The following is a 66,225-nucleotide window of genomic DNA, read 5'->3' as shown; positions in this document are numbered from 1 at the left end:
ATGGTGAACAGTGCATTGCATGACGTGCAATTTTGTGCTGTTTATCAGAATAAAGCTCCATGACTGGTGCTACAAGTTGCAGCTCATGTTGATGATTGATTGTACACAACGCAAGAAGAGTACTGTTACAGTGGTGCCGTGACCATTCTTCTGGATTGGATCATCCGTCGCTGTATTTCCATTCCAGAACTTTGCTGTGGTTGCCGTTGAAGAATCAAATAAGACGTTGCTGGTGTAGTTTATGGCGATATCGCATTTTGCCACAGGAGGGCACTACTGCAGCGTTTTAATTATCGAAATTGATGATTTCTCTGGCTGAGACTCTCCACAGATAAACGATAAATCTTTTGTGTTACTTGTTTATTTGCAATTCTAACGTATATCTGATATAAGTAGGGTGAGTTTTACCAGTGTACTAGATATAGGTTAGATTTTGACATGAGGTTAAAAAATATATATACTTTCTTTGCTATTTAAATTTGTTATTAGTGTGTTGATTTCCCATTGTTAAGATGGAAGGTGTTGGGAGAGGTAGGGGTTTCCTAACATTTAATCTGTCACCATCTGTTGGTAGGGGTTCATGCCTAAACTGGAGGGTTTTAATGATAGTTTACCCACGGAAACGCCCAAGGATGTGTATGAAAAAGTTTTGACGAATACAGGGAGTGGGGAGGTCTCCATGGGTTTCATAGCAGACATAGTAGAGCAGATTGGTCATTCCATTGGGGAGAACATTTCCTCCTGTTTGGGGTCAAAGGCAATTGTTGGACATGTTGGGGACAATGTTATGGGGAATGCATGCAGCTCTAAGGGTATGGATGTGGGAGGATATGGTCATGGTTTACATGCGTAAGAGGGGCGTATCTGTGATGGACCAAGCAGTTGAGGTTATGGGAAGGGCCCGCGATGTTGTTAAACTGGGCATACGCAGAAATCCCTCCGTTGATTTACCTAAAGGCCCGAGTCCCATCTCTGACATACATTCTGACCAAAGCAAAGCTTGATGCTTGTGAACAGAGATGGGTCACCAAGCTGCCACCGTACGAGTTTGACATCAAGGACATCCCTGGAAAAATAAATGTTGTTGCAGATGCTTTGAGCAGAGAGCCCTTCGTATGACCCAGTGCCCTCCATCGCTTGACAAGGGTCCTGTACGAGACCGTACTTGATGAAGCTAACGCTGTGCGCACAGACAGTGCAAGATGTGTTTCGCTGGTCCAGCCACCCCTTTGACAAAGCCTTTGACTCCGAAGAAGTGGTAATTCGCTGTCAGACTACTGTTGACCCCCCCCTCCATCTGGTGCTTTATCAAGACATGAAGTTACAGCTGTTCTTCATTCACACAGGAGCTGGGTGGGTGAAGTGGGCTCACATGCACTGCTGTTGCCACAGCTTCCACAGGCTGTTATGCCATCAGAGCAGACCGATGTTGATGTTCTGCCACACGACCTACTGATGAGTAAGCAGCGTGATGACAACGTGATCAGCAGAGTCATCTTCTTTGTGGAGAGGGGGAGAAGACCATCCCGGAGAGAGCCTGTCCATGAGAGTGTTGAGGTTTTGTGTCTTCTCAGAAGTTGGGACAAGTTGACCATAAAGATGTGTGTACTGTATCGTGTTTCGAAGAATGTGGTTACAAAGTGGAAAACGTATCTGTATGTGGTTCCAGCCTCCGTGAACGCAATGGTGTTGAAGGGTGTCCATGATGTAGCTGGCCACCAGGGCCAACAGAGAACAGTATACCTGACAAGACAGAGGTTCTTCTGGCATGGCCTGGAGAGGGAGGTAAAAGCTTATGTGAAGTGCTGCAGGAGATGCGTCGTGAGCAAGACTCCTGATCCGGAAGCAAGAGCTCCTCTTGAGAGCATAATAACAACTGAGCCTCTTGAACTAGTGTGCCTAGACTTCTGGTCTGCAGAAGATTCTTCAAACAAGCCCTTGGATGTGCTCGTTGTTACTGACCACTTTACCAAATTGGCTCATGCCTTCTTGTGTCCGGGCCGGTCAGTAGCTCATCAGTTGTGGAACAACTATTTCTGTGTCTACGGGATGCCTCGCCCTATACACTCAGACCAAGGAGCCAACTTTGAGGGCGCTTTAATAGCCAAACTGTTGAGTGTTGCAGGTGTTCAGAAGTCTGGGTCCTGCGAAAGGATGAATAGGACGTTGGGAAACATGATTCGGGGCCTGCCGACGAGAGCAAGGCACAGATGGCCCCAGGCGCTGAAGTCCCTTACGTTTGCATACAATTGTACAATCCACGAGACCACAGGCTTTGCCCCTTTCCTGCTAATGTTTGGGAGGACGCCAAGACTGCCTGTTGACATAGTCGACAACTTCTGGGTTCTCTATGACAGAGCCAAAGACTATGACCAGTTTGTTCAGTCTTTGAGGAGAGATCTGAGAGAAGCCATGAATGCAGCACAAAAATCTGCAGCGAAGCAGTTGAAGAGGCATGCTGACCTTTATGACAGAAGAGTCAGAGGAGCACCAGTGGAGATTGGGGATCGAGTATTGCTGGCTAACAAGGGGGTGCGAGAAAGCGGAAGCTCGTTGACTGTTGGGAGGATACTGTCTACCATGTCACTGGATTGAATGCTGACAGTCACACTTTTAAGATTCAGAACAGCTTCACTGGACAGGAGAAGACGGTACATCGCAACCTGATAATGCCAGCAACTTTCTTCCTCTTCCCCAATGCTGCCGTTGATGATGGAACAGACATGTCTGGATTAACAGAGTCTGTGGACATGAATGACAGCCTTGTGGTCTCAGCTGCCATGGACACTGCAGTGATGTTGGTGCTGAGTACAGAACAAAAGTGTGGGTGTCGGAGTTGCCTTCTGAAGGAACAGGTGACACAAGCCCGGAGGGTGATCTGCGATCCTTGGATGCTCAGGATATTCCACCTTTGGATTCTGTGGATGATATACTGCAGCTGGAAGGTCTGCCTCGATCAGAGAGTCTTCAAGAAGTCTGCTTACGATATCCGTCCTGACCTACCAAACGCAGACCATTCCTTACCTGATCAGTTACGCACTGACTGTGTTGACAGACCCACTATTGCAACAGTACACAACACTGTTACCCCTTATGCAGTTGAAGGTAGTCGGGGTCGTATTAGGTCAAGGGCAGGAAGACTATTTAAACCAGTGTCAAGACTGATTGAGATGATGAATCAGCAGAAAGTTCGCTCTTGAAGGTTAAATAAGTGAATAGAGGGTCAATGGTATTGACATCTTTTATTTGTTTTGTTTTTACATCATTGTGACCATGATTAGAGGGTTTCGGGATGGTAATGTGATGGATATGATAAAGTCTCTTATGGTGGTTTATTTTATTACTTGGATGTTTTAAAGTCACTGAGTGTACTTAACATGTAACAGGCATGTTTACCTATGAGGGCTAAGGAGTTTGATCCACCACTTTTCACTCTAATTCTCATGGAGAATAGTCTAATGACTGGAATATTTAGTGACTGTTTTAAAGCAGGGTCTGCATCCTCGATATACACAGCTTTACCTTTTAGTTTTCTCTATTAGGTATAAAAATATATCTATACTTTATTGTTTCTCCCTCTGGATTATTCGGTACATATGTTGTGTCATTGTTCCTGATATGTTTGCACAGTGCAGTTTGGTATTTTTATTATTTTTGTTTGCAAGTGGAATTCAGTAGGGGGGAGTGTAACAAGGTGGTGATTCCCCTTGACACTTTATTGTTAAGCCAATGGGTTTTTGGTTTTAGTTTTGTCTTGCCTTCACCTACTCAACATGGCATCTTATTGGCTGGTTTGCGTAGCTTGTTTACCAGGGAGGATGTTTCATTAGAATCGTCCCAGTGAACAAGCACCAAACCAGCGGTAAGTTGTTGGTTGCAAAAGCACTGCACGTCAAAAGTGATTTCTATACTCCCAAGTGATGATTTAAATGTACAATTTATATCAATTTGTTTGTAAATGTTATTCGAACATCACACATAAGATGCAGCGTTTTTTGGTGCATATTTGTTATGCATTTTGTTGTAGAGAATTCCAGCTAATACTAGTTAGCAACTTACTGTGTCTGGTGGGGGGGTTGTATATTTTGTACAGTGCGTCACGTGCAGAGTTGGATGGTGAACAGTGCATTGCATTGCAAGCTCCATGACTGGTGCTACGAGTTGGAGTTCGTGTCGATGATTGTACACAACACAAGAAGAGTATTGTTACATTTACACACACTACAGTTTGTTCTTCATTGCTCTGCTGACGTTCCTATCACTCCTACAGTATGGCCAAGGGATGTCCTTTAACATCTACATTGCAGTAGTTCAACAGGAGTGACTTTTTTTCTGTGTGGCATCAGCAACATTCTCACAACTAGTTTAACTCTTTCATGTATGTATCCATGCCTTTAGTTAGGGAATTATGCATTGTGCTATACCTAAAGAGGTGAGCAATACAGTTGCTCTACATTTACGTTCGGAAGTGCCATGCCCTATCAACTGAACCACAACAGACATAATAGTCCTTAAGGCAAATGTCAGAATGAGTTTGAAGTATTACAATAGTTTTTGACTTTCTGCACTAAAACAGCTTTGTAAGAGCATTGTATGCACTTAAATTGGAGCTGTTCACTTGGGTAACTGGTGTTCAGTGAAAACTAGAGATGGACTTCCTGTTGTCATTGGTTGGAGTAAATCCAGGCCTCATTGCTCTTTGTTTGGACTGTCTCCTGTGCTAATGTAAGCAGCCCTGTATTACTCAGCAGCAGGACTAATAAGGTTCATCGCCAGCAGACCCAGGAACAGGGCTGCTGTTGAGAAGACTGTGAAGCAGCTTTTCTGGTTAAGACAAATGCTCCAGGTCTAAAGCAGAGCCTATGTACCGAATGGCACCCTATTCCACAGATAGTAGACTACCTTTGACAAGAGCAGTATGGGCCCTGGTCAAAGTTGCCTAGTGCACTATAAAGGGAATAGGGTGCCATTTGGGACACACATATAGATGTAGCAGCTAGCCTCAGCAATTCATAGCCTGCTACCCTGGAAGATGGGATTCATCCAGGACCATCAATTACACACCTAACACCCCCTCTGACACTTTTAGTTTTTAGTCCTCCAGACTGATTAGATGTTAGAGGCGCAGGCAGGCGACATATCCAAGTGGTTGTTTAATCCCTTACCATCTACCAAGACCACCCATTACCCCGATGTACTGTAGCTAGTCTCTCTATTAATTCACGTCTTCCCACCAGGGCGGATAATGGTAGGAATAGCCATCTGAAGACCGGAAAACCCAAACCAGAATGTCTCCACCAAGTAAATACACACACTAGACATGCACACAACAACCACACGTTTGTGACACACACACAAAAAAGTCTGGCTTGTTTTGTAACCAGGGAGGAAGGACCACCTACCGTGCTGTGCCACCATGAGGGGGAATGTCACAGGTAACTTGAGACGGAGTTCAGTGGGTAACGACAGACATTCGGTTGACTAGACACACTTGGGCCAGGGAAAATCTCCTTCTGCTCTATGAGGTAACAAAGAGCTGCATTCATGTGATAAAAGGTTAATTATGCGAGGCTTGGCTGAATAGATTCTGTGCGTGCTAATACTGAAGGGGATGGTTCAGCAGTCTCTTTCTCAGGCTCGGCCTGAGAGAGGACAGGGAACCAGAACAGGTGATTGGGTCTAATTTCTCTTACGGTCAAGAGTAACCTCAGAGTTCATGGGAAAGTCCTATCTCTGTGACAGCATCCTAAATGGCACCCTATTCCCTATGTAGTGCAGTACATTTTACTGGAGCATAGGCTTACATAGGAAATAGGGTGCCATTTGAGAAGCTGACTGTGTCCCTTTGTCCAATCTTACTCGAAATTGCTTCACCTCCTTAGTTATACCCAGAATTACTTTTCTGAGAATATTTAGTTTAACGGTGAGAAATACTACTACTTTCTGGGAGATTTAGTCAGGCTGGTCCTCCTTTATAAATCTTGTGGACAAGAGAATATATTACCTGGAACTGAAAGCAGCTTTCTGGGAAGTCCTGTTTTTCAAGCCCCTAAATTGCAACTTTTCCCTCTGAAAAAATCCACTCTGACCAGACATCAGTACACACACATAGGCTGTGTGAAACCAGTGCTTGTGCATCCATGCTACTATTGGATTGATGAAGAGGGCCAATCTCAGTCGAATGTGCTGTCCCAAAAGAAGACGTGAATATGTACATTTATAGATATCATTTCTATTACAGATTATCATACAGTTCCTTTTCCAATATGAAGTTGCAACATCCATGTTTGGACGTATTAATTCATAATATGTACCCATTGATTCTTGAAGAGTATAACTAATAAATATCTCATGAACTTAGTTCAACTGTCGGACCCAATCAGAACCCAAAATATAAGCTTTTACTCCAATTTTGTAAATGTAAACACTGCATAGCTTCAAAACATGTATAAAACTATACTTATGATGTTATGGATTGTCAATCCTTTAAGATATTTTTTATTTATTCAACCTTTAACTAGGAAAGTCAGTTAAGAACAAATCCTTATTTACAATGACGCCCTAGGAACAGTGGGTTAACTGCCTTGTTCAGGGGCAGAATGATAGATGTTCACCTTGTCAGCTCGGGGATTCAATTCAGCAACCTTTCGGTTACTGGCCCAACGCTCTAACCACTATAGCTCTGTCTATGAATTTGAGCTTTTTACCGAAACAGTGGTGGGGAGAAACACTTTGTTATTGTTTCAACTGTGGAATTGCCCCTTTAAGCTAAAACATCCAAATGATTTTCTGCATCATCCAGAAGTGTAGAAGAAGTATACGTTTGATTTATTATGATACAATTCACAAGTTAAGAAACAGTTTGCATTTGAACTAAAAAAAAAATACATATAAAAAGGTATACTAATTTATCAAATTAATGAGTTTAATGTTAAAAAGGCCAAATTAAATACATTTTCATTTTGCTCAAGATTGCCATTTTCAGAATACATTGAAATAATATTTACAATATATGAGAATAAGTAATCTGACTTTCATTATAACCTACCTCAAAATGTTCCATAAAATCTATAGTTGGACATTTCTGTAGTGTTAGATTATCTGTAATATAGCACTAACAGATTTCAGTCAGACAGAAGAAACTCAGCATTTAACATTCAAAACACATTATGAAATGGATGTAATTCCATGGAGCAATGTCAAATTTAACCAATTACTTATAAACTAGATGACTGACAAGGAGCTGTTTTGAAGCCACCACACCTCCATCTTGACACCCCAACAATGGTAAAAAAATATTTTGGAAGCTATAGAAAAGTCCAAATTAGTTTTATCCACATTTATTCCATTACAGACTCCGTAAAGCATACTTCAAAATTACATTATGTAAGCTAAACATAAAAAATAATTATGAAACATACAAATATATACAGTACCAGAGAAAAGTTTGGACACACCTACACATTCAAGGGTTTTTCTTTATTTTTACTATTTTCTACATTGTAGAATAATAGTGAAGACATCAAAACTATGAAATAACACATATGGCAGTAACCAAAAAAAGTGTTAAACAAATCAAAATAAATTTTAGATTTCAAAGTAGCCACACACAAAGTAGTCAATTTGGAAAATTTCAAGATCTTTGACAATGTCTTTAAGTGCAGTCGTAAAAACCACCAAGCGCTATTATGGAACTGGCTCCCATGAGGACCTCCACAGGAAGGGAAGACCCTGAGTTAACTCTGCTGCAGAGGATAAGTTCATTAGAGTTACCAGCCTCAGAAATTGCAGCCCAAATAAATGCTTCACTGAGTTCAAGTAACAGACATGTCAACATTAACTGTTCAGAGGAGACTCTGTGAATTAGGCCTTCATTGTCAATTTGCTGCAAAGAAACCACTACTAAAGGAAACCAATAATAAGAAGAGACTTGCTTGGCCCAAGAAACATGAGCAATGGATATTAGACCGGTGGAAATCTGTCCTTTGGTCTGATGAGTCCAGATTTGAGATTTTTGGTTCCAACTGCTTTCTTTGTGAGACGCAGAGTAGGTGAACGGATGATCTCCGTATGTGTGGATCCCACCATGAAGAATGGGGGAGGAGGTGTGATGGTGCTTTTCTGGTGACACTGTCAGTGATTTATTTAGAATTCAAGGCACACTTAAAGCAGCGATACACCAACCCATCTGGTTTGCACTTAGTGGGACTATCATTTGTTTTTCAATAAGACAATGACCCAACACACCTCCAGGCTGTGTAAGGGCTATTTGACCAAGAAGGAAAGTTATGCATCAGATGACCTGACCTCCACAATCACCTGACCACAACCCAATTGAGATGGTTTGGGATGAGTTGGACCACAGAGTGAAGGAAAAGCAACCAACAAGTGCTCAGCATATGTGGGAACTCCTTCAAGACTGTTGGAAAAGCATTCCAGGTGAAGCTGGTTGAGAGTATGCAAAGTTGCCATCAAGGTGGCTACTTTGAGAATCTCAAATAAAAAATATATTTTGAGTTACATAATTCCATGGTTTTGATGTCGTCACTATTATTCTACAATGTAGAAAATAGTAAAAAATAATGAAAAACCCTTGAGAGAGTAGGTGTCCAAACTTTTGACCAGTACTGTATTTTTAAAAACATTTGTCAAAGTATAATTTTTTTAAAGTTCTAATGCTACCATCCCCACTACAATAAAAAAATACTTAAATACATGTAATTTTGTCTTCGATACATTTAATTGAAAATGGCTTCTTCTGAGGAGTGCCACTATGGCCGACCTTTGGCTTCAAAGCCTTTCATTGGCCAATACACCAATACATCAGCAATCCAGGGTTTATATTAATCATTGTGTTTAACCCACGTATTGTCAATGTATATCTATATCATCACCAAAAGTTAACAATCTAATGTCCTTCATTCATACAATTGATCGATACAAAAAACAAAGAAATCAAGAAGTTGAGGTTGTTTAGGAATCGTCTTCGATTTTTAACATGCTTGCTGCCGGAAATAAAGCGAGCAAAAGTTAGGATAAGCTAAATAAGATGGCTGCTAAAATAGTATGCTAAGATACACTTGACCTGAACCCACTGAGCTGACAGAGGCAATCTTCACAGAAACTACAGGCACTGGAGACAAACAAGAGCACTTCTCGGCCTAACGCTTCACTTGAAGGCAATCAAATGTGCTTACATAGCTAGACATAGCCTACCCACACACATACAAACTTGTCAATCAACGCACGGCAAAATGAACAGTAGTCACCAAACAAACACTGTGCACGGCACATTTACGTTTTACAAAAGGACCATCTGAGCATTGATGCAACATGCAAGAAGAATGCAAGCATAATTTGGGCCATTTGGTTTTGTAAAGCAAGCGATCTCTGTACAGGCAAAAGTAAACAGACTTAAGATACAGTAAGTAAATGGTTAGAAATACAGAGATAGGAAATACATTTTTAGAAGATTAGGAGTCTGGGGATGTATTACAGAAAACAACCTAACTGTCAAATCGTATCTTATTTCACTTTAGAGGGGCCTTTAGGATTTTAATGTGTAATACAGCCCCAGCATCATATACTGTACATGCGTTAGTTGAGTGGAGTATAGAACAGTGTGAGGGAGTCGAGTACAGGGGAGATTGTAGAGACGCAGTAGTCAGAAAGTAGATGTGGATCCTGGATGGGAGCCAGGAGGGCTGGTATGATGTTCTGCAGGCTAAAGTTTCAGGTGGTCCTCAGTCTGGAGGTGCGGTGGTGGTCCCACCTACCCAGGACCAGGGGCCTCATTTATCAACCGTGCGTACATTTCTCACTAAATTCTGCCGTACGTGGGGATGCTAGGATTTGCATGCACAACTAAATTATTGGGATTTATCAAACTACTGCACACAACATATACGAACGTTTTTGTTACCTTTTATGGTAATAAGAACACCCTCATTTGATGTATGATTTGGAGATGTTGGAACTGGGCCATGACAGTTTCTAAAAGAAAGTGCAATGGCACATTTTATCACGTTTATGTAGAGCTGAGGGCAGAATACTTACCTTTTTCAAACAAAAAATGCATGCAGCCTATAGAGAGTGCCAAACACTGGTAGCACATTCTGAAAGTTTGATTCCCTATTTGAACAGCTCAAAAGTAAATGCTACAGCACACTTCTATGGAAAATACTAATTCCTGTTCAATATTTTGAAGTAGATAATTGTGTTTCTATCTCCTGCTTTGGTATATGCTCTGAATTGAAATAGGCTATGATGTGGCAATACTGTATCCTACACACTGTCAAATTTAAATAGGCTACCGGTCTATTTACTTTTGAGCATGTTTGGCTCTCCTCCTTTCTCCAGGAGAAACAGAAGTTAGGTTGAAAATACTGTATCCCTGAAAACCAGAAAGATCCTCTTTCCACCAACGCCGCTAAGAGTGGAAAAGGAGAGACATGTCCTGCTATATGATTATAATTTAGGCTTATATAATACAAGTAAAAGAGACGCATTAGGCTACATGCTGCTATGTGATCTCCTTACCAACAGCAAATGCATCTGTTCTATCATTAGGCCTTTATGTTTTTATTAGCCTACCATTATTATAATTATTGTGCATCAAACACCTACATTTTTTTCTCAAAATAACAATATTTGCTTGCGATACATGTTGATCTACCACTAGAAGTTGTGCGTACGGCTGGTCTGAGATTTCCGTGGAGATAAGCACACTTTCCCTTCAAGTTCAAAATGGATAAATACCAACATTTGAGGGAAAACTGGCATACGCAAGGTTTAGACTATTTTTTGTGTGAACGCACCTTTGATAAATGAGGCCCCAGGTGATGCTGAGCAGAGCCAGAACCAGATAGAACCAGCCCCTCAAGAGCTCTTGTCCAGTCAGTCTGGGATCTGCCAAAAGTGAAAAGGTCAGTGAGAAAAAAACACCCTTAAACAGCAGGAAAAAAAAAAATGTAAGACAAAACGGCAGCCAGTAGGATGCAGATAAACTTCAGTGACGTTTTTAGTGAAGCCATAGTTTATTTTTTGGGATCTGCCAAAGAAATGTCACAGTTAGCTAGCTACTCATCTCTATGGCTCTAAACACCCACCATCATACATCACTGTGCTCAACAATGTGCACTAGTTACTACTTGACTGTATCATCAACTTCTGTTATATCAAAGCTATTCGGTCATTTCAAAGTTGTTCTTCAGAGAAAACATGTATCTTTATTTTAAATATCATAAACCCTTTCACATATTCACAATTGACAGCATTTATTCTCTCCAAAGACTAATGATTTGAAGGTCAAGATAGTCCAGGTGCCCGCTCTCTAAAGCAGTGCTAGTCAGTGTGCTGGCAGGTTGGCACCCGGAAGAACCAGTACAACACACAGCGCATTGGTCCTGCTCCTGAATAGTGAGCACTGTGGTGGAGGAGCATAGGGAGATAGACTTGGCACCTCCATCTGTTAATGACTCATTTTGAAACCATTAACTGCTGAATGCCTGTTTTCCTACACTGCGGTCTGGTGCAATTACACCAGAGGACCATTCATCACACACTTCACCCTGAACAGTGAAATTCCACAACAGGTCCACTGAGGTCCGCCATCGGGGCCTTCTGCTCTGCTATGTAAGGAAGAGCATGCAGCAGAGTAGCGGGACAATGCTATCGCAACACTTCACATTGGGCCTTTCCAGTGGGCCTGCTGCACAGACGGAAGGACAGATTGCCTAAAAGACCATGGCAATGGTCCAACGGATTTCTCTCAACAGCTACTTATAAAAGAGCAGTTTACATTCCTCACAATTACATGTATAGAGGTGCCCGTCAGGAATTTCTAATGAAAATAATAACCCCTGTATGCACTTTGTTCCACCAGGCCAGAGCTGAACCAGCACTTGATGAACAACCAGGGCCATGTTTCTTCAGCAGATCCATTAAAGAATTGTTGCTCTCTCTACATGCAGAACATTAACAGAGACAGTTTGGGTTTGGCTTGACTGAAGTGTCTGTTGAAAAACACCAGGTTGAGACATTGTCATTAAGAGTTCGCAAACAGTTTCGCAGCGTGACAGTTGTTGTTGAAAATAGTCGCGATCTTAAATGGGGGAAATGATGTTCTTTGTCATATGCAATAACCTACACAAGGCGGACAGATGTGCTTGATTGAGGCGAATAGATTCATGACATATGTAGTCCTCTTGAAATACATTGGGAGAAAAACCCTGTGCTGTCTGCCAGTACATTTTAATTAACTCTCCGATGTTCAAAACCCATAACGGAGAGGCGTGATACTGTACAGAGCATGGTAGATGGGAACTGCACAGCATGAGAGTAAATACAAATTGCTGTGGGACAATGACTTGGTCTCAATGATTTTCGTAACAGCATGGGGTGAAACCAAGAAGAATATAAATTCCAGTCTTGGAAAGCAAGAGCAGCCATATTTCAATTCAATAACATGCCACATCTATCCATCATTAGATTAAAGAAATTGCTCTCACGCACTCACTACTCAAATACTTATAGATTTCACCCTTTGCGCAGTTTTTTGACAGTATTCTTCCTCAGATTGCTCCAGAGTCATTTGGAAAGTAATACAGAACGGCCATGAATACATGAGACATATGCACAGGATGTTGTACACATCCTGTGTGACATGACCATGTCTTGAAACTCACCATAGTACTGAAGATTTTATCTGCCCAGGCTCCTGTCTTCAAAGATGGTTACTTCAACCTTGATCATGTTTAGTTAAAGGCAATGCAGAATTCCTCTAAAATATGACATCTACAGACGCATACTGCTGTGAGTTAAGCACTTGGGCAGCAATAGTCAAAACATCAAATCAGACACTCGAAAATGCAGACATTACTTGTTCAGGTGCATTGAGAAGACATGGGGGGGGAAACAGGGCAGGTGTGACATTCCTGTCAATCTCCACTCTGCTATCACAGCCGCTCCCAGGCCAAAATCAGCAGCTCTGCAGTGCTGGAGAAATAATCCAGGAGGTCGCCATAAAACCAAGGTCTGCTTTCCAAATGACACCCTATTCCCTAAATAGTGCACTACTTTTGATCAGAGCCCCATACGGTGCCATTTGGGATGCAGACAATGAAATCATACAAGAGGTCCTCAGCTGTAAACGATTTCAGTCATATTTCACTGCCTGCTCCAGCCCTCAGTACAATTCATTTTGGATGTTGAGTCAGTCACTCAGGCTGCACCCCATACACTTGGAGAACGTAGACCATTTCTGCACCCTCTGATTTTGAGCAGATGAAATTGATTAAATATAACTTTTATCTGGTATTATTACAGGGTACCACTGTGAGCTGCCCAGACTCCTGGTTTCCATTTACAGGCAGGGGTTCGAGAGGGGAGCACACCACACAGAGCCCTGGGTAATGCGTCCCAAATGGCACCCTCATCCCTATGGGGTTCTGGTCAAAAGTAGCACACTGTAATGGGAATAGGGTGCCATTTGGGATGCACATGTGGAAACACCAACTCGGTCACACACCAGCAGCAGGACAATGTGAAACTTAATTGTTCTAACTAGTACTACACAGCACACATCAACATGGAGCTAGCCCAGCCCTGACTTAAATATACATCAGCCTGCATGACGAAACCTAAGAAACGCATAAAGGAAATATCACTGAAAAAAAGCACAACACTTATTTTCTGATTTTCTAATTCTAAATATAGTACCTTGTTTAACCCGTGAACGTAGCACATATTGAGGCTGCATTCCAAAGGCACACTATTCCCAATATATAGTGCACTACTTTACAAAGTAGTGCCCTTCAAAGGGTGCCATTTTTTTATCTTTCCAGACACGTTGCTTTAATGGCTATCACACTGCTTTCTGAAGAAGGATACAACTCGGAGGCCTCGCTCAATAGGGTCAGTGAGGAGCAGACCTCGTGGAGCATAGATCTTATCATTCTGCTCCTGGATGAACTTAGCAATCTTCTTCAAAACCTGAAAAGAGACAATAAGAAGAAAAAACTTTTTCAGTTTTCCAACTTACCTTCTCATACATAGTTTTGGTTGAATATACATAGTTTGGTTCCTCTCTAGGTTTCTTCCTAGGTTTTGGACTTTCTAGGGAGTTTTTCCTAGCCACCGTGCTTCTACACCTGCATTGCTTGCTGTTTGAGGTTTTAGACTGGGTTTCTGTACAGCACTTTGAGATATCAGCTGATGTACGAAGGGATATTATAAATAAATTTGATTTGAATAGTTGCATGTTAGAAGATTACATTATTAGAATTTATTACATCAAATGTACTTTTAACTTAGAACATTTGCTTTCACAAAACAAGGGGTAGCCTACTGGTAGACTGTCATCTCTCAACGTTTACTTATTATTATAATTTGTTTTAAACACATTTTTATTTTTATTTTTTACATTTTACAAACATTAATTCATACAGTGCCTTTAGAAACTATTCAGACCCCTTGACTTTTTCCACATTTTGTTATGCTACAGCCTTATTCTAAAATCAATTAAATTGTTTTCTTCCTTCATCCCAAGTGGCGCAGCGGTCTAAGGCACAGCATCTCAGCGCTAGAGGCGTCACTACAGACCCTGGTTCAATCCTGGGCTGTATCACAACTGGCTGTGATTGGGAGTCCCATAGGGCGGAGGACAATTAGCCCAGCGTCGTCCGGGTTAGGGTTTGGTCGGGGTAGACCGTCATTGTAAATAAGAATTTGTTCTTAACTGACTTGCCAAGTTAAATAAATAGGTTTCAAGAAAAATACATCTACACACAATACACCATAATGACAAAAGCAAAAAATAGGTTTGTAGAAATTTTAGCACTTTCCTGTTCTAAGTGGGCTGGAGGAGCCACCCCTGGTCTTTGCTATGCCACCGGTAGCCAATTTTATGGGTGTGCTCAGTTGAAAAGTCATTTAAAACTTGACTTCCATCTACATGAGCACTCATAAAATATAAAAATTCAGAACTACAACTTTTCTCTGGCACAGTATAAGACAAATATGAATGACACCAATTGGAAAGCTTTTATTGGGCATTTTTGGGAAACAGGCTGTACCGTGTATTGGCCTATATAACCAGCTGTCTGACATACTGTGCATTCGGAAAGTATTCAGACCCCTTGACCTTTTCCACATTTTGTTACGTTACAGCCTTATTCTGAAATGGATTAATTAACATTTTTTTCCTCAATCTACACAATACCACATAATGACAAAGCAACATATTTGCACATTTATAAAACATTTAAAATAATATATTTATTTACATAAGTATTCAGACCCTTTGCTATGAGACTCAAAATTGAGCTAAGGTGCATCCTGTTTCCATTGATCATCCTTGAGATGTTTCTACAACTTGATTGGAGTCCACCTGTGGTAAATTCAATTGATTCGACGTGATTTGGAAAGGCACACACCCGTCTATATAAGGTCCCACAGTTAACTGTGCATGTCAGAGCAAAAAACAAAAGGGTACCAAAAAATGTCTGCAGCATTGAAGTTTGGAACCACCGAGATTCTACATAGAGCAGGCTGCCCGTCCAAACTGAGCAATCGGGGGAGAAGGGCCTTGGTCAGGAAGGTGACCAAGTACCCGATGGTCACTCTGACAGAGCTCCAGAGTTCCTCTGTGGAGGTGGGAGAACCTTCCAGAAGGACAACCATCTATCTATAGCAATCCACCAATCAGGCCTTTAAGGTAGCGGCCAGACGGAAGCAGCTCCTCAGTAAGAGGCACGACAGCCCGCTTGGAGTTTGCTAAAAGGCACCTAAAGGACTCTCAGACAATGAGAAACAAGATTCTCTGGTCTGTTGAAACCAAGATTGGAGTCTTTGGCCTGAATGCCAAGCGTCACATCTGGAGGAAACCTGGCACCATCCTTACGGTGTAGCATGGTGTTTGCAGCATCATGCTGTGGGGATTTTTTCATCTGCAGGTACTGGGAGACTAGTCAGGATCGAGGGAAGGATGAACAGAGAAAAGTACAGAGAGATCCTTGATGAAAACCTGCTCCAGAGCACTCAGGGCCTCAGACTGGGGAGAAGGTTCACCTTCCAAAAGGACAACGACCCTAAGCACACAGCCAAGACAACACATGAGTGGCTTCGGGACAAGTCTCTGAATGTCCTTGAGTGGCCCAGCCAGTGCCCGGACATGAAACCGATCGAACATCTCTGGAGAGACCTGAAAATAGCTGTGCAGTGACTCTCCCCATCCAACATGACAGAGCTTGAGAACATCTGCATCGAAGAATGGGAGAAACTCCCCAAATACAGTTGTGCCAATCTTGTAGCGTCATACCCAAGACGACTTGCTGTAATCGGTGCCAAACGTGCTTCAACATTTTACTGAGTAAAGGGTCTGAATACTTTCTTTTAATATACATTTGCAGAAATTTCTAAAAACTTGTTTTTGCTTTGTCATTATGGGGTATTGTGTGTAGATTGATGAGGGGGAGGGGGGACAATTTAATACATTTTAGAATAAGGCTGTAATATAACAAAATGTGGAAAAAGTCAAAGGGTCTGAATACTTTCCGAATGCACTGTACATAACCCTATTTCACCTCTATACATGTTCCCAAAGGTTGCTTACATTTTTTCACTTCCCATCATGGATTTGAAAGGCAATGTCTGGCATAAGGAAACTCCCTCAAGCTAATCCATGCCTAAACCAATCTAATGATTTTACATTTGTGGGGAGCTAATGCAGAACGCCACAGAATGTTTTTGTGCTGGTCAAGGGCAGACAGGTCTGGAGTGAACAAAGGACTATATCTATTCCTAGCTCAATTTGTTTTGAATGGAGCAAGCTTATTTAAGATGATGCCTGGTTATTCTTTAAAAGTGCCTCCCTCACCATCTACTTAGCGAGTTAGTTAGGATGATATCTATGAGGGTGCCCATGTTTACGGATTTGGGGTTGTACCTGGTAGGTTCATTGATCATTTGTGTGAGATTGAGGGCATCAAGCTTAGAATGTAGGATGGCCGGGGTGTTAAGCATGTCCCAGTTTAGGTCACCTAGTAGCACGAGCTCAGAAGATAGATGGGGGGCAATCAATTCACATATGGTGTCAAGGGCACAGCTGGGGGCAGAGGGTGGTCTATAGCAAGCGTCAACAGTGAGAGACTTGTTTCTGGAAATGTGAATTTTTAGAAGTAGAAGCTTGAATTGTTTGGGGACAGACCTGGATAGTAAGACAGAACTCTGCAGGCTCTCTCTGCAGTAGATTGCAACACCGCCCCCTTTGGCAGTTCTTTCTTGGCGGAAAATGTTATAGTTAGAGATGGAGATTTCAGGGTTTTTGGTGGTTTTCCTAAACCAGGATTCAGACACAGCTAAGACATCCGGGTTGGCAAAGTGTGCTAAAGCAGTGAGTAAAAGAAACTTAGGGAGTAGGCTTCTAATGTTAACATGCATGAAACCAAGGTTTTTACGGTTACAGAAGTCAACAAATGAGAGCATCTGGGGAGTAGGAGTGAAGCTAGACACTGCAGGTCCTGGATTAACCTCTACATCATCAGAGGAACAGAGAAAAGTAGGATAAGGGTAAGGATAAAGGCTATACGAACTGGCCGTCTTGCACGTTCGGAACAGAGAGTAAAAAGAGCAGGTCCCTGGGCACGATAGCATAGATTCAAGGCATAGTGTACAGACAAAAGGTATGGTAGGAAGAGAATACATTGGAGGTAAACCTAGGTATTGAGTAATGAAGAGAGAGATATAGTCTCTAGAGATGTTTAAACCAGGTGATGTCATCGCATATGTAGGAGGTGGAACAACATGGTTGGTTAAGGCATATTGAGCAGGGCTAGAGGCTCTAAAGTGAAATAAGACAGTAATCACTAACCAGGACAGTAATGGACGAGGCATATTGATATTAGAGAGAGGCATGCGTAGCCAAGTGATCATATGGGTCCAGTGAGTGGTTGGGCTGGCTGGGGACACGGCGAGTCAGACCGTTAGCAGGCCGGGGCTAACAAGTTAGCAGTTAGTAGGCCGGGACTAACAAGCTAGCAGTTAGCAGGCCGGGGTTAGCAAGCAAGCAGATCAGCAGACCGGGGCTAGCAAGCTAGCAGTTAGCAGACCGGGGCTAGCAAGTTAGCAGAAGGGCCTTTGGGGGACGTCGCGATGGAGGCAAGTCTGTTTTCGCCTCCTCGTGCGGTGACGTCAATAGACCAGTCGTGGATTACTAGGGTTCCAAGCAGCTCTAGATAGCTAGCAGGCCACGGTTAGCAGAATGGGCCTTCAGCGGACATCGTGCCTGAGGTGCCTGTTGGAATCCTCGGGCAGATTATGATGGTATTCCAGTCGTAGAGGATCGGCGGGGTTCCGTGCCCAGTACCGGCAGTAGAAGGGGTCCGGATATTGTAGCCCAGGAGCCCAAGCCGGGCTAGCTTCAGGCTAATTGGTGCTTGCTCCGGGATGGAAACGCTAGCCAGGAGTAGTCACCAGGGATTGCGAAGATCCAGATGAAAAGGTTCCGAGTTTGCGGTAGGAATCCGGGGGTATGGAGAGTAAAATAGGTCCGTTATGCTCTGGTTTGAGTCACATTGTACAAACTGTTGAGAGCTTTAGGGAGCTGTTGAGAGCTTTAGAGTTTTAGGAAGATATTTAAAAACGATATGCGAAGACAAATATATAAAAATATATATAAAAGGGACATGACAGGACAAAGACAAAGACGTCTAACTGCTACGCCATCTTGGAAACAATTTATAGCTCAGATTTTCTCCCCATCATAATCAAGGGGGTAAATAACAGTGGTTTCCTTGAACAGAAGAGAATTTGAGCTTTGCAAAAATGGCAGAAGTATTACTCTACTCGTAATATTTAACTAATTTGTTTTTGCCACAGGAAAAAAGCAACTGCAGCTCGTATTTGCGGACCACGACGAAAAAGCGGCAACATAGATGAATGAATAACAGCGCACATGGGAAACAGAGCTTCTAATGTGATTAAAGCAAAAATAGCCTACATGAGAGTAAACATGGTCTCTAGTTGAGGTATCCTTTCTTTGCATCAGTTCAAAAGATTGACAAGTGACGGAAGTGACCACCTGGGATCTGTGTGGGAGAGCTGGGCAGATCAGCTCAATCAGACCGCACAACTGAACAATCCTCAAATTGTCAGAATTGACATGAAATATACTTCATACATGCTTATGATTGGACAAAACAAATGAAAAGGAGCTTCATGTCAAATTAATGGCCATTAGTCTGACGTGGAATTCATATCTCGTCACATTTTCGTTGACTAAAATGAAAAGTAATTTGCAATACTTTGTTTTTTTCCGGGGCATCTCGTCTCTTCATCATTATAGTTTTAATAAGGAAAAATAGGTGGTTGACGTATTTTTCGTCCTAAAAAAGTGTTGATGTAATTAACACTGGCACAAATCAAGAGGAAGGAGAGATTAAAGGGACATAACACGTATTTCTTATTGGGGTGCACGGCAAGGCACTGGAGTGACGAACCACCCTTGCTGCCTCCACCTGGCCTGCTTCCCTCTTTCCCCTGTGATTCCCTGCCGCTGACGCTATTACGTGGGCTGAATCACTGGCTTACTAGTGCTCTTTCATGCTGTTCCTAGGAGGGGTGCATCACGTCGTACCAAGCTTTTTTCGTTACACTCGACTTGAGTGGTTTTAGTCACTGACGTGATCTTCCTGTCCGGTTATGTTCTCCCTCGGGCTTGTGCGGTCAAGAAGATATCCGTGGGCTTTACTCAGCCTTGTCTCAGGGTAGTAAGTTGGTGGTCTGTAGATATCCCTCTAGTGGTGTGGGGGCTGTACTTTGGTAAATTTGGTGGGGTTATCCTGCCTGGTTGGCCCTGTCCGGGGTATCGTCGGACGGGGCCACAGTGTCCCCTCAGCCCCCAGTATCTATGCTGCAATAGTCTATGTGCTGGGGGGGCTAGGGTCAGTCTGTCCTATCTGGTGAAACTCTACTGTCTTATCTGTTGTCCTGTGTGAACTTAAGTATGCACCCTCTCTCTATGCTGATCCAGTTTCTGCTGTTTTGCCTGTGGCTATGGAACCCTGACCTGTTCACCAGATGTGCTAACGTGCTACCTTGTCGTGCTGCTGCTCCAGTTTCAACTGTTCTGCCTGCGGCTATGGAACCCTGACCGGTTAGCCGGACACACTACCTTGTCCCGGAACTGCTGTTTCGACCCTCTCTCCCTCTTTCTCCCTCCTTCTCTCACCCTACTGCACCTGCTGTCTCGACCTCTGAATGCTCGGCTATGAAAAGCCAACTGACATTTACTCACCTGTTGTACCCTCTACGACCAACCACAGTGACTATTATTTGACCCTGCTGGTCATCTATGAACATTTGAACATCTTGAAGAACAATCTGGTTTTAATGGCCATGTACTCTTATAATCTCCACCCAGCACAGCCAGAAGAAGACTGGCCACTCCTCAGAGCCTGGTTCCTCTCTAGGTTTCTTCCTAGGTTCCTGCCTTTCTATGGAGTTTTTCCTAGCCAACGTGCTTCTACATCTGCATTGCTTGCTGTTTGGGGTTTTAGACTGGGATTCTGTATAAGCAGTTTGTGACATCAGCTGATGTAAAAAGGGCTTTATAAATACATTTGATTTCATATGACTCCCACGAGGAGCCTAAGTCAATGCATCACAGGAATAAATAAATTCCTATATGGTTGTGCAGTGGTTCGTCCTGTAAAAATTGCAGCGTAGTGCAGCACAGTTTGCGTGGTGCCGCAGAATTCTATGGAACGTTATTTAAGTGCCAACCACTGGTGCCATTAATGTTATTGCTAGTTTGACCACCAGAGGGCATCTTTGAGAAGCATTTTATAGCCTTCAATAGTGGCTGTACTAGAGAATTTAAATCCTTTTTTTGTAAGAACATACTATATACTATATGGGACTGATTTTAAGAAATGTTGCTTAATTCATTTGATTAATATTATGGTGTTTCTAATCCAAGAAAAACCTCTGTGTTTCCGTAAGGATGATATGGAAAATATGGTGCTGTACAAAGTGACGGTCAGGAGTAGGCTACAGTGTTGGGCTACTTAGCTAAAGAATCCCCGCGTCGTGCGGGCACGCGGGAGACTGATGTTCAATTCCCCGACAGGGAGGAAGTAGACTGTCCTTCTAAATAAGAATTTGTTCTTAACTGATTCCATATGTGTTATTTCATAGTTGTGATGTATTCATTATTATTCTACAATGTAGAAATAAAATAAAAACCTGGAATGAGTAGGTGTGCCCAAACTTTTGACTGGTACTTGCTTAATTAATTTGCTTAATATTATGGTGCTTATATTCAAGGAAAACTAAAAACCCTCTGGGTTTCCGTTAGGATGGAACGGAAAATATGGCGCTGTACAACGTGACGGTCGGCAGTAGGCTACACAGTACTGGGATATTTAGCTAAAGAATCCCTGTGTCGTGCGCGGGCTTGTGGGAGGCCAGGATTCAATACCACGATGGGGAGGAAGGAGTAGGCTGTCCTTGTAAATAAGAATTTGTTTATAACCGACTTGCCTAGTTAAATAAAGGTTACACTAAGAGCATAACATTTCTACACCATAATTTTTGTCTAACCAAATAACACCTACACCACTTTTAACAGCACATTACTCAACACTAGTGAGACTCATGTCGCCTATGGCAGACCTACACTATATCGAAAAATATGACGTGACTCTCCGCCAATAATTACACATACATTGGAGGATTCTAATAATGGGCTATTATAATACTGTACACGGTGTCCAGGTCAGGATAACCACAACATTTCTTTATTAAAGACTATCAGAAAGAATGTTGGTACTTAATGGAATGATGAGATATATGTTCCTCTCTGTTTTTGTTTTATTATTTCACTTCCATACTGTGTTTAACTGTTTTCGATCTTGTCTAGCCATCTTGTCTCAAGAAAGAGGATCACAATGGAAATAAGTCCCAGACTCTATTGTGTGTTATCCTCGATGATTTTATTAATGTGCATGTATGGCTTTTTCAAGTTTTATGTGTGCTTGTTTTTTTAAATGGTCAAATTAATAAACTAAACTATTTATTTTGATCCAAAGCCATGAATGAGTGAGTCAATCAGCTTTATGTAGGTGCCGGCCATCAACTTGATAATATATAATGATATTTTGGAGGTTATTTCGAAAGTGAGCAATTGTAACCTGAATAAAGGCCAAAATAATATTTGTAAAGGCCAAAACATTTATTTCTATATTTAGAGGGAGAGAAACGCTGGGCCAATTGTGCACTGCCCTATGGGACCCCCAAATCACGGTCTTATGTGATACATAATAATAATGCTACTTAACTTGGAAAGAAACTTAGAAATACATTTGACGATAGAATTCTCCCCCTACCCTCCATCTAGGCAAGTCTATTGTCCAGTTACCTGCTAAAATAGCGGGAACGTTTCCCTAGTCAGCGCCATTATTAATGCATTGCCCCTTAAAGTGTTGCTCTGTGCTACCCAGTATGGCGGGGTGGGGGTCCACCCACCCTCCCTCCTCCTCCTCCTCCTCTGTTCCCCATGGGCAGTCTGTCTTCTGCAGCCCATCCCGTGCCCCCTGCCCTCGTGCCTTGAACCTCGTGCATTTTCAGTGGATACAGCTGGAGAACTGCAAGGCAATCCCATTGTGTGCCCTCGGGTGCCATGACAGATATATATTGTCCTGCCAATAACAGGTTTAATAATATATCTGTGAGAATATCCAAAAGGCTTTTATATCATTCTAAATTAACAATCAATTTGTTTTAAAAAAAATGATATTTTTGAGATTATTTCATTTTCAAATAACGTAAAATGAGCGAGAAAAAGGCCATTATTGAACATGGGGTGAGACATTGCTACTAATTTGTAAATAAAGCCAGTTTGCTATTTAGAATTATTTATTTCTGTTTTTAGAGGGAGAGAAACCAAAAACCTACAGTCATCTCATCGGTCTCCCAGTCGAGTCCGGCATGGGTATTGAACCAGCATCTGTAGCAAGACAGCTTGCACTGCCTTAGACCGTAGTGCAGCAACAGTGTTAGTAAGTAATACTGAAGTTGTGCACAATTATAAGTTTCTATTTAGGTTTATGTCGCCCATTCATTGTCAGAGACACAGAAGGACCCAAAAGCATAATTAGTGCTCTAACTCCCCCTTGCGCTGGTCTGGGGCAATGAAGTGGTGACGCAGGGTACCGTCCTAAACCACAAATTACCTCTAAGTACCACAGCATAATCACAAAACTTTTAGTTGAGCAACCACTGTATGTGCCAACCGGTAGAGCTGGATCTGAAAAAATGCTTTTGTGTAGTAACAGTATACTCACTCTAAATGTTAAAATCACATATTAGATTATGTATATATCTGCTTGTATGGGTGCTATTGTTAGAGCTGTACTGCTCTCTGCCATTTTAACTCTCTGCCATTAATCATATTAATATCAATACCTCACATCTCATTTCAACATCCATGAAATGTGATCACTGTACTAGTTTGGGTTCCCCCTTACTAATTCTAAATTACTAACTTGCAACATGAAAGCTAAACCCATTGACCAAATATCTTGATGGATTACATGACAGTAATAGGGCCTTCAATATGGGATCAAAACGCACTTATAATATCAAGCAATTTCTATGAGGGGGCATTTCTTTCTGACTCCAGAAAATGGCTGCTGACTGGCTTACAATCTATTCAATCAATTCTAGAGTGTTGGTCCACAATATAATTCAGAGAATTCCAAAGCATTACTTGGGTGTATTTTTGTACAACACATTGGCTTTACCAAGTCAGCACTAGCTTTGTAGTCAGCACACATTAAGTTGTGTAGAGTTTCAAAATCCCAGTATGTTTCCCCAAATTCCCAGAAATCCTGCTTGGAGCATTCTGCATTTGCTGCTTATTCTCTTCTGATTCCGGGAATCTTCCAACCAGGATTTTGGGAAAACCTGGGAATTTTGAGAAAGTTAACAGAATTTTGCAACCCTAGTTGTGTGGATTAGTGAAGGTCTCTCACCTTCTCGTAGTGTGTCTCCATACAGAGGAAGATTGTGTAAGCTGTGAGGCAGGCCAGACAGCCCTCCAGATACGACGAGCCTCCCAGCTTCTCTGCCTCAGCATACAGGTTGTTCAACGTCCTCACCGTCTCCTCAAACTGCTGCTTGTCAATCTGAAACACGGGACCAATCAAGTTGTGTCTCAAATAGCACCCTATTTCCAATATAGTGTGCTACTTTTGAACAGGGCTCATAAGGCTCTGGTCAAAAGTTGTGTACTTTATAGAGGGAATAGGGGCACCATTTGGAAAGCAACCCAAGTAAAATCAAAAACTGTTTCTGAGGATGATACACATAGTGAGATCTAAAGGAAGGCAATCAAGATAGAAAAATACATCACATAGTTACTATTTTCGATGATCAAATGGAGTGTTAGATATCTAACAAATGGAAAGTTAATTATACATTCTTTTCATCCTCGGTATAAATGATGAGTGGTTTGATTTGAATCGTGTTTTTAATCAGAGAATGCTGCATCTCTCTCCACTTTTGGCAAAATAATTAGGAAGGCTTGGCCGTGTGCTCACCGCATGTTTTCACTTTATACCGCAGCAGGAGACACCAAAACCTCTAGTGAGGAATCTGACTGTCTCTCCTTATCTACTGGCAGAGACTAGCTAGTAAAAAAAAAACTTTCCCAGTGTTTCCATCAATCTGGTGATGATATCTCTAGTGTTGCCGATATGAGAGATGCAATGTGGCTCTGACAGAGTTGAAGCCATTACACTCCATAATTCCGGACAGAGTGGAACTAAGGGCTGGCTAACACTAACATTCACTCATCACGTCAGGTCAGGCCTGCTCCACTGAGGAGAGGCCAAGGGCTGTTAGACCACTGGAAGTAGTGAAGGGTGTTTTGACTGAGTGTTGACGTGAGTCTCCACTCTGGTCTCCTCAGCAGGCCTAATGGAGTGAGACTGCATCCCAAATGGCACCTTATATAGGAGTACTACTTTTGACCAGGGCCCATCGAGCTCTAGTCAAAAGTAGTGCACTTTATAGGGAATAGGGTACCATTTGGGACATAACCTGAGAGAGCGGACTGCAGACCAGACCAGATGAAGGGAGCAGCCAGGCCTTCTGTTCCTCTGAACAGCCTCCAAGTTATGCTCCCATGTGCCCAAGGAATGTAACAACAAGCTCCAACAGATCAGTGGTCTTAGGCATGTTTGGTGCCCGCCGTGAGGAGTCTTTGTTATCCCTCTAATTTCCCCATCTGAAGGCTGGGATTCAAACCACATTTCTCCTTCGTCTGAGCATTTTTCCATTACGTTAGATGCTGTGATTTTAAAAGTGTAGATGTGCACTTTAGAAAGTATGTGCTACGTTAGTAGTATTAGACGATAGATTAATCGTGCCATGTCACCCACCATCTCAGATTGTCCTGAAATGGTTTCTGTAGTTAAAATAACATTGCAGGAATGTTTCTAAATAAGCTAATTGGCCATTTCAATTGATAGTATTCATATATTATTCAATAAATAGTATAGTACCCAATATTCGATTCGGAACAAACCTCTTAACAATAATTAAGATTCGAGGAATCCAAATGAATCATAAAAAGCCATGGCCCACCCAAAACCCACACCAAACCCACCCCAATAGCCAGTATAATTTCTCTATGTTTGACAAGTAGAATGAAGCTGTGGCTTGGAGTATTGTTTATTGAGACTATGTAATATATTCTCAGTAAATTTGTTGATGTCAACCCCTGTTTAAAGAAATTAGCAATTGAAGTAGCCATTGAAATTTGCCATTGCATTTTTCCTCAAAGATTAGTGTGAAAGTACCAGGCTTAGCCCACAAGATATCGCTGTTCCTGCTACTGCCACACACTTTTATCCTTTTTGTTGGTCTCTTGTGTTTATCAAATGGATCACAACATTTTCTTTGCAAATTTGGGTTGAAAACCAATAGCTTTTGCTCATGATGAAAATATATTATGTGGTCATCCTCACAAGTCAAGTCAGTCTTCCATGAACGCAATTTGGTTTGTTCTTCTCTTAGCAACCTAATGCTTTAATCCAGCTGACCTTGAATAGTTCAACAAGTGGCAGCTCTCTGAAAGGGCTTTCCATATGGTGCAATTCTCATATTAGGCCAAATATTTCCTGGAGAAATGGGCAGTTACTAAATATTGTGACTACCCTAATACAAAAATACAATTAGAAACCATTTCATGGTAGTCTTATGTTTTTTTTATATACATGTTGTGTGATAAGTGACATTTAACATTAGACCCAACCCAATACCATTACAAACCTATACAGTGTGTGTTTGTGACTTTTACCATTGAAGACACATCGAAACCATTCGAACTGCTGTATTCTAATGGTTTGCTTCCCCACCAGGAATGGTCTAACTCAGGGAAGCGCAACTTTGATAGAGGGGACACAAAAGATTGGAACTTGTCATGAAGGTCTGCAGTTTTACAGCTAATTCCCTACAATTCAACATTTTGGCCATATTGTTGAGATTTTTTGTTGTTGCAGTTTTTAATATGATATGAGTGAGATAGTCAATTTTTTATTTATTTTTTATTTTACCTTTATTTTACTAGGCAAGTCAGTTAAGAACAAATTCTTATTTTCAATGACGGCCTAGGAACAGTGGGTTAACTGCCACTGTTCAGCTCAGGGATTTGAACTTGCAACCTTCCGGTTACTAGTCCAACGCTCTAACCACTAGGCTACCCTGCCGCCCCAATGGAACACCCGCCCAATCGGTAATTCGACCATGATTACTAGAAGTTTAGATAACTGGCCATCAGACTAATTTACCAATCTAAAAAAAAAAAAAATTGTTGACATGGGTTGATTGAGTGACTGCCAGTGACTGACATAAGAGAAAAACTGTTGGATGCACAACCAAATTTCTAAATTGTACCTAACGCTCAACAATTGGTCCACGGGCCGCCAGTTGCCCATCCCTGGTCTTACTAATCCCAAACGTTTTCAATGGGGAATAAACCACACATACAGGGGCCATTTCCTGGACACAGATTTAGCCTAAGAGAAGAATAAAGTGAATTATTTTCATTGTGGACTGGCTTGAATTGTGAGGATAACCACACAATTTATTTCCATTGACATGTCTGGTGAGTATGCAGGCCATGGAAGAACTGGGACATTTTTAGCTTCCAGGAATTGTGTACGACATGGGGTCGGCGGCGGATGAATTGCACAATAACGGGCCTCAGGATCACATCACTGTATCTCTGTGCATTCAAATTGCCATCGATAAAATGCAATTGTGTTTGTTGTCTGGAGCTTATGCCTGCCCATAACATAACCCCACCATGGGGCACTCTGTTGACATCAGCAAACCGCTCTTCCACACAAGACAATACACTGTCTGCCATCTGCTCGGTACAGTTGAAACCGAGATTAATCCGTAAAGAGCAAATTTCTCCAGCGTGCCAGAGGCCATTGGCGGTGAGCATTTGCCCACTGAAGTCGGTTATGGTGCCGAATTGCAGTCAGATAAAGACCCTGATGAGGAGCACGCAGATGAGCTTTGCTGAGATGGTTTCTGACAGTTGTGCAGAAGTTCTTCGGTTGTGCAAACCCTCAGTTTTATTAGCTGTCCTGGTGTTTGGTCTCAGAAGATCCCGCAGGTGAAGAAGCTGGATGTGGAGGTCCTGGGCTAGCGTGGTTACAGTTGGTCTGAGGATGTGAGGCCAGTTGGATGTACTGCCAAATTCTCTAAAACAACACTTATAGCGGCTTATGGTAGAGAAATGAACATTAAATTCTCTGACAACAGCTCTGGTGAACATTCCTGCAGTCAACATGCCAATTGCACACTCCCTCAAAACTTGTCCCCAGCACAAGGTGCATGCTGTTTAATCAGCTTCTTGATATGCCACACCTGTCAGGTGGCTGGATTATCTTGGCAAAGGAGAAATGCTCATATTTATTACCTTTATTTAACCAGGTAGGCAAGTTGAGAACAAGTTCTCATTTACAATTGCTACCTGGCCAAAGCAGTTCGACACATACAACAACACATGGAGTAAAACAAACATACAGTCAATAATACAGTCGTAAAATTAGTCTATATACGTACAATGTGAGCAAATGAGGTGAGATAAGGGAGGAAAAGGCAACAACAAAAAAAAGGCCATGGTGGCAAAGTAAATACACTATAGCAAGTAAAACACTGGAATGGTAGATTTGCAGTGGAAGAATGTGCAAGGTAGAGATATAAAAAATAAATGGGGTGCAAAGGAGCAAAATAAATAAATAAATACAGTAGGGGGAGAGGTAGTTGTTTGGGCTAAATTATAGATGGGCTATGTACAGGTGCAGTAATCTGTGAGCTGCTCTGGCAGCTGGTGCTTAAAGCTAGTGAGTAAGATAAAGTGTTTCCAGTTTCAGAGATTTTTGTAGTTCGTTCCAGTCAGTCATTGACAGCAGAGAACTGGAAGGAGAGGCGGCCAAAGGAAGAATTGGTTTTGGGGGTGATCAGAGAGATATACCTGCTGGAGCGCGTGCTACAGGTGGGTGCTGCTATGGTGACCAGCGAGCTGAGATAAGGGGGGACTTTACCTAGCAGGGTCTTGTAGATGACCTGGAGCCAGTGGGTTTGGCGACGAGTATGAAGCGAGGGCCAGCCAAAGAGAGTGTACAGCTCGCAATGGTGGGTAGTATATGGGGCTTTGGTGACAAAACGGATGGCACTGTGATAGACTGCATCCAATTTATTGAGTAGGGTATTGGAGGCTATTTTGTAAATGACATCGCCGAAGTCGATGATCGGTAGGATTGTCAGTTTTACAAGGGTATGTTTGCAGCATGAGTGAAGGATGCTTTGTTGCGAAATAGGAAGCCAATTCTAGATTTAATTTAGGATTGGAGATGTTTGATGTAAGTCTGGAAAGAGAGTTTACAGTCTAACCAGACAACTAGGTATTTGTAGTTGTCCACATATTCTAAGTCAGAACCATCCAGAGTAGTGATTCTGGACGGGCGGGCAGGTGCAGGAAGCGATTGGTTGAGGAGCATGCATTTAGTTTGACTTGTATTTAAGAGCAATTGGAGGCCACGGAAGGAGAGTTGTACGGCATTGAAGCTCGCCTGGAGGGTTGTTAACTTGTTATGGCTGCAATACCACTAACGGGATAAGTGTCATCAACAACCGCTGAATAGCATAGCGCTACATTCAATAAATATTACTACAAATATTTATATTCATGAAATCACAAGTGCAATATAGGAAAACACAGCTTTGCCTTTTGTTAATCCACCTGTCGTGTCAGATTTTGAAATGATGCTTTACATCGAAAGCAATCCAAGTGGTTGGGTAAATTTATCGATCGCATGACAAAACATTAAGTACACTTAGCATCAGGAAGCTTGTTCACGAAAATCAGAAAAGCAATCAAATTAATCGTTTACCTTTGATGATCTTCGGATGTTTTCACTCACGAGACTGTTGCACAACAAATGTTCCTTTTGTTCTATAAAGATTATTTTTATATCCAAAATACCTATGTTTGTTTGTCGCGTTATGTTCAGAAATCCACAGAAAAGAGCGGTCACACCAACGCAGACGAAAATTCCAAATAGTTTCCATAATGTCCACTGAAACATGTCAAACATTTTTTTATAATCAATCCTCAGGTTGTTTTTAAAATATATAATCAATAATATATCAACCGCAAATGTCTTTCACAGTAGGAGAGGGAAAAGCAATACCTATCCAAACTCTGTTGTGCGAGCAAAACGCATGTGACCACTTGACGCGATGTTATCGTTCTGGCTCATTTTTCAAAATAAAAGCCTGAAACTATGCTGAAGACTGTTGACACCTTGAGGAAGTGATAGGAAAAGGAATTTGGTTCATATCCCTTTAAATCCAGCAAAGGGAGTTTTCAAAATAGAAGCCACTTCCTGTTTTGATTTTCCTCAGGGTTTCGCCTGCAATATCAGTTCTGTTATACTGACAGACAATATTTTGACAGTTTTGGAAACTTCAGAGTGTTTTCTATCCAATACAAATAAAAATATGCATATATTAGCAACTGAGACTGAGGAGCTGGCCGTTTACAATGGGCACCTTTTCATCCAAGCTACTCAATACTGCCTCTGCAGCCATAAAAAGTTAACACAGTGTCCAAAGAAGGGCCAGAAGTATACAGAATGGTGTCGTCTGTGTAGAGGTGGATCAGAGACTCACCAGCAGCAAGAGCGACATCATTGATGTGTACAGAGAAGAGAGTCGGTCCAAGAATTGAACCCTATGGCACCCCCATAGAGACTGTCAGAGGCCCGGACAACAGGCCCTCCGATTTGACACACTGAACTTTATCAGAGAAGTAGTTGGTAAACCAGGTGAGGCAATCATTTGAGAAACCAAGGCTATTGAGTCTGCCGATAAGGATGTGGTGATTGACAGAGTCGAAAGCCTTGGCCAGGTCAATGAATACGGCTGCACAGTATTGTTTCTTATCGATGGCAGTTAAGATATCGTTTAGGACCTTGAGCGTGGCTGAGGTGCACCTATGACCAGATCTGAAACCAGATTGCATAGCGGAGAAGTTATGGTGGGAATCGAAATGCTGGGTAATCTGTTTGTTGACTTGGCTTTCGAAGACCTTAGAAAGGCAGGGTAGGATAGATATAGGTGTGTAACAGTTTGGGTCAAGAGTGTCCCCCCTTTGAAGAGGGGGATGACCGCAGCTGCTTTCCAATCTTTGGGAATCTCAGACGACACGAAAGAGAGGTTGAACAGGCTAGTAATAGGGGTGGCAACTATTTTGGCAGATCATTTTAGAAAGAAAGGGTCCAGATTGTCTTGCCCGGCTGATTTGTAGGGGTCCATATTTTGCAGCTCTTTCAGAACATCAGCTGACTGGATTTGGGAGAAGGAGAAATGGGGAAGGCTTGGGCGAGTTGCTGTGGAGGGTGCAGTGCTGTTGACCGGGATAGAGGTAGCCAGGTGGATAGCATGGCCAGCCGTAGAAAAATGCTTCTTGAAATTCTCAATTATAGTGGATTTATCGGTGGTAACAGTGTTTCCTATCTTCAGTGCAGTCGGCAGCTGGGAGGAGGTGTTCTTATTCTCCATGGACTTTACAGTGTCCCAGAACTTTTTGGAGTTTGTGTTGCAGGAAGCAAATTTCTGCTTGAAAAAGCTAACTGCCTGTGGATATTGGATTCTAGCTTCCCCGAAAAGTTGCATATCACGGGGGCTGTTCGATGCTAATGCAGAACGCCATAGGATGTGTTTGTGGTGGTTAGAGGTAACCAAACTTGTGCACAAAATTAGATAAATAAGCTTTTTGTGCGTATGGAACATTCCTGGGATCTTTTATTTCAGCTCATGAAACATGGGACCAATGCTTAACATGATGCGTTTATATTTTTGATCAGTGTAGATAAAACGGTGTGGCAATAGCAGGAACAGCGGCATCTAGAGGGGGCAAAACTGGTACTGGTACTTTTACACTTATTCATGGGGGGAAATGAAAGCTACTTCAAATTCACTGAGAATACATTACATATAGTGAATAAACAATCCTACAAGCCGCAGCTTCATACTACTTGTCAAACATAATGTAATGATATTGTATACATATATATTTTTTCAATGTAACCTTTGTTTAACTAGGCAAGTCAGTTAAGAAGAAATTCTTATTTACAATGACGGCCTACACCAGCCAAAGCCCTATGGGAATCCCAATCACGGCCGGTTGTGATACAGCCTGGATTCAAACCAGGGTGTCTGTAGTGACGCCTTTAGCACTGAGATGCAGTGGCTTAGACCACTATGCCACTCGGGAGCCCATCATTTAATATTATGTGAATCCTATAAATTAAAATGACCAATTTGGGTGCAAGCAATTAGCTTAATGTAATCAGAGATCAAACTATATTTCAAGAAAATAACTACAGAAACGATTTCAGAAGATTCTGAGATGGTGGGTGTCAAAATCCTCTTTCTTGTGCTTTTTGTGGTGGAATGATCCAGATACCATCTTAAACAACTTATTTAGCCTACTTTGCATCAAGCGATCTACTGTGAATTTGAAGAAGGAAAAAAAAGGGAAAGGTCAACATGTGCAAATTGGAAGTGGAGGAAATTTGACAGCATTATCAATTTATTTCACTGTCCCTGGCAGGTCTGGCTAGCTATCTGCCAAATACAATGAACAATTTCCCAGACATTTTCTTCTACCTATACTTAAGATAGAAAAGGAACATGTAATAATGTATAATAACAACAACTAAATAACCTTAAATAGAGGTGAAAATCATCAACACAATGTGCTGCCCCATGAGCTATTCCAGCTAAAGAGCAACATGAATCCAAAGTTGAATAAAATTAAGTATTTTATTAAATTGATGAACGAGGTATTTTGTCACTCCTGAGATTTGAAAAATAAAGAAAATAAAATCTTGACAAGGTGAAATAAATATGACTGTATAAAAAAGAACAAGCTCACTTAAAATGTTTGGCAGTACATTGCCTATGATATACTATGCTAGCAAGGGGATGGGAGAAATGTTGGAAAGGTTTTTTATGATGAGGCACTGTAGCTGTGGATGGACTCCCTGAGGAGTAGCACGATGTATTTCTTCAGCAGTGGTATGTGTAGTGCATCCTACAGGAAAACAAGTGTGCCAAAGAGAGACCACCCAATCAAGAGGGAAGTGCCATTAAACCCAAAAGCTGTGTTGTAAAGCTACTCTTTTCATGTGACACATGAATGTCAACCCCCCCATTTTGCTAGCAGCACATTTTTTATGTGGGCATGGAACAGGTGGAGGCAGTTTTCCTCATGGACCTGCTTCATTCCATTCCCTGGATCATTACCAAACACTATTTTTTAAACCAGTCACTGCTCTCAAGCATAACAGGATGAAGGGTAAATACTAGATCAGTGAAAGTGTATTGGAGTCGTCAGCTGCACTTGATGTTTTCTGCTCCTAGCCTTCTGCTAACCCCACACGTCTCTAACTGATAGATGAGATATTCTGAAAGAATTCAGACCCCTTGACTTTTTCCACATTTTCAGCATTATTCAAAAATGGATTACATAATTTTCCCCACTCATCAATCTACCCACAACACGCAATAACGACAAAGCGAAAACAGGTTTTTAAACATTTTAACAAATGTATTAAAAATAAGAAAGCATTCAGACCCTTTGCAATGAGATTAGAAATTGAGCTCAGGTGCATCCTGTTTCCATTGATCGTCCTTGAGATGTTTCTACAACTTGATTGGAGTCCACTTGTGATAAATTCAATTAATTGGACATAACTTGGAAAGGCACACACCTGTCTATTTACAGTGCATGTCAGAGCAAAAACCAAGCCATGAAGTCGAAGGAATTTTGTCGAGGCACAGATCTGGGGAAGGGTACCAACAAAATTCTGCAGCATTGAAGATCCCCAAGAATACAGTGGCCTCCATCATTCTAAAATGGAAGACGTTTGGAACCACCGAGACTCTCCTAGAGCTGTCCACCCAGCACCACTGAGCAATCAGGAGAGAAGGGTCTTTGTCAGGGAGGTGACCAAGAACCCAATGGTCACTCTGATAGAGCTTCAGAGTTCCTCTGTGGAGATGGGAGAACCTTCCAGAAGGACAACCATCTCTACAGCACTCCCCAAATAGGCCTTTATGGTAGAGTGACCAGACGGAAGCCACTCCTCAGTAAGGCACATGATAGCCAGCTTGGAGCTTGCCAAAAAGCACCTAAAGGAATCAGGACCTTTAGAAACAAGATTCTCCGGTCTGATGAAAACAATATTGAACTCCTTGGCGTGAATGCCAAGTGTCACTTCTGGAGGAAACCTGGCACCATCCCTACAGTGAAGCATGGTGGTGGCAGCATCATGCTGTGGAGATGTTTTTCAGCGGCAGGGATTGGGAGACTAGTCAGAATTGAGGGAAAGATGAACAGAGCAAAGTACAGCGAGATCTTTGATGAAAACCTGCTCCAGAGCGCTCAGGACCTCAGACTAGGGGGAAGGTTCACCTTCCAACAGGACAATGACCCTAAGCACACAGCCAAGACAACGCAGGAGTGGCTTTGGGACAAGTCCTTGAGCGGCCGAGCCAAAGCCCGGACATGAACCGGATCGAACATCTCTGGAGAGAACTAAAATATCTTTACAATGACTCTCCCCATTCAACCTGACAGAACTTGAGAGGATCTGCAAAGATGAATGGGAGAAACTCCCCAAATACAGGTGTGCTAAGCTTGTAGCGTCATACCAGAGAAGACTTGAGGCTGTAATTGCTGCTGGCAATACTTATGTAAATGTGATTTTTTTATTTTTAATACATTTGCTTTGTCATTATGGGGTATTGTGTGTAGATTGATGAGAAAAAAACAACAATTTAATACATTTTAGAATAAGGCTGTAATGTAACAAAATGTGGAAAAAGTCAAGAGGTCTGAATACCTTCCAAATGCACGGTATATCTGCAGGAGCTGGACACGGGAAAGAATCATGTTATACATCCAGGGCTCTACGCTGACCATTTTTACAAGGTGCACGTATGCGCCTATTTTGAAAAATGTAGGCGCACACAAATAAATTTGGAGCACAATGAGGTATTGAAGATAAAATCCTTACTTTTTCTTGGCGCACTGGTGCTCCTAAATAGCAAGATCAGCACAGCAAATTAGATCAGCACAACAAATTATTTTGGTGCATATGCGAGTAAAATTGTCCCACTGTAGAGCCCTGATCTATCAAATAGATCTTGCAAGAAGGCTTTGCAGATAAGGGAGAGTGCTGATTTAGGATCAGGTCCTGCCTATCCATGCAATCTTATTCATTGTTCTCTAAAAAAGGACAAACTGATCCTAAATCTGCACTCCTACTCTGAGACACTATGCATATATGCCCAGATCACAGTGTTATCAGAGTGCTTTAGCGTACCCTGGTCTCCAGTTCAGAAGGGAACTTGGTCTGGAACTGGCAGACCGTGCCATTGGTGTAGTCTCTCTGGATGAACACTTTGGCAGCGATAGCCGCCTGCTGCCTCATATCCTGCAAGCTGTGAGTCTGGAAGGAAGGAGAGGGAAAATGGGCTTTAGGCTAGTTGAAGAGCTCAGTGAGGATTCAACAAAAAATGTATTAACGTTTAGGCCTAGATCGCATACATAGATGACATAGCCAAGATGTGCACACCAGACAATTTGAATTTCTACGACAAAAAAATATATAATTTTGCCTATTAGCCAAATCTATTCAACATCTGTTGGCATGAAGTAGCTAGAACAAACTACCATATCAACAAGCATAATTAATTTCTTTAACCGAGAGCCCTATTCTGTCACTTTTACCCCTACCTACATGTACATATTACCTCAATAACCTTGTACCCCTGCATATTGACTTGGTACCAGTACTCCTTGTATATAGCCTCATTACTGTTATTTTATTGTGTTACTATTTACCTTTCCCCTCCCCCTTACTTTTTAACTCATGTGACAAATACAATTTCATTGATTTGTAAATAATATAAAATGGCTGCCATTTTACTGAAAAACAGATAGCAGTTTCTTGTTGCAAAATTACAATGCAGTAGGGAGTGGACTCTATAGCTGCCTTGCAGCTTGTTTTATATTAGACAGGAACACTGATAGATAATGAATGCTGAGAAATGGAGGACTGTTGAAAACAAAATGTGTAACCTATTAATCACAAATTAGACTTGGCAATGCTTAAACACCAGTATAAGGAAACAAATGACATGGAACACCACCCTATTATCTGATCCAACAAGAAGACAATGAATTAGGACGGCTAACGTTAATCATTCATAACTTTAACATGTTTCATAATGGAAACCACAACCAGACTGGGAGACCATCAACCTAAATGACCCCCAGAGGAGTGGGAGGGGTGGCTTGCATTCCAACGAGCACCCTATTCCCTTTATAGTGCCTGCTTTTGACCAGAGCCCAATGGACCATGATAAAAAGTAGTGCACTACATAGGGAATGGGGTGCCATTTGGGACAAAGACTCTGAATAATGATTAGCCTACAGTGTGCTGTGCTAAAATTATATACTTTGTGAGGTCCTTCATAAACCACACTGTAGCTTCAGTAGTGTCTCAGACTACTGTAGCATAAAGGCATTTCTATGTAAAAAAAAAAAAAAAAAAAGTTTTAAAAACTTGACCAGTAACATGTGAAGTTCATAGGAACACGTCAGATTGTGTCAAGTGAAAGCTAAAAGTCTATATTTTTTTAGATATAGAGACATATAAATATTTCTCAAGCATTTTCCATCCTAAATATTAGAAATGGCAACTGCTTTGATTTCTGTTCAAACAGATGAAAAATAGGGCTTAAAACAAACGGCTAGCAGAAAAGGGGCTTTAAAAGGTATTAGCAATACATCAAAACACAATAGTGTGTTGAAGTAAAGACCATGCCAACATTTTTATTTTATTTTGCAGAAAAAAAAGTGCCTTCTGTACGTTCAAGAAATATTGCCTAATGTCTTGTCATTCTGTTACCAAAAACCCACATATCTTGAAGATATTTTCTAATCTCTCCCTCATGACAAGGGAGGATAATGAAAGTTCACAGAAGTACTAAGTAAAGGTAGCCTACCAATTAGTAATAGGGTTTTTACTGATAATAAATCATAAACCAGATTGTTAAGTGGTTGAAACACATCATTCTGTTACCAAATCGCTAACAGAATGACCCCCACCCCCCAAAAAGATGGAACGGAATGACTACAACTGAATCGGCAACAATGGGAATTCATAGTAGTGACAATCCACCGTTGGGTCACCTGCTACTGTCCTCCCTTCCACTTGTATACTGTCATATTCAGCTCATAACTGTTTGCTTTCTCTTTCAATCAAGATGTGGTTAAAGCAGGAGTATAAAAACAGTCTGTACAACCCCTCCCTCTCTCTCACCCAATCTCTCTTCTCTCCAGTTAATGTCACCTCTCCATGAGTCCCAGCTCTTTCCATTTACTGTAACAGCCCTCTCACCCACTGAGCACCGACTGAAGCCGGATGTCCACGGACGTTGAAAAGTTGTTGAAATTTGGCCAATCCAAATCTGAACCAAACATAAACATCTGTTTCACACCTTTGGACAGCACAGTTCAGTAAAGAAAAGTTGAGTAGAGGTCAGTACAATACAGTAGTAGCGTTGACACAATATCAGAATTTTGACTTCGATACCAATACCATATTTAGTATCACGATACTCAATACCAAAATTTTGTAGCGTGAAAAAATAAGGCGTATTAGCTAAATTCACAGAATGGCACCTGATCCAGACGGATCTTTTGAGTTCAATATAACTACGTTAGACATTTTTTATTTATGAATGTATGCATTAATGAATCAATTGTACAAATCATACAATCAATTTGACTTAGGCTTTTTATCAACCTAACTACATATCATAATGGTATTAATTTATTTAAAAGGTAAATCTCTAGTCTATTGATAAACTGGGTAAATCAAAATGTAGCCTAGGTCTATTCACAATACAGGTGAATGCATATTTAATAGGAGTGTGTGCATGCAAAAACGCCATTCATTTTCCTATAGGCTTTGACCAACGAACCATAGCAGTTATTGCCTACAAAAAGACGTCATTACTATTTCTCTCCGTTTGAGGATTGAGCGAAGAGGATCTTGACTGGGAGAGACATGAGGTGGGAAGAAGAAGTGAATAAATAAACTTTATGGTGACGATCAGCTTTGAAATCAGCAATATTTTTTGTTAACAAACTCTAGAGTATTGAATTGATGTTAGCTTCAGCTGTAAGCCAGCAAGGAAAGTTAGCCTACAAAGCTGGAAGCCACCGGTATCTTCTTGCATTGTAAAGTGGTCTAGCCTGTGATGGACATTGTCTTGTGAACAGTTATGAACAGTTGCAACATTTCTATATGCTGTTTTGCATTATTCAAGTGTGATGCAGCCCAGACTCCCAGTGAGTGAAGTGGTTCCTCAGGACAGGCTAGAGCTAGCAATAGGTAAGCGGAGCAAGCGCGGTGGTCTCGCGCTACAAGGCGACATCGGCTGCGCTGATAGGCGACATCGGCTGCGCTGATAGGCGACATCGGCTGCGCTGATAGACAGACTTGATCCTATTTCAATCAGTAGATGACGTGAGACACATTTGACAGAAGTACCAAACTGTTTTTTAGGTTCTAGTATAGAAAAAGTACAGAAGTTTCGGTATACTGTGCAACACTATGCTGTACAGAGTAGAATAAAGTATAATGTATTGTATTGTACTCTACTGCATTTTACTGTACTGAACTATACTCTGCTGTGATGTCCAAACTTGTGAAATACTGACGTCTATTATTGGTACAGATTTGGTCCAGTCCCATCAAATTTGGTCTTGTTTTGGGCAGTGCTCATTAGAATAATAGCCATTGTGTGGAATAACAACCAAACATGCAAAGGAGGATATTACATTCTTCTACCTATTCAGGATATATCACTATGAAGAGAATGACATTCATAATTACCGGTATGCATTTCTCTATAGTACAGATCAGGGACCCATGATGTTACCATCATTCTGTTACCAGGTGTTGATCCACTTCATTTACTGTAGTTCCATTATACAAAATAGAGGTTTCAAACTCAAGGTGTCATATAATAGCTGACACCCCATTCTTTCTGCAGACATCTTTCAATCTTAATTCTGAGTACTAATAAAGTAATTAATTTGAAGTATTAATAAATTAACCGTTTTTGGAATATGTGATCACATAAAAAACTGGAGGGAGTTATTTACAGTCATTTAGTTACCAAACTTGATATCTGCATTGTTCTTAGAATGTGTTTTTGTGAAATTGCCAGTGGAACTTTAAAAGTAGTCCTTGTGCATATGGTTGTATGGTTTAACTTTGTAATCAATGGTTTTGTTTGGCATACTTTTAAAGTAAAAAAAACCTGAGTATGAGCAACAATTTGTTAACGTGGAATTGCCCTACACTCACTACAACTTTGTTTTGTACTGATGAAATGTCCTCAAAATGACATAAACTTCATATGATGTGTGAGCGCCCTGCAGGTAAATGCTGCTAGGACAAAGTTACATAATAAATGTTAAGGAGCATGAATGTAAATATTTAATGCTTTGCATCTACAATATTACTTAACGCTGACAGCTTCCTCAATCTCTCAGTCAGAGATGATTACTGCTGTCAGGCAGCACTGCCGCAAAAACAAATGTTGGCTCACTCTCTCCCAATTCGCCAGTGGATACAGTAACTATTAGAAGTCATAACAGAATTAACGACAACAATAATGAATGGAGTAAGTCAAGGAACAATTGAGGCCTAGACAAATACTCTTTCTGTGTAAAGAATAATCTCAGATAAAGCCCAACACATACATTACATTACATTACATTACATACATACATACATACATACATACATACATACATATATATATAAAAAGTTTGAAATATCCAATAAATGTTGTTCCACTTCATGATTGTGTCCCACTTGTTGTTGATTCTTCACAAAAAAATGCAGTTTTATATCTTTGTTTGAAGCCTGAAATGTGGCAAAAAGGGGGCCGTCGCAAAGTTCAATGCATATCCATTTTTATATTTTTTACTTTCTTTGGGGCCGAATATGTACAGTGCCTTGGATGTTTAGGCGGATGGGGGACTTAGGGGAATCTAAAGTATTCGGCCCCCTTGAACTTTGCGACCTTTTGCCACATTTCAGGCTTCAAACATAAAGATATAAAACTGCATTTTTTTGTGAAGAATCAACAACAAGTGGGACACAATCATGAAGTGGAACAACATTTATTGGATATTTCAAACTTTTTAACAAATCAAAAACTGAAATATTGGGCGTGCAAAATTATTCAGCCCCCTTTAGTTAATACTTTGTAGCGCCACCTTTTGCTGCGATTACAGCTGTAAGTCGCTTGGGGTATGTCTCTATCAGTTTTGCACATCGAGAGACTGAAATTTTTTCCCATTCCTCCTTGCAAAACAGCTCGAGCTCAGTGAGGTTGGATGGAGAGCATTTGTGAACAGCAGTTTTCAGTTCTTTACACAGATTCTCTATTGGATTCAGGTCTGGACTTTGACTTGGCCATTCTAACACCTGGATATGTTTATTTTTGAACCATTCCATTGTAGATTTTGCTTTATGTTTTGGATCATTGTCTTGTTGGAAGACAAATCTCCGTCCCAGTCTCAGGTCTTTTGCAGACTCCATCAGGTATTCTTCCAGAATGGTCCTGTATTTGGCTCCATCCATCTTCCCTGTCCCTGCTGAAGAAAAGCAGGCCCAAACCATGATGCTGCCACCACCATGTTTGACAGTGGGGATGGTGTGTTCAGTGTGATGAGCTGTGTTGCTTTTACGCCAAACATAACATTTTGCATTGTTGCCAAAAAGTTCAATTTTGGTTTCATCTGACCAGAGCACCTTCTTCCACATGTTTGGTGTGTCTCCCAGGTGGCTTGTGGCAAACTTTAAACAACACTTTTTATGGATATCTTTAAGAAATGGCTTTCTTCTTGCCACTCTTCCATAAAGGCCAGATTTGTGCAATATACGACTGATTGTTGTCCTATGGACAGAGTCTCCCACGTCAGCTCTAGATCTCTGCAGTTCATCCAGAGTGATCATGGGCCTCTTGGCTGCATCTCTGATCAGTCTTCTCCTTGTATGAGCTTAAAGTTTAGAGAGACGGCCAGGTCTTTGTAGATTTGCAGTGGTCTGATACTCCTTCCATTTCAATATTATCGCTTGCACAGTGCTCCTTGGGATGTTTAAAGCTTGGGAAATCTTTTTGTATCCAAATCCGGCTTTAAACTTCTTCACAACAGTATCTCGGACCTGCGTGGTGTGTTTCTTGTTCTTCATGATGCTCTCTGCGCTTTTAACGGACCTCTGAGACTATCACAGTGCAGGTGCATTTATACGGAGACTTGATTACACACAGATGGATTGTATTTATCATCATTAGTCATTTAGGTCAACATTGGATCATTCAGAGATCCTCACTGAACTTCTGGAGAGAGTTTGCTGCACTGAAAGTAAAGGGGCTGAATAATTTTGCACACCCAATTTTTCAGTTTTTGATTTGTTAAAAAAGTTTGAAATATTCAATAAATGTCGTTCCACTTCATGATTGTGAAAAACATGGTTTCTGGGGGGAGCTGGGGTGGAGGCCCTTTTTGTTTATTTTTCTTTACACACCAAGTTTATTATCACAAATCCTATGTTATCAATATGATAATTTCTCTGTATTTTTTTTTACTTTTCTTTTTCTTTTGAGTGGCAGCCCACAGGAGCATGTTATATGAACTGAATATATGAATTGGTATGAATTTTGTACCTGTCACACTCCAACAAAAAATTACAAAACTAATTTTAAAAACTTGATCACCGTGTTTAATATTTTACGGCTATTAGATGCATAATCAATCATTACGCCAAGCTGTTTTAACAGTGGTCTCTGGCTGCTTCCCAGACAACACTAAAAGATATCATCAACTCTAATCTGACATGTTTATCTAGCTAGGTTATCGGGATTTATCTAAGCAATGATGTTCTAATTGGTGGGAGAGTAGTAGGAGCTATAGCCATTTCAGGGTTATTTTTGTCTGAAGGAAAAATCTATTCACATAACATGCCAGAGAAGAAGAGTAAAAGAATGTATGCACTCACTACTGCAAGTCGCTCTGGATAAGATCGTCTGCTAAATGACTAAAATGTAAATAGTTACACCTATTGGCTAATAGTCCCATGGTCGGTTGGTCGGTCGGTCCGTCCATCCCTCTCTCTCTCCCTTTCGCGCTCTCTCTCGCTCTCTCTCTCTCTCGCGCTCTCTCTCTCTCTCTCGCTCTCTCTCTCTCTCTCTCTCCTAACATTTTAAATAACCAGCACCAATAGGTTAGATGTTTTTTTTTTCAACATTGCATTCTGAAAACAGTCTCATGAAATACTTAACTAATTAGCTAGCATACCTATCTGAATAGTGTTATTGTGAAGTACACAGACAGATAAGGGACATTTAATAACTCCTTCTTAGAGTTTTGATAGCTAAGCTAAAGTAAGTGAACACAATCAAATCCACAATTACATTTCTACTCTCATATGCTGACTTGTCTACCCTACAACCATCTACACAAGGTAGGCCAATAAGTTACTGCCATTGCATTGTAATAAGTGAATAGCGTTAGTTATATTACATTAAGAGTTATAATATTAGCCATTAGTTATAATAGTTATGAGGGGGAAACCTATTCAACTTCCAGATAAAAAAAAAGAATGGAATGAGGGAATGTGTTATTGTTGGATCTGATTTAAAAGTGGAACTGACAATGTTTTAGCACCAATACATTTTTATTAAATCTGTTCATATATACCCCCAGGAAGAATATAAATTATTTGGTATTTTGTTACATTATCTGACAAGCGAGTACTTAGTTATGGTCATTTTGACATTTTCATAGAATGTTTCAGAATAACGTATAGTAAGGCATTTGTGAAAATTCTATAGCAATATACAGTGGGAAAGCGGCAGTGTATTTGGACAATTAATAGACACTGCAGTAAATAAAACCTAATAAAAAACATCTGTCTTGTCCAGGATTGAAGTCTATGCAGACCGGTGAGCCATACCCAATCAGAGCTAAAGTAGGTTTATATGCAAGTATACCATTTGCCACACGGCCCTGCCATCGTTCACATTGAACTGGACTGTGTGCTTACAGGCAGTAGCAATAGTGTGACTTTAAATAACTAAAACTCATTCGTCAAAAGCCACAAAATACACCTGAATGGACTTCTGCAAATATGTATAAACCACGAGAGTCCTCTTGGATTTGGGAACTTCACAGTCCTATTGATCAAACAACTGTGAACAAGTAGGCTCTCTACCCCTCAGTTGCCTACGCACATCAACAACAAGATCAACAACTAATTCTAGCCAGAGCAAGATGAGCTAAAAATCGAACAAGGGAACATTAGATAAAAACCTTTCAAACTTTTTCAGCTAGTTGGCCGTCAAAATTGCAATGATAAACGACGGGGAATAGTAACCTGCTCGTCCTTCTGCAGCTTACCTGCCAATGCATGCTTGTCCCAACCCACGTTTTCACAACTGAATAGGAACTTGCCTGCCTGTCCGCTCATTTGATCAATGACAAATACATTTGATTTACAACTAAGAGATATGTTAACTGTTGATAACAGTTGTTCAAGTTCAGCATAGCTAGCTAGCAAAGCAATTCAATTCACACTTATTGCTAGCTAACCAAACGACACCTGCATCTCTAGCTCTAGCCGCCAAAAAACGATGAGGGGAAAGGGTCAGCCACTCACCCACTCCTCCAATGACATGACATCCTCCCAGCTGATAGCTAGCTATCGTGTTTCTAACCTGCTAAATAAATAACTAGCCACATAAGTAGACACGCTAGCTCAGAGGTGTCAAACTCAATCAGCACACTGGCCATATATAGCCTACTTGTTGTTTTTTAAACATGCAACCTAAACTGGCCATTGTTTTATTGGAAAAAAAACATGTCCATTTATAATGTCCACTTATGTACATAGGATGCTGTATATAGCATTTTAACATATTAAAACAAAATAGGTAATTATTTGTCCAGCATTCGCTTGCTGCTTTGCTTGCAATGTGCATAATATGCTGCGACCCTAATCAAAACGGATTTAATAACTTTCAATTAAATAAATAAAAAACGAGCTATAGGTTATTGTAACACTTACACTTAAAACATGTTCACCTGTGCGGTTGAATGCATCTTTGCTGCATTGTGCACTCAAAATGTATTGTAGTTAAATAGCCAGCCTAGGCTACTGCTCAAATGTTACTGTAATAGGTCTACACGTTTCTCCTTTACACGGTGATTTGCAGCAGGTTGTGTGTCGCTTAAGGGTCCTATTCGGCCGGTTGGCCTTGTGTTTGACACATGTGCTAGACTATTAGCCACGTTATGACTGACTTGTGATCATTGCTCTTGCTAGTTTCATTGTATTGACATTCCTAGCCTTAGTGACAGTGGACCGTTTTTGTTCAACATATTGAGTACAATTTTTATTGAAACAGTGCATCCCGAATGGGTGAAGGCAGCAAACAATGTAACAGGCCAGCTGTGATTTAAAACCTGATAGCAATATTTTTTGGACTACCAAGAAATTAATTGGTGAATTATGTGAATCATCCATTGAATTGCATCCATCTATTCTGCTATTCTGCCAACAATGCCTTACTGTACGTCATGGAATTTTGTCAAATATAACCTATTTTTGAAACATCTTATACAATTGGTTTGTACAAAGTAGTTAAACGCTGTTAGTTCCACTGTAAAGAAGCACTAGCAATGTCATTATCTAGCTAACGTTAACTCAGAAGCAAAACGACGTTTCTCAATCTGCTTCACAAATTCGTTAGAAAAATAACACCAAAAACGAGTTGGCTAATATAATTTAATACAATTACAATGCTAAGTTTAATCATATCAAAGACAAACAACCCACAATTCTTTAGCTGTATAATGTTAGCTTCGATAGGCTAACTACTAACTTAGCCGAGTTAGCTAGCAAGCTAGTTAACAGTTAATCAGGGGTAAAGACGATATCCATTTGAATTAGCAAATGTGTAACTATTATACTATTCAGATGACGAAAGTATATTGTTTCAGACTGCAGCGGGGGTATTTATGATTAAAACTGATCACAAAATCCCTTACCTCAGCCATGTTGACAGCTCTCTGTTTACCTTCCGCTAGCTCTAAACTGAGTACAGCTACTAATGTGTCCGGATACAAGTTGTCCAATTCACGAGGTTCCGTAGCAGCAAACTGCAATGCACTCTGTGGGAATAACGAACAAAAAATATATAATTTGCTATCACACTTATAGATAGAGTTTATGAATCTTATATATACAGTGCCCATTATTGGATAAATGAAACAGATGTTGAGTTAATTTTCTACTTTTTCAACTAGCTCTGGTCCATGGCATCGCGAACTACGCCCTACAGCAGACCTACTCTCAAACCAACGATGTATATAGGCCTAAACCCTGATCTTGATGCTAATTCTTGGCCATTGAGAGGGTTTGAAGCCATCGGTCGCCCATATTGGCACTGCCCAGTAGACGTCTGTAAAACAAAGAATGTTAAAAAACGAATGTAGACAGTAAAAAACCGCTGTGCTATTTGTCTGTATAACCAAATAGCGATGTCTCTCAACTCTAATCTAATAGACACAATCTAATTCGAGAGATTAGGAGCATGGGTTTTTTAGTCTATGATGAGAAAATTGAGGACACATTCTAGTCATTAGCAAGTTAATTTTTTTTATCTGATAGGCATGAAGAATTTTCATGGTGGATTAGTGTTACAGCTTTTTGTGCCAATACAACCATGTGAAGGTGTGAAAAATACCGCCTTAACATTACCTACCCCCACCATTACACATTTTATTGCACCCTTTACCAGGCTGTGAGTTTCTTTCTAGGCCTATCTTTAAAAAAAAATCTATGTTCACTATCCATCACTAAAATGAACACAAAAGCCCATGTCCAGGTAAATAGTAATTCTAGAAGTGACTTTTACTGAGCAATCCAGCTGCAGTTAACTCATATAATTCCCAAATCCCTGCCCTGCAATGGTCAGCCTGTGTGTGAAAAGGATGAATAGTGTTTCCATTAGACCCCCACTTCAGCATGAGCGGACTGAGCAGCAGTAAAACCCTGGTAGTGGGCTATTAACCAGCATGCATGTAAATGAAGGGCACAAATGGTGCTCATTAGTGGGCTCTCCTCCTCTCTCAGACTCTGGACATCACAGAGGGTAGAGAGCTAGGGCTTTAAAGGCCTGCTGCCTGCCCCATTGCCAGACAAACAAACCCTGCAGAGGAGCAATAGAGGGATTTTTACTTTTATACAGATCCACTCTAATTACCCCTGGACTGAAAGCCACTCTATTTCTGTCCCAAATTCCACCCTTTCCCTTTATAGTGTACTACTTTTGACCAGAGCCCGATGGGCTAAATCCCAGCCCTTGTGATGCATGGGAGGGATGGCTGTGAAAACACATTCCTCCCTGGCGAGTCACACAGATCAGCCAAGTGAACACCATATTATCCTGGGCTGTGAAAAGCTCTGAACTTGGCCAAAACTTTTACTTACTGTAGCCTAGTGCTAATACCCTTTACCACTGTGTATCATCAGCCATAATCAAGAGTTCTGGACTATTCTTGGGATCCTAGTGATCCCAAGTGATTATTCTGATATTATATTAATTTATAATACTTATAGCCACTGGTTTAACAATAATTAAGGTAGTAATGTGCTAAAATAGTATTAAGGGTTGTTGGGCCTGTACCTAGTAAGATGTTTGAAAGCTGATGAAAGTTAATTATAGGACATTTGTTCCTGATTTTTGTCATTGCATGGGAAAGCAAATGATACAAAAGTAATAACTCCTTGTTTTGTCTGTGTTCTGCCTGAGCTATAGGTTATGCCTCTTTGATCAGCTGAGTGTATGTAACTGGAAATGAGATGCAGTTCCTATCAGGAGCCAAGGATGGCAGTAACTGCCATGTAAATATGTCACAGTTCATCAGGGAGAAATGCCCTCAAGCGGGACAGTAATTGCAACGGTTAGGTTACACAATTATATTTTACCCATAATATACTATATTGCATGTCAACTGTCTTTGACAGTTAAGGGTTCCCTAAATCTAATGATGTAGGAAATATATGAAATACATTAATTTACAACTGAAGGGGCCTATAGATAGCATGAGGCTATAACAAAGGGTTGTGTATATTACTCATTTTGGAGTAGGTCTATGTGTCAGCTATTGTAAACACATATCATGTCTGAACTCAGATGACATCCCTCAAGAAAGACAGATATAAGAAAATCTGCCATGGGGTGGAACAAGCTGGAGAAGGCATCCCAGAACAGAGTGAGATGGAGAGTAGTCATCGATGGCCGATGCCCCCAAAGGAGCAAATGGCCTAAGTTCTGTAAGAAAGGGATGTTAGGGAAACAGAGATCATCACTTCAGCATACAGTAGAACAAGAAAAAGCAGATCCCCTTCAAAGCCTTCACCATCCACAGAACTATTCCATCATTACATGCTCAAATGAACAAAAAACTCAAAAACAGTATAGATTGATATAATCCATGAAGAAACAAGACTGATGCTGAATGGAGTATAAATGGAGGTTGTCTTGAGGGCCCCAGTTATCCATCCACTTAGTCAATTGGGTATCCCAAATGGAACCCTATTCCTTATATAAATAGGCTCTGGTCCAAAGTAGTGCCCTAAATAGGAAATAGGGTGCCATTTGGGGGCGCATATTCAGCCTGTGCACACTGTCAGTCATTTTGTGTGCACTCTACCAGCATGATTCTCTAGGAGACAAGCGTGAAATGGGCCCACTTGGACTGCTTGGAGTTATTATCATTTCATAAGGCAGAGGCCACCCTTTGGCTTTGGCTTGAGATCCTGCAACCCATGAGGAGGGATGCAAGCTGGTTCCTTTTAAACTCAGATTTACAGCCATGAGACTAATAAATGAAGACACACAACTGGAACAGATTTCCATTTTTTTCTTAGAGTAAATGTAAAACCTGTAATATACGCTGCTAATCTGAGATCCTTGTGCTTAGCTAATGTCCCTTAATGTCCTCTCTGCCACCAACAGCTTTCCTGTGCACTTCCTGTGAAAGCCAAGATGGAATAGCATAGTGCATTTTGTGCCAAATTGGAGCACGTGACAATAGTGTTTCTTTGTTTGCTTTAGTATTCTTATTTCATTCTTTTGTTTGAGGCAAAGTGGAAAACCATTATAAAGCAAGGGGCTTTTATAATGAGAAGAGTTCCTACTGGTATTCGTGTTGGAAAACTCCATGAAATTCAACAGCATCCTTAAGCCTTCTGGAATTTATGAATGAATTCTTTGTATTTTTGAGACCTTTGAACTTCAAATCATTATTTCCCACTCACGTAATCACAGACGCCGGAGGTTTATAGAAAGTGAAGCGTGCCACCCCAGGAATCCCCTGGCCTACCCCAAATTACCGACATAATGACGTGGTGTAATTATTATCTCGACTCCTCATGATTTACTACATCATATGTGGTCGGCAGTTTTCATTCAACACCCTATGAAAATTTAAACCATCACTCTCTTCAACCTGCCTCGCAGGCATTTAAGGGGAAACATTATATGGCTCCAAATGTTTATTAGCTGTTTAATATCCTGTTTAGAGTGTCTTTTATCAGTTTGGTGCATTTCAGTCCCTTGGTTAAGTCACATTTTCTCGTAAGTACTAATTCCTTCCCCCATCCCGCTCTCTCCCCTCCTTTTTAGACACACTCAGATATTGCTGTGTCTAAACTGTGCCTCTAACGGCAGACCTTTTACAGAGACAAAGATGACCAATCCCACTGGGCACAAACTGGTTGAATCGACATTATTTCAACGTTATTTGTCAACGTATTATGACGTGGAATCTACGTGGAAAATACACTGTTTTTTTTTAAGTCATCAACTGAGGGTATCATTTCAACCACAGGATTATGTCATCGTGGTAACCACATTTCTACATAGACAAAACTTATATGAACTATGTTTTATTTGTACTTCTAAAACAAAGTCTAATCTTCAACGTTATATCCACTTTCAAAAAAAAAAGAATAGGCTGGCCAGCACCTGGAGAATTGATCTATCTACAGCTCACCTTTGGTCTCCCATTAAAGGTTTTAACCAAGCCCGATTTAGCTATGATATTTGTCACTGAGTATTACCAATGTGCTATCATGAGAGTGATTGTTAAGAGATCTCCACTTAAAAATGAAATAGATTTACTGTTGCTATCTAAGTAATTTCAAAGGGTAGGTTTAGTAGAACAAATTAAATGTGACTATACTTTACTCAAATATCATTAATGATGCTACACTACATTACCAAAAGGATGCGGACACCTACTCATCTAACATCTCATTCCAAAATCATGGACATTAATTTGGAGTTGGTCCCCTCTTTGCTGATATAACATCCTCCACTCTTCTGGGAAGGCTTTCACATTAGATGTTGGAACATTGCTATGGGGACTTGCTTCCATTCAGCCACAAGAGCATTAGTGAAGTCGGGCACTGATGTCGGGCGATTAGGCCTGGTCCGCAGTCGGCGTTCCAATTCATCCCAAATGTGTTCAATGGGGTTGAAGTCAGGGCTCTGTGTAGGCCAGTCAAGTTCTTCCACACCGATCTCGACAAACCATTTCTGTATAGACCTCGCTTTGTGTATGGGGACATTGTCATGTTGAAACAGGAAAGGGCCTTCCCCAAACTGTTGCCACAAAGTTGGAAGCACAGAATCATCTATAATGTCATTGTATGCTGTAGCGTTAAGATTTCCCTTTACTGGTAGCGCCCTCCTGGCACCTGCCAAACCCAGATTTGTCCATGGGACTGCCAGATGGTGAAGCGTGATTCATCGCTCTAGAGAACGCGTTTCCATTGAGTCCAATGGCAGCGAGCTTTACACCACCCCAGCCGAAGCCTGGCATTGCGCATGGTGATCTTAGGCTTGTGTGTGGCTGCTCGGCCATGGAAACCCATCTTATGAAGCTCCTGATGAACAGTTATTGTGCTGATGTTGCTTCCAGAGGCAGTTTGGAACTCGGCAGTGAGTGTTGCAACCAAGGACAGGCGATTTTTACGCGCTACAAGCTTCTGTACTCGGTGGTCCCATTCTGTGAGCTTGTAATGGCCTACCACTTCTCAGCTGAGCCGTTGTTGCTCCTAGACGTTTAAACGTCACAATAACAGGACCTACAGTTGACTAAGGCAGATCTAGCAGAACAGAAATTTGACAAACTGATTTTTTTGGAAAGGTGACATCTTATGAGGGTGCCTTGTTGAAAGTCGCTGAGCTCTTCTTAAGGCCATTCAACTGCCAATGTTTGTCTATGGAGATTCCATGGCTGCTTGCTCGATTTAATACACCTGTCAGCAACAGGTGTGGCTGAAATAGCTGAATCCACTAATTTGAAGGGGCGTCCACATACTTTTATATATATAGTGTATTTAGGCCTATAAAGCATTTGCAAAGTCGTCAACAGTTACTGTTTAAATTCAAACCATAATTCAACTAAAATAGACAATACAATAGGCCTAGGGTTTCAAACACTGGTTGATTTCAAATGTAATGATATGCAGTGATATTGAATTGTGTTTGGTTGTCAATGCAACCAAATATCAACATTTAAAGAAGATGTATTTTCTGCTTGAATAGTTCCATCTGTGCCAGTGACTTAGTCTGGCTTTTAACTCCAGTTTGTCTACAAATTAATAAATTATATGTTGGTCTCCGAAATTCCTTTTTGATACTGTCGCAAAGCTAACTAAAAAGCAGCATTCCCCAAGAGAGGATGACTTTCACTTTAGCAGTGATAAATTCATGAACTTCTTTGAGGAAAAAATTATGATTATTAGAAAGCAAATTACAGACTCCTCTTTAAATCTGCGTATTCCTTCAAAGCTCAGTTGTCCTGAGTCTGCACAACTCTGCCTGGACCTAGGATCAAGAGAGACGCTCAAGTGTTTTAGTACTATATCTCTTGACACAATGATGAAAATAATCATGGCCTCTAAACCTTCAATCTGCAAACTGGACCCTATTCCAACTAAACTACTGAAAGAGCTGCTTCCTGTGCTTGGCCCTCCTATGTTGAACATAATAAACGGCTCTCTATCCACCGGATGTGTACCAAACTCACTAAAAGTGGCAGTAATAAAGCCTCTCTTGAAAAAGCCAAACCTTGACCCAGAAAATATAAAAAACTATCGGCCTATATCGAATCTTCCATTCCTCTCAAAAATCTTAGAAAAGGCTGTTGCGCAGCAACTCACTGCCTTCCTGAAGACAAACAATGTATACGAAATGCTTCAGTCTGGTTTTAGACCCCATCATAGCACTGAGACGGCACTTGTGAAGGTGGTAAATGACATTTTAATGGCATCGGACCGAGGCTCTGCATCTGTCCTCGTGCTCCTAGACCTTAGTGCTGCTTTTGATATCATCGATCACCACATTCTTTTGGAGAGATTGGAAACCCAAATTGGTCTACACGGACAAGTTCTGGCCTGGTTTAGATCTTATCTGTCGGAAAGATATCAGTTTGTCTCTGTGAATGGTTTGTCCTCTGACAAATCAACTGTAAATTTCGGTGTTCCTCAAGGTTCCGTCTTAGGACCACTATTGTTTTCATTATATATTTTACCTCTTGGGGATGTTATTCGAAAACATAATGTTAACTTTCACTGCTATGCGGATGACACACAGCTGTACATTTCAATGAAACATGGTGAAGCCCCAAAATTGCCCTTGCTAGAAGCATGTGTTTCAGACATAAGGAAGTGGATGGCAGCAAACTTTCTACTTTTAAACTCGGACAAAACAGAGATGCTTGTTCTAGGTCCCAAGAAACAAAGAGATCTTTTGTTGAATCTGACAATTAATCTTAATGGTTGTACAGTCGTCTCAAATAAAACTGTGAAGGACCTCGGCGTTACTCTGGACCCTGATCTCTCTTTTGAAGAACATATCAAGACCATTTCAATGACAGCTTTTTTCCATCTACGTAACATTGCAAAAATCAGAAACTTTCTGTCCAAAAATATGCAGAAAAATTAATCCATGCTTTTGTCACTTCTAGGTTAGACTACTGCAATGCTCTACTTTCCGGCTACCCGGATAAAGCACTAAATAAACTTCAGTTAGTGCTAAATACGGCTGCTAGAATCCTGACTAGAACCAAAATTTTTTTTTATCATATTACTCCAGTGCTAGCCTCCCTACACTGGCTTCCTGTCAAAGCAAGGGCTGATTTCAAGGTTTTACTGGGAACCTACAAAGCATTACATGGGCTTGCTCCTACCTATCTCTCTGATTTGGTCCTGCCGTACATACCTACACGTACGCTACGGTCACAAGATGCAGGCCTCCTAATTGTCCCTAGAATTTCTAAGCAAACAGCTGGAGGCAGGGCTTTCTCCTATAGAGCTCCATTTTTATGGAACGGTCTGCCTACCCATGTCAGAGAAGCAAACTCGGTCTCAACCTTTAAGTCTTTACTGAAGACTCATCTCTTCAGTGGGTCATATGATTGAGTGTAGTCTGGCCCAGGAGTGGGAAGGTAAACGGAAAGGCTCTGGAGCAACAAACCACCCTTGCTGTCTCTGCCTGGCCAGTTCCCCTCTTTCCACTGGGATTCTCTGCCTCTAACCCTATTACAGGGGCTGAGTCACTGGCTTGCTGGGGCTCTCTCATGCCGTCCCTGGAGGGGGTGCGTCACCTGAGTGGGTTGATTCACTGATGTGGTCATCCTGTCTGGGTTGGCACCCCCCCCCCCCCCTTGGGTTGTGCCATGGCGGAGATCTTTGCGGGCTATACTCAGCTTTGTCTCAGGATGGTATGTTGGTGGTTGAAGATATCCCTCTAGTGGTGTGGGGGCTGTGCTTTGGCAAAGTGGGTGGGGTTATATCCTTCCTGTTTGGCCCTGTCCGGGGGTGTCCTCGGATGGGGCCACAGTGTCTCCTGACCCCTCCTGTCTCAGCCTCCAGTATTTATGCTGCAGTAGTTTATGTGTCGGGGGGCTGGGGTCAGTGTGTTATATCTGGAGTACTTCTCCTGTCCAATTCGGTGTACTGTGTGAATCTAAGTGTGCGTTCTCTAATTCTCTCCTTCTCTCTCTCGGAGGACCTGAGCCCTAGGACCATGCCCCAGGACTACCTGACATGATGACTCCTTGCTGTCCCCAGTCCACCTGGCCATGCTGCTGCTCCAGTTTCAACTGTTCTACCTTATTATTCGGCCATGCTGGTCATTTATGAACATTTGAACATCTTGGCCATTTTCTGTTATAATCTCCACCCGGCACAGCCGGAAGAGGAATGGCCACCCCACATATGCTCTCTCTAATTCTCTTTCTTTCTCTATCTCGGAGGACCTGAGCCCTAGGACCATGCCCCAGGACTACCTGACATGATGACTCCTTGCTGTCCCCAGTCCACCTGGCCGTGCTGCTGCTCCAGTTTCAACTGTTCTGCCTTATTATTATTCGACCATGCTGGTCATTTATGAACATTTGAACATCTTGGCCATGTTCTGTTATAATCTCTACCCGGCACAGCCAGAAGAGGACTGGCCACCCCACATAGCCTGGTTCCTCTCTAGGTTTCTTCCTAGGTTTTGGCCTTTCTAGGGAGTTTTTCCTAACCACCGTGCTTCTACACCTGCATTGCTTGCTGTTTGGGGTTTTAGGCTGGGTTTCTGTACAGCACTTTGAGATATCAGCTGTACGAAGGGCTATATAAATACATTTTATTTGATTTGATTTGGTCTCCATCTGAACCAAAAATCTAATTTAAAGAAACTAAATCAAATCAAACTTCAGTTAAAGTGCATTGTCACTCCCCTGACCTTAGTTATCTATGTTTTATGTATTATTTTGGTTAGGGCAGGGTGTGACGAGGGTGGTTTGTGTAGTTTTAAATTGTCTAGGGGTTTTGTATGTCTAGGGGTTGTTGTATATCTAGGTGTTTATATGTCTATGGTTGCCTAGATTGGTTCCCAATCAGAGGCAGCTGTTTATCATTGTCTCTGATTGGGGACCATATTTAGGTAGCCATATTCCTTGGGCATTTTGTGGGTTATTGTCTATGTATAGTTGCCTGTGTCAGCACACGTTGTTCATAGCGGCACGTTAGTTTTGTATAGTTTAGTGTTCTTCGTTTTAATAAAAGAATGTCCTCTTCTTTAACTATCCAAGCAGTTGATGCATCTCCTTGAAATGTTGATATTTGGTTGTGTTGTCAACCAAACACTATTCAAAATTACGTTTGTAACACAGTAAATAGCCTAAAATGAAGGATATCTTACAAAATAATGTATCATCAACCTTAACTAGTAACACCTCCATGGCTATATTTTGAGGTTACTGTAACTATACATTTATTCTTATGTAATCATATAAAGTGTGCATGTTTAAGATGGCATGCATAGGTCATTGCGGGTCGGTAATAATCTGTGCAGAATCTTGAACGGCATTGATCCCTTGCTTTTAATAATGTAATCCAGGTCACTTGGTTCTGCTATTAGATGACGCACAGTGATTACACATCTCTTGCATAAATAAACAAAATATCTGACATTGTATTCCCGTTTTAACTTTGCTGCGCTTTTAAGTGGTTGAAAGTGCAGTGATACATATTACATTTGAATGACAATTAAACAAAAACATCTTATTCTTCCATTGGAGTTTGGTTGTGCTTTAAGATGGTTCAAAGCATTGTGATAACACAGTTGAATTTCCTAACTTTTGCTTTCTTTTTGAGTGGGTGAATATAGGTTGTAATCTTATTGATCAACATCTCAACAAAATACTACCCAATTATCCACGTTAAAATGACGTGGTGTGCCTAGTGGGTTGCATCAATACAAAATATCTCTAACCTAGTTTTGGTCTGGCATAATTGATTGATTACATAGGCTAGATCTTCATGAACAGTCAGGCATTATACTGTTTATCTTACGAACCCTAAAACAATTGACAACATTGTTTTAGGGTTCACAAGAGAAAATAATTAGCTATGTTTTTTTTAAACAATACCCTAACACCAGTATTGATTATTGGAGCATTTTTGGTACAAATATTGAAATATGTATATGTAGCCCTAGTGTCACGACCGCCGTCTTTGTGGAAATTACCAGACCAAGGTGCAGCGTGGTGAACGTACATTTTTCTTTATAAATGTCGCCAAAGAAACAAGAACGAATGTGAAGCTTACTCGGGCTATACAGGCCACTAACAAAGACAACTACCCACCAAATACAAAAGGAGACAATGATAGACAGCTGTCCCTGATTGAGAACCATACCCGGCCAAAACATAGAAACACAGAACATAGAGTTTCCCACCCGAGTCACACCCTGACCAACCAAACATAGAGAATAAAAAGATCTCTATGGTCAGGGCGTGACACCTAGCCTGCATTGTCACAAATGCTTACCATTATTTCTTGAAGTTAATATGTGTTGCCCTCATAGATTGCATGTTTTGACTGGGATTGGGGAATCAGATTATTTCTCATTTTGCTCAGCAGTCTGAGAGGCGTTAAACATCCCATTATATCGAGACAGTTTTATGGCACCATGTGTGAGTGCCTATGACCTACAGTGCCTTTCAAAAGCATTCACCCCCTTGGATTTCTACATAAAATACTGTTCTGTAAAAAATGTTCTGAAATGTTTCAGAGATGAATGAAAAATAAAACACTAATAGCTTGATAAGTATTCACCTCCTGAGTCAGTACATGCTAGACACACCTTTGGCAGCAATTACAGCTGTGAGTCTTCTTGGGACAAGGTGTTGGGGATCATGACTAGACACCAATTTTCTAATCTTGCAATAGATTTTAAAGCAGTTTTAAGTCAAAACTAACTTGGCCACTCAAAAACATTCACCGTCTTCTTGATAAGCAACATCATTGTAGATTTGGCCTTGTGTTGTAAGTTATTGTCCTGCTGAAAGGTGAATTCCTATCCCAGTGTCTGGTGTAAAGCAGACTAAAGCAAGTTTTCCTCTCGGATTTTGCCTGTGCTTAGCTCCATCCTGTCTCTTTTTATCCTGAAAAACGACCCACTCTTTGCCAATGTCAAGTGTACCCATACCATAATGCAGCCACTAGTATGCTTGAAATGGCTGGGATATGGCTGAAACAATGCTGGGGGAAAAGGCAAAAAAATATATACAGACAATGACTTCATCAAGTCTCACAGTGACATGTTTTCAGTGACATGGCAGAAGATGTTTTGAAACAATTACTGCTTCACATACAAGTCAGTGAATTATACACGTTACAGCTGGATGAGTCAACAGACGTGAAGGGCCTGGCACAGCTCCTGGTATATGTCCGTTACGTTAGTGGGGGGTCAATTAAGGAAGACATCCTCTTCTGCAAACCACTGGAAACCAGGACAACATGAGAGGATATTTTAAAAGTACTGGACAGCTTTGTGACATGAAATGGACTTTGGTGGTCAAGATGTGTTGGTATCTGTACTGATGGCGCAAAAGCCGTGACAGGGAGACATAGTGGCGTGGTAACGCTCGTGCAAGATGCTGCTCCAGACGCCACTTGGGTACACTGCAGCATCCACTGGGAGGCTATTGCTGCCAAGGGAATGCCTGACAGCTTGAAAGACGTTTTGGACACCAAAGTAAAAATGGATAACTTTGGTTTTTTTTGTAACAGTATTTTTTAATGGAATTTCACAATTTTCACCCATATTAAGAGATACAACAACAGAGACAAAGCAAGAAGAAAAGAAAAAAAACAGCACTCACTTACACATACCTGCGTATATATGTATATATGTATATATACATGCATATGCATATTGTTAAGGGAATTTTTATCAATGATGACTAATTATGTATACATTTGAATCAGGACTGACTAGTCCAAATGCTATTATGTACTGTACATATATGAATTTTCTCTCTTGCTCCCATTCCCAATTGTATATAATATAGTCAGGAGTTTAGAACAGTGCCTTGGTACAAATGAATGAACTATCTCCAGATGGCAGGGACGGACTATCTCTAGACTGTCTAGAATACTATCTACACAAACTGACCTTGGCTACAGGTGAGGAGGGAAGGCTCGAGAACTATAGGGCCTCTCTACCGGTGTCATGAAGAGATAGAACATTTAGAAAACGCTGACGTCATTTTCAGTTTATAACCTGTGGAAAAATGTGTATGTAACCAGTACTCTCTTGAATTAAACGCTGTTACCTGACTTTTAAGACCGGGGCTCTGTCCATTCTTATAAAAATGTTGGGTCTTACAAACCCTTTGAATGCATTGACAGAGTATTTAATTCTGATTGGGAAACTATACAGAGGAATTTAGAATTCCTTTAACACATATATATACATACACACACATACATACACACACACACATACACACCCATACATACGTACATCATGTTCCTCTTCCCGCTCGGTGCTTCTCTCACCCCATCCCCATCATTGCGCCTCTCAATACATACATTTTAAACAAACTTACAAACTAAAATGAATCACAAAATCTCAGTTTAAACCAAAAAGTTAGGTTCCACACATAGAACGTACAGTGTAGTTCTGAAATACATAGATCCCCACCATTCTAAGAGAATCCTTGCAGCATAATAGCTGATACCTCAGGTTCTAGGTCATTTAGATAAGGTTCCCATACTTTGTAGAACTGGTCTGTTTTAGAATGCAATGTACATGTCAGATATTCCAGAGGCACCAATTCAAATAGTATCTTATGCCAATCTTTAATAGAAGGAACCTTATCACTAATCCACTGTAAAAGGATGTTTTTCCTCGCTGCGAAGGTAAGGATGTTGTAAAGCCTCCTCTTACCCACAGAGTAACATGCCTACTAGGGAGACCCAACAGTAAAGAAACTGGGTCCAATTCTAGATCAACCCCTAGGATCTTTTCAATTCCTTGCAGAACACCAGACCAGGATCTCTGTATTTTGGTACATGACCATAAACAATGTGTTAGGGTGCCTGTATCAGTTTTGCATTTAAGACACTGAGGAGAAGAGGAAGTGGGTCTGAAAACATGTCTGCGATTTGGGGATATATGCAATTTGTGTATTATTCTTAATTGGATTGCTCTAGTACGATTACATATAGATATTGTTTTTGCATATCTCCAAATGTCCTCCCACATCTCTTCATCAGTAGTAACCAACAATTCTTTCTCCCACACTTGTTTCACCCTCTGTGTGTTGACAGCAGAAAAGGACCTTGAAGCATCATAAAACAGATGTACAGACATTTTCCTTTGCGGGAAAAAAAAAACATTGTTTCAATGACAGACATATCAGGGTTATCAATTAAGGTGGTGCTCTTCAGAATATAATGTCCTACTTGTAGGAAGCGAAAAAAGTCCTGCTTTGGGAGTCGATATTTCTCGACCATCTGCTCAAATGACAATAAAATCTTATCAGCAAATAAGTCATTTAGTCTGCGTATGCCCTTATTTAGCCAAAAGTTAAAGCCAGCATCCAGCAATCCTGGACTAAAATCTGGGTTGTTAAGAATTGGGGTAAGAGCAGAGGTTAGTTTGGACCTTCCCAGGAAGTTTGTTAAGTGTAATGGGATTATTGCAGTGATCTTCTACAGACTTGAAACTTCTGAAAAATAAAAGATCCTGTAAGGGGTATTTTGAAAGAGAAGTCTCAATGTTCAAATATAGGAGTCATAATTTGTGATCCAGTCATAAATATAACATAGGTGGGCACACCACTGATAGAACCTGATATTGGGCAAGTCCAAGCTGCCCATATAACTTGGCAGCTGCAATATTGTCATCTTAAGTCTTGGCTTGCGTTTACTCCATATAAAGGAACTTAGCCATCCATTATGTCCTTTATTACCTTATTGGAGAGTAATACTGGGATCATTTGGATTGGGTAAAGTAGTCTAGGTAAAATGTTCATTTTCAAGAGGGATATTCTACCCAACCAAGAAATCGGGAGAGAGTTCCAGTGCTCCAGATCCTGTCTTATTGTATCAAACAAGGGAACAAAATTGGCTTTGTACATTTGTTGGAATTTAGGAGTTACAAATATACCCAGACACATGAAACCTGAGGGAAACCATTTAAAAGGGAAGGGGGAGAAGTATTAGGTACAGTGTAGGTTACCAAGTGGCATAGCCTCTGATTTAGTGAAATTAATATTGTAGCCTGAGAATTCGCTGAATAATTCAATAATATTCATAAGAGATGTAATCTCGGGACTAGAGATCAATATCAGGACATCATCAGCATACAAGCTTATTTTATGGTGAACATCACCAATGACCAGCCCCTGTATAGCAGCCTCGGCCAGTGGTTCCCTAACGAGTGCAAATATGAGAGGGGACAAAGGACAGCCCTGTCTGGTACCTCTGTGTATAGAGAAGCTATTTGACCTTAGCCCATTAGTAAGGACAGCAGCCTGAGGATCATCATATAAAACTTTCACCCATTTTATAAAGTTGTCCCCTAGACCAAATTTATTTAGAGCAAAGAATAGGTAAGACCACTTCACACGATCAAATGCTTTCTCAGCATCTAGGGAGAGCACAAGATCTGGTTAACTTTGTTAAAGCAAGGCCCCTAAACTCTTGTGTATTTTCTACATTATGCAATGATGTGGACAGCGACCACGTAACGCTTTTACAAAATACAGACGTGCGCTGGTTATCAAGGGGCAAAGTAATAACACATTTGTTTTTAATTGAGAGATTAATTGAGAGCTTAAAGTTCTCTTTACTGACCATAATTTTCACTTGTCTGACCGCTTGCATGATGACGAGTTTCTCACACGACTGGCCTATCTGGGTGATGTTTTTTCTCACCTGAATGATCTGAATCTAGGATTACAGGGACTCTCCGCAACTATATTCAATGTGCGGGACAAAATTGAGGCTATGATTAAGAAGTTGGAGCCCTTTTCTGTCTGCATTAACAAGAACAGCACACAGGTATTTCCATCGTTGTATGATTTTTTTTGTGTGCAAATGAACTCAAGCTTACGGACAATGTCAAATGAGATATAGAAAAGCACCTGAGTGAGCTGGGTGTGCAAGTACACAGGTACTTTCCCGAAAAGGACGACACAAACTACTGGATTTGTTATCCCTTTCATGCCCTGCCTCCAGTCCACTTACCGATATCTGAACAAGTGAGCCTCATCGAAATTGCAACAAGCGGTTCTGTAAGGGGTGCGTACTGGCGGCAGAGAAGTCAGACGCAGGAGAGCAAAAACTGTGTTTCCAAACGGCACAGTTTAAAACCAGTTATGCATTAGGGGGCGCTATTAAAAATGTTGAATGAAAAATGTTCCCGTATTAAACAAGATATTTTGTCACGAAAAGATGCTCGACTATGCATATAATTGACAGCTTTGGAAAGAAAACACTCTGACGTTTCCAAAACTGCAAAGATATTGTCTGTGAGTGCCACAGAACTGATGTTACAGAAAAAAAACAGATAAAAATCCAACCAAGAAGTGCCGCATTTTTTGAAACCGCCTCATGCCAATGACTCCTTATATGGCTGTGAATGAGCTACGAATGAGTTTACGTTTTCCACATATTCCCCAAGGTGTCTACAGCATTGTGACGTCTTTTTGGGCATTTCCATTGAAGAATGGCTGTAAGGGACCATATATAGCATGTAGTCACATGGTGTCTCCCGCAGAAAATCTCGCTTAAAATATTGAGGTAGCCATTTTTCCAATCGCTTCTTGTCAGGATTTGGCCAGGGTTGTTCCGGGTTTTGGTCACTAGATGCCCCCATTGTGCTTTTTGACCTTATGTTTTTTCCCTTGTTCCCCATTATTATTTGCACCTGTGCCTCGTTCCCCTGATTGTATTTAAACCCTTAGTTTCCCTCAGTTCTGTGCTCTGTGTTTGTATGTTAGCACCCAGCCCTAGTGTTCTGTGTATTCTTGTCGATTCCGGTGGATGCTCTTGTGGAATTCTGTTTTTGTTTTTGAGTATCTCTTGAGGCTTTTTTTGTGCTATTCCTACCACCTTTTGGATTTGCCATTTTTGTATTGAAGGACTTCTCCTTTTTTACTTTATTAAATACACCGTCTTAACCTCTTACACTTATGGTGGCGCTATTTCATTTTTGGAAGAAAAACGTTCCCGTTTTAAACAAGATATTTTGTCACAAAAAGATGCTTGACTATGCATATAATTGCTACTGTTCGAAAGAAAACACTCTGACGTGTCCAGAAATACAAATATCTTCTCTGTGCGTGCCCTTTAACATGAGCTTCAGGCAAAACCAAGATGACTTGGCATCCAGGAAATGACAAGGATTTTTGAGGCTCTGTCTTTCATGATCTCCTTATATGGCTGTGAACGCAAGAGGAATGAGTCTGCCCTTTCTGTCGTTTCCCCAAGGTGTCTGCAGCATTGTGACGTATTTGTAGGCAGATCGTTGGAAGATTGACCATAAGAGACCACATTTACCACGTGTCCGCCCGGTGTCCTGCACCGAAATTGGTGCGCAAAAGTCACCTGCCAGTATTTTTCCATGGGGCACAGAGAGAGAAGCAAGCTTCCACGAACTGCATGTCAATGAAGAGATATGTGAAAAAACACCTTGAGGATTGATTCCAAACAACGTTTGCCATGTTTTGGTCGATATTATGTAGTTAATCCGGAAAAAGTTTCACGTTGTAGGTGACTGCATTTTCGGTTCGTTTCGGTAGCAAGGCGCAATGTAGAAAACGGAACGATTTCTCCTACACACAGACGCTTTCAGGAAACACTGCGCATTTGGTATGTGGCTGGGAGTCTCCTCATTGAAAACATCAGAAGCTCTTCAAAGGTAAATGATTTTATTTATTTGGTTATCTGGCTTTTGTGAAAATGTTGCGTGCTACATGCTACACAAAATGCTATGCTAGCTTTGCATACTCTTACACAAATTAGTCAATTTCTATGGTTCAAAAGCATATTTTGAAAATCTGAGATGACAGTGTTGTTAAGAAAAGGCTAAGCTTGAGAGCAAACGCATTATTTTAATTTTATTTGCGATTTTCAGAAATCGTTAACGTTGCGTTATGCTAATGAGCCTGAGGCTTAGTCACAATCCCGGATCCGGGATGGGGAGTTTCAAGAGGTTAAGTACTGCTGTGTCTGCCTCATCTTCTGGGTGCTGACTATTCGTGGCTCAGTTGGTTAAGTGACTGTTTCTCACTCCGGAGACCCAGGTTCGTAACTGGGTCCTGACAGAAACACAGAGCCAAAAATGAACCCAGAGGCAGCCAGTTCCCAGGACCTTTTTGCCATGCTGTCCCACCACCAGGAGACTGTCCAACGCCACGAAGCCGCCCTGGTTCAGCAAGAGGCCTTAATGGCTAGACATTCTCATCTTCTGTCGGAGATGCTGACTTCCATTAAGCAAATATCTGATCGTCTTACCCCGGCAACAGTTCCCGTCCCAGTACCTCAGATTCACGTACCCATGGCAGTTAACCCCCTGGCTGAACCTCGTCTTCCACCTCCCCAACGGTTCTTAGGTGATCCAAGTGCTTGTAAAGGGTTTCTCACCCAATGTTCTCTCTCCTTTGAGCTACAACCCTCGTCGTTTCCCACCGACCGGTCTAAGATCGCTTATATCATCACCCTGCTGTCGGAAAAAGCCCTGGCCTGGGCTACTGCTGTGTGGGATGCCCATAGTTCCTGCTGTGCCAGCTACTCTGCCTTTGCTGAGGAATTCAAACGAGTGTTTCAAGGCCCAAGCAGTGGTTCTGACTCAGCCAAACAGCTCCTGACTCTCCACCAAGGTTGGCGCAGCGTGACGGACTATGCCATCCAGTTCCGCACGGTGGCAGCAGCAAGTGGCTGGAACAACGAGGCGCTCACGGTGTGCTTTCTGAAAGGCCTTTCCGACACTATCCAAGATGAACTGGCCACTCGGGAACCACCGGACAATCTCGAGTCCCTGATCAAGTTGGCCTCACGCATTGACCAGCGTCTGAGAGAGAGAGAACTCAACCGTAGACCTCTAGCCCCTATCAGTCCCAGCTCCGAGTCCCCACCTTTATCCTCGCTGGCTCCATCGGAACCCATGCAGATTGGACGCATCTCCCAGGCTGAGAGAGACCGCCGGATGAGGGAGCGACGCTGTCTATATTGCGGCAAACCGGGCCATTTCCGTTCCACGTGTCCCGGGCCCCAGGGAAACGCTCTGTCCCGTACAGACCGGGGGAACTGTAACGGGAAACATAACCTCCTCCCATCCGTCCAACTCCCGTCTGCTCATTCCAGTCACCCTCTCCTGGGACAACCACAAGCTTCACCTTCAAGCCTTGGTAGACTCTGGAGCCGCAGGTAACTTCATGGATGGTGTCTGGGCGAAGGAGAATGGCGTTCCCTCTGAACCTCTAAGTGAACCCATGAGGGTCACTACATTGGATGGAAGCCCTTTGGGATCTGGACTTGTCACTCATGTCACTACCTCCTTGCGACTTTCAGTTTCACAACACCAGGAATTGATGAACTTTCATTTGATCTCCTGTTCCGAGTTCCCTCTCGTCCTTGGATACCCCTGGCTTCACAGCCATAACCCTCACATCGACTGGTCTGTGGGCACTATCAAGCAGTGGGGTCCTACGTGCCAAGCTACTTGTATTTTCCAGAATTCCCCGAGTTCTACTCCCGAGTCTTTAGAATCCATTGACCTGACCCGAGTTCCCGAGTGTTACCATGACCTCAAACTGGTGTTTAGCAAACAGAGGGCCACCATGCTACCACACCATAGACCTTACGATTGCCCCATCGACCTGTTTCCGGGCACTTGCCCCCCCAGGGGTCGGATCTTTTCCCTATCTCCACCCGAACGAGCTGCTATGGATACCTACATCAAGGACGCTCTGGAAGCAGGCCTCATGCGTCCATCCACCTCCCCGGCGGGAGCAGGGTTTTTCTTTGTGGCCAAGAAAGACGGTGGATTACGTCCTTGCATCGACTACCGGGGACTCAATGCCATAACCGTCCGTAACCGTTACCCGCTACCCCTTATGGCCACAGCCTTCGAGCTGCTCCAGGAAGCAGTTGTTTTCACTAAGCTTGACCTGCAGAACGCATACCATCTTGTGCGGATCAGACCTGGTGACGAGTGGAAGACCGCTTTCAACACGCCTACTGGTCACTATGAATACTTGGTGATGCCCTTCGGCCTGACCAACGCCCCAGCGGTGTTCCAAGCGCTCATAAACGATGTGCTTAGGGATATGCTTAACATATTTGTGTTTGTTTACTTGGATGACATCCTCATCTTTTCGAGCTCCCTTCAAGAACACACTAAGCATGTCAGACAAGTACTCAAACGCCTCCTGGACAGCCATCTGTACGTTAAGCCGGAAAAATGTGAATTCCATTCATCCCGAGTACAATTCCTGGGATTTGTAGTGGAACCCGGTTGAGTCCAAATGGACCCCAGGAATTTAGGGGCGGTAGCGGATTGGCCCACCCCCAAATCCGTTAAGGAAGTTAAGCGTTTCCTGGGCTTCACAAACTTTTACCGCAAGTTCATCAAGAACTTCAGCTTGGTGGCAGCCCCTCTCTCAGCTTTAACTTCTTGAAACTCCCCAACCCGGATCCGGGTTTGTGACTAAGCCTCAGGCTCATTAGCATAACGCAACGTTAACGATTTCTGAAAATCGCAAATAAAATTAAAATAATGCGTTTGCTCTCAAGCTTAGCCTTTTCTTAACAACACTGTCATCTCAGATTTTCAAAATATACTTTTGAACCATAGAAATGGACTAATTTGTGTAAGAGTATGCAAAGCTAGCATAGCATTTTGTGTAGCATGTAGCACGCAACATTTTCAAATAAATAAAATAATTTACCTTTGAAGAGCTTCTGATGTTTTCAATGAGGAGACTCTCAGCCACATACCAGATGCGCAGTGTTTCCTGAAAGCGTCTGTGTGTAGGAGAAATCGTTCCGTTTTCTACATTGTGCCTGGCTACCGAAACGAACCGAAAATGCAGTCCCCTACAACGTGAAACTTTTTCCGGATTAACTACATAATATTGACCGAAACATGGCAAACGTTGTTTGGAATCAATCCTCAAGGTGTTTTTTCACATATCTCTTCATTGACATGCAGTTCGTGGAAGCTTGCTTTCTTCTCTGTGTCCCATGGAAAAATACTGGCAGGTGACTTTTGCGCACCATTTTCGGCGCAGGACACCGGGCGGACACGTGGTAAATGTGGTCTCTTATGGTCAATCTTCCAATGATCTGCCTACAAATACGTCACAATGCTGCAGACACCTTGGGGAAACGACAGAAAGGGTTGATTCATTCCTCTTGCGTTCACAGCCATATAAGGAGATCATGAAAGACAGAGCCTCAAAAATCCTTGTCATTTCCTGGATGCCATCTCATCTTGGTTTTGCCTGAAGCTCACGTTAAAGGGCACGCACAGAGAAGATCTTTGTATTTCTGGACACGTCAGAGTGTTTTCTTTCGAACAGTAGCAATTATATGCATAGTCGAGCATCTTTTTGTGACAAAATATCTTGTTTAAAACGGGAACGTTTTTCATCCAAAAATGAAATAGCGCCACCATAGATGTAAGAGGTTAACCAAGGGTGGCAATGCAAGGTTTTTGTGGGGAAGAGAAGCTGAGACGGCCTTCCAAGGACTCAAGCAGCGCGTTCTCTCTGCTCCCATCCTGATACTACCGACTACGGATGAACCATTTGTGGTGGAGGTAGACGCATCAGAGGTTGGTGTTGGAGCTGTCCTGTCTCAGAGGGGTGAAGACAAGAAGCTTCATCCGTGCGCTTTCTTCTCACACCGGCTTACCCCGACTGAGAGGAACTACGATGTGGGGATCGTGAACTCCTAGCGGTTAAGATGGCATTGAAGGAATGGAGACACTGGCTCGAGGGGGCTTCTCACCCGTTTCAAGTGCTTACGGACCACAAAAATCTGGAGTATATCCAGCAGGCGAAGCGGTTGAACTCTAGACAAGCTAGATGGTCTCTTTTCTTCAATCGATTCCAGTTTATCCTCACCTATCGGCCCGGGTCGAAGAATCTCAAACCGGATGCCCTGTCCCGAGTCTACGCTCCTGCCATTCGAGATGACACGGACATGCCTGTCCTTCCTGCTGCTAAGATTGTGGCTCCGATCTCGTGGCAAGTTGAGGATACCGTGAGACGTGCTCAAGCTAGCGAACCGGACCCGAAAGGAGGTCCTGCCAATCGGTTGTTTGTCCCCAAGGCAGTGAGGACTCAGGTCCTTCTGTGGGGGCACTCCTCTCGCCTCACCTGTCATCCGGGCGTAGGTCGCACCTTGGAGTTCATCCAGCGTAAGTTCTGGTGGCCTACCATAAGAGAAGACGTTGCCACTTTCGTCAATGCCTGTCCCGTGTGCTGCCAGGGCAAATCTTCTCACCTCCGCCCTCAAGGACTCCTTCACCCTTTACCTGTTCCCCACAGACCCTGGTCCCATATCTCATTGGACTTTATTACTGGACTTCCTCCATCCCATGGCA

General features: G+C 41.7%; 1 protein-coding gene across 2 annotated transcripts; it reads right to left on the bottom strand.

Moving 5' to 3' along the window:
* Positions 1-6,805: 6,805 nt before the first annotated feature.
* On the bottom strand, positions 6,806-44,867 carry LOC135543973 (golgin subfamily A member 7-like). Of its 2 annotated transcripts, XM_064971287.1 has the most exons (6): positions 44,795-44,867; positions 34,977-35,102; positions 24,033-24,185; positions 13,891-13,992; positions 12,687-12,744; positions 6,806-10,908 (listed from the first exon to the last, which is right to left on the bottom strand). In XM_064971287.1, the coding sequence occupies exons 1-5, from the start codon at positions 44,801-44,803 to the stop codon at positions 12,703-12,705; spliced, it is 432 nt and encodes a 143-aa protein (XP_064827359.1). In that variant the 5' UTR covers positions 44,804-44,867; the 3' UTR covers positions 6,806-10,908; positions 12,687-12,702. The 2 variants fall into 2 exon arrangements, with proteins under 2 accessions (XP_064827359.1, XP_064827366.1); XM_064971294.1 differs by lacking the exons at positions 12,687-12,744; positions 13,891-13,992.
* Positions 44,868-66,225: the final 21,358 nt, after the last annotated feature.

Source organism: Oncorhynchus masou, chromosome 1 (genome assembly GCF_036934945.1).
Source record: "Oncorhynchus masou masou isolate Uvic2021 chromosome 1, UVic_Omas_1.1, whole genome shotgun sequence".
Taxonomy (NCBI): domain Eukaryota; kingdom Metazoa; phylum Chordata; class Actinopteri; order Salmoniformes; family Salmonidae; genus Oncorhynchus; species Oncorhynchus masou.
This window is presented reverse-complemented; position numbering and strand designations above follow the sequence as displayed.

What these genes read in the sequence shown, in the direction of transcription:
- LOC135543973 (XM_064971287.1), bottom strand. An exon ending in TGGAGACACACTACGAGAAG is followed by an intron (nt 13,993 to 24,032) that starts GTGAGAGACCTT and finishes GTCTCTTTTCAG; the next exon opens with GTTTTGAAGAAGATTGCTAA. An exon ending in TTGAGCGAGGCCTCCGAGTT is followed by an intron (nt 12,745 to 13,890) that starts GTATCCTTCTTC and finishes AACATGATCAAG; the next exon opens with GTTGAAGTAACCATCTTTGA.